At 37.1% G+C, this 72,089-nt stretch overlaps 1 protein-coding gene and 1 non-coding gene across 2 annotated transcripts; both read right to left on the reverse strand.

Annotated features, from left to right (window-relative positions):
- Positions 1 to 8,422: 8,422 nt before the first annotated feature.
- Positions 8,423 to 8,529, reverse strand: LOC125496121 (small nucleolar RNA R71). The gene has a single exon (XR_007272823.1). It is a non-coding gene; the product is annotated as a small nucleolar RNA R71 (small nucleolar RNA).
- A 31,234-nt stretch (positions 8,530 to 39,763) lies between these two features.
- Positions 39,764 to 54,589, reverse strand: LOC104906534 (bidirectional sugar transporter SWEET17). The gene is made up of 6 exons (XM_010695303.4): positions 54,258 to 54,589; positions 54,119 to 54,155; positions 53,647 to 53,854; positions 44,646 to 44,807; positions 40,600 to 40,719; positions 39,764 to 40,126 (listed from the first exon to the last, which is right to left on the reverse strand). Exons 1-6 carry the CDS (start codon positions 54,292 to 54,294, stop codon positions 39,950 to 39,952), a joined length of 741 nt encoding a protein of 246 aa, XP_010693605.2. The 5' UTR covers positions 54,295 to 54,589; the 3' UTR covers positions 39,764 to 39,949.
- Between the last annotated feature and the right edge of the window lie 17,500 nt (positions 54,590 to 72,089).

A 72,089-nucleotide genomic window follows, 5' to 3' on the forward strand; every position in this document is an offset into this window, starting at 1 on the left:
AAGACAAACTAAAGATAAAATGACATAAAATCTCATTAATATATAAACATAAGAAAACTAATTACAACTTAATGACTAATTAAAAAAATTATAATAAACACAAAAAATATATTAAAAAATAAATCAACAGATCTAAAAAAGAAAATAATATAAAAAAAATCCTACAATCAAACAAACAAAAAAAAAAAAGGAAAACAAACAGTTTACTAACAGATCTACAAACAAAAAATATATTAAAAAATAAAGAAAAATCATAAAACAAAAAAATCTACAAACATACAGATCTGAAAAAAAAGAAAAAAAAAAATTAAAAAAATCCTAAAAGCGATCTGTTGCAGGCCACTGCCGCCGTTTCTAGGACTGACCGACGCTGCTTCAACTTGTGGCCTTCTTCGACTTGCGATTATCTTAGAGAGAATCTGATCTACGACAACGAACAAAGCGAGTGAAGAGTTTGCGCGAAGAAATGAAATCACCGAAAATGGCGAAGAACATAGAACGAGCCGGCGGTCTTGATGAGAGGCGACGCTCCAGCCGGCGAAAAGTGCGCGAAGAACAACAAAGATCTCGAAGAAACAACGAAGATCTCGAAGAACAACGAACGAGCCGGCGAAAGGGTGAGAGGATGAGAAGCAACGAACGAGCCGGCGATTTTTGAGGGGATGATGAGAGGAGTGAGAGGAAAGAGGCGTGAGATCTAAAGGGTGAGAGGAAGAGAAGGAGTTGAGAGAGGCGTGGAGTGAGAGGAGTTGAGAGAAGAGGCGTGGGATTTGCAGGGAAAAGAGAAATAAAACCCTAAGCGAGCTAATTCACCCTTTTATATATTTTTTTAATAATATTGCTGCTGCGGTTTTTGTCAAAAACCGCAGCAAAATATTTGGTCAAATAGTCAATTTTTTTAGAAATTTTCTCGATGACATCATATTGCTGCGGTTTCGGCCGAAACCGCAGCAATATCTTTATTTTATATTTAACTATTTTTTTTCCGTGATGTATTGCTGCGTATCGGTAAAACCGTAGCAATATCACCGCAGCAAATAGCATTTATTCTACTAGTGATGTACACTTTCTTCTACACACATAACCTTTTATTATAAACTCTATAAGCTTTGCTACTAGAAGAGTATCCTAGAAATACAGCTTCATCACTTCTAGCATCAAATTTTCCAAGATTTTGTTTCCCATTATTATGAACAAAACATTTACAGCCAAATGTTCTGAAATATATAATACTGGGCTTTTTACCAAAATACAGTTCATAAGGAGTTTTATTTAATAAAGGTCTAACCATAGCACGATTTATAATATGACAGGCAGTATTCACAGCTTCGGCCCAAAAGTTCATAGGAAGACCATTTAGCTATTAACAGTCTTAGCCATTTCCTCTAATGTTCTATTCTTCCTTTCAACAACACCATTTTGTTGAGGTGTTATAGGGGCGGAGAAAATATGATCTAAGCCATTGTCTCTACTAAAGTCATCAAACTTAAAGTTCTCAAATTCTTTGCCATGGTCGGATCTAAGATGTACCAATTTTGACCACTCAAATTTTGAACTTTCTTTGCAAAGACAAGGAACTCATCATAAGTCTCGTCCTTGCTAGAAAGAAAAATAACCCATGTAAATCTAGAAAGTCATCTACAATAACCAACACATATTTCTTCCACTCCTACTTTGACCTCATGGTCCACAAATCCATATGAATCAACTCTAATGGTCTTGTGGTACTTACCACATTTTGGACTTGAAGGAAGATCTAACATGCTTACCTTTAGCGCACGCATCACAAACATGATCTAAATGAAACTTAATTGAAGGTAAACCTAAAACTAGTTCTTTAGAACGAAGTTTGTCAAGCAAGGAAAAACTAGCATGAGCTAGACGCATATGCCATAACAATGAATCATCATCAATAACACTAAGGCATGTAAACTTGTTTTTGGGAACAAGGTTGAGATCCACAATATATGTGTTCCCTTTCTTGTTCCTTCCAAACAAAATCCTTTGTGTTTGTTGACATTAACATTTTTCACTATTAAACTTCACACAGTTCCCTTTATCACAGAATTGGGAAATACTTAACAATTATGCTTAAACCATCAACTAGAAAAACATATCTATGGAATGTGACATGACTTACCAACTTTGCCATGGCAACTATGTTACCTTTCTTGTTGTCACAAAAGTCACACTTCCACCATATAGGCTGAGAGTGAAAGATCTTGATTTATCTCCAGTCATATGCTTAGAACAACCACTGTCTAGTACCATGTGTTGTTCCCCCCCACGCCAACCTGCAAAAAAACTAATTGTTAGAGTTAGGAACCCAATCTTTCTTGGGTTAGGAATAATAGATTTCTTTTTCCAAGTTACTCTATTTGTTTCCAAGTTTTCGTTAATGCGACCAAGTCTTTAGGACAAGAGTTCTAATATGACCAGTGTTCCACAAAACATACAAACTTTATCACTTGGTAAATCAACTCTCTTTTTAGCTTTTTCAAATTTCTTTTTGTGATTAAAACCAAGACCTTCAGTTCGTTTTGTTTGAGGGTTCTTAATCCAGTTTGGTATAGGTAGGATTTTATTTTCATTCCTCATTAGGTGCAGTTCCCCTACAAGTTCATTGTTTCTATTTCCAAAAAGAACATGATTTTCAATTCGTTTATTTCAGATTTGAAACTTTGCAAGGGAACTGACTTAATGTCAATAGGAACTCACTTCAGGAACAAACTCTTTTAATTGTGACAATTCAAGGCTTACAAGTAGTTCTCATTTTTAAATTTTCGAAATCCTCTTTTAATTTTAAGATTTTTTCAAACAACTCAAAAATCTTTTCTCAATATCAATTCGAAACTTTTAAGCCAAGAGGTATGTTCCTTTGCAACATTAAAGCATGTTGACATTGTTTTAGTTTAATGGACTCATCTTTGCAATCATTTACGCTCAACAATAAACTCAAATAACTTTTCTTTACTTAAGAATTAAGCGAGTTTTGATAGTGTCTAACTTGCCTCAAGAGATTCAATCTCTTCATCAGATTCGAATTGTCAAGAGCCATAAGAAGAAGTTTGCAGTCTCCTCATTTGGTTGAGGATCATTTTCTTCTTCGGAGTCAGAGTCCCCATGCAGCAACCATACTTTCTTCATTCAGATGAGTATAGGAACTTTTGTATTCCTTGTTCCTATCTTTGCTTCGTTCCCTTCCTTTGCCTTTTTCTTGTTCCCATTGGGACATCCTTGATGAAGAATGGAACTGCCACACTTATGACAAACAAGTTTGTTAGAATATTTCTTATTCTTACCTTTGTATCTCCATTCTTCATGTTCCTAAACATTCTTTTGAATTTTCGGACCATGAGAGCGGATTCTTCTTCTCTGTTTCGAGTTTCACTTTCATCAGCTTTTAAGGCAATTGGTTTTTGCTTGGACATATCTCCATTCTCATTGTCCATTGCACTCGTGAGTCATGAGGGAACCACAAGTTGTTCCGATTGAACTTTGTAAAGTCCTTAGTTTCTTGTAAGGCAGTTACCTTAGCATCCATCGATCCCTAGGAAGGCTCCTTAGACTTTTGTACCTGTTCCTCAAAAGTAATCACTTTTCCAAGAGATGTTAGCTCATTAATAATATTAGTAAAGCGTGTAAACATACATGTCTTGGATAGATCTTTTGATTTCATTTGAAAGAGTTCATATTGATTCATCAAAAGATCTATTTTTGATCTCTTAACTTCACTCGTACCTTCATGATGATTCAAGAAGATCCCAAATTTGTTTTGCGGTTTTACACCCATGACACGATTGTGCATGAGGTCCAAGACCACAATGAAGATTTTATAGCAAGAGCATTAATTTCCATTTTTCGAAATCTTATTATCAAAATCAGATTGATTAGGAATTACCTCATTCTTTTCATTAGTGTAGTGACTTCAAAATCACCTACCCTATGACTCTCCATACCTGGTAATTGTCGGCTTTGATAAAGATCTCCATTCTGTTCTTCCAGTAGGTGTAAACTTACCTTGAACATGGGGCCTCTGCGTAGAGTACCCTTCTTCAATTTCTCTATAGTATTCATATATTTCAAGATCTTGAACTCAACAAGGTTTCCTGATTTTTAGAGTTACCGGCTATGATACCAATTGTTGTATAATATGAGCACTATAAGAGGGGGGGTGAATTATAGTGAGAGAATAAGCTATACTTTTTGCGGAATTAAAAGTAAACTTGGGAACAAACAATGGGAACAAGAGAGATTTAGCGAGGAAAAACATCTTAGGCCTAGTAGGAATAAACAACCTCGACCACAAGAGATTTAACACAACTTTCCACTATATTAGGCCAAAACAACTCTGATTATGACCTATTACTTTTCTCTCGATTCTCAACTTAAGTACTCAACTCAAGTTCCCAACGACAGTTCCCACAACTGTCGTTCTCTCAAACTTCATGAAGTTCCTTTCTCTCTTGCTTTTACTCAAAGCTTCTCACACTTACAAGAGTTCACTCAAACCCTTTTCTCAAAAAACACTTTTAAACAATGGAAGAGTAATAAACTTGATTAATGTAAGTACGGATTCTCTTAAGGAAAAGGCACTGACTCTTTTAGATAACTAAGACAAATTAGCTAAGTCAGACACACATTGTTCTAAGGTTTTAGGCGCCTATTTATAGACAATTAAGACAAGACATTTTATTCCACTAATTAATCCACTATCCCATGATCTCCATGACTTCCATTAATTAACCAATTTAAATTAAATATTCCTTGATAAGTAATTAATCCACTACTTAACTAAATAAGAGAAGCAGTAAAATATTATGTTGTTTTACAAACTTGAGGAATAATTAAACTTATTTAAATTAATTAATACTTGGGAGATAATTAATTAAGCCACTAAATCCACTAACTACAAAAACGTGTAGCAGTAGCTTTAGGCGTGTAATCTTATTTTTAGGGAGTAAATAAAATATTTACTTTAGCTAGATTTTAGGAAAATATCTTTTAAAAATAACTTTAATAAAAATGAAAATCAGTTTTATATTTCAAACGAAAATCTTTTAAAAACCGGAAAGATATTTTATTTTGAAAACAAAATCTTTTAAATAAAAAATAAAAGATAACTGTTAGATATTTTTCTAAATAATATCCGAAAATCATTTTAAAAACTTTTTCCTAACAAACTAAAAACAAATTTCGTAAAATAGTGGATCTTAATTAAAACAACCCTAAAAACTCTAACTAACATATTAGGCGCACACCTAGAGTTAGATGCATAACTTTAGAGTTATTTAGGTGTTCCTAAACAGTTTTAAGTCTTGTTCCCTAACCTTTGAGAATTCGCCACGAACATGTTGAGCTTTCACTCAACCTTAACATGAAGATAATAAATACACCCTAATGCATTCTAAACTTCATTCCATGCTTGATACTTCATCACTCGAACATCTTCACTTCAATCTTTGATTAATTCTCCGTTTTAATCTTCAATCAAGTATTCTCTTTGCTCGAGAACGAATTACCTAGCAACAAGATAAATAAAATACACTATGTCTTTTGTGGTTAAGTCATCTTCAAAACTTAAGGGTCAACACTATATCTCCATACCAATTTTAGCTTTTTGTTAAATAACAACCAGTCGAAAATGGCATTAGCTTTTTTAGCACCAAAAGTATATTTCCACTTTTGTTCAGATTTCATATATTTTAGAGCCAGAAACTCTTTCTTCTCTAAATGAGAGCATTTATAAGGTGCCCCTTGAACGATTTTTGCCACATTCACTTCTTATGCAATATCAAAGTGGAAAGGCTCCTCATTCTGAGTAAAGAAGCTCTGGTACCTTGCTGTGCTTTCAGCTTGTATGTTCCTTTCATACCTTATGGCCAATTCTACTATTTCAATAAAATCGCCAAAGCCATGACCATCAAACCTTTTTCTAAACATAATTAACTTTCCTTCTTGAGCCATTTGTACAAACTCTCTTTCATGAATGCTAGCATGACACTTGATCTTAGCCATCTTGAATCTAGATAGGTAGTATTCCACATACTCTCTTGACTTCTGTTGGATTCTAACGAAATCACTGAAAGTCACTTTTGGTTTAGTGCATTGATAATTGCGTTTCTAACGCACTTTATGACCTCCTTTTGGTTTAGCTTGGTCCTCTTTATTCTCCTTTCTCCCCTCTTTACTCCTCATTTTCCTTACTACTTCTTCCCTTGATCATTGATTGATCATAGTGAGATTTCGCTAGATTTTTTTTTTATCTATTTTGATCAAATTTCTAGTACATATGCTTTCACCATGTTTTATAGTGTTTTCATTGCAGATATGTCCCTTATCAGGATCAAGTATTGCGATATATGGCTTAAGGAATGAGCTACATAAACCAAGGGAACTTGGAGGTGCGCCCGCATGGAGTTGGAGGTGCCTGCACACAATGGTGCGCCCGCACATAAAAGTGGTGCGCCAATACCTTCATCGGATTTAGAGGACAAAAGACAGACAGGCATGGTGCGCCCGCACCACATTGGTGCACCCGCACCCTCACAAAGGTGCGCCCGCACCATTTGAAGAGGATCCTGATTTTGAGGCAGACGAGTAAGGGGCGCCCACACCTCCTTTTGGTGTGCGCGCACCCTTCGTTCCGAAAAGAAAATTCGAGCTTCATTAAAAAAAATGATAGTTTTCTTTTGAGTTTTAACTTATGCTTTATTATAGTTTATAGAGAGATTATGGCTAGAATTTATACTAAAGAGAGAAAAACTTGAGTTTTGTCTAGATTTGAGATTAGTTAATCATAGTTTGTGATTCTCATAACATTCAAGGTACTTTTCATTCAATTTAATTTGAAGTTTTAGTTTTTATTTCATTCTTTTCGTGGTTGTTCTTGTTCTTCCTTATTATTAGTTATTCATTCTTATAGTCTCATATTGCTATTTTTATTAGTTTTATTATCTCTTAATCATGTTTAGCCTTAGATTAGTCATAGATTTTATGTCTAATTGCTTAAAATTCATGATTAGTGAGTAGTTTCTTATCTAGGGTTTGAGTGAAAGTATCGATTAGGGTTTTACATGTTTTGTTGATGTGATTGTGATGTTTTAAGGAAGTTTATGCATTGATCTTGGTGTTTTGAGACCTTAGGATAGATGTTGATCACATTTATGCTTTGGTATTTTGGATTGAAATATTCTTAAATTGAATTTTGAACTGTTTTATCATCCCCATGAATCAACTTAATTTTTAGACCAAGATATTGGGTAGAAATTAAGGGGATCCTTTATTAGGGGTTCTTCGAATTTATTGAATCTCTTAATCAATTGACTAAAGAACATTCGAGAGAGGATTTAGTTGATTGATTAAGTGATTATTCTTGAGGGCCATCAGAAAGAGAACTCGAGTATTTTAGAGGCAAACTAAACCTTTAATAATCGTCTCCTTTGCTTCACAATCGAATTAACAATCATCGTCCATTCTTTTTCATACTAGTAACCTTAACTCTAGTGTCTTCCTATTTGATATTTTAACTCGTATTATTTGCTAGTTCTAGTTTTTAGCTAGTCATAGTTGTTATCAAATCTTTTCAAACCCCAAATACCATTTAATTAGGTAGACTAGACTGCAATTGATCCCATATTCCCTGTGGATCGACCCTCGACTAGCCCTTACTATTTTCTTAGTAATTGCTTGTTAGGTTTTATAAATATTGTTTGAAAAGTGATTTTTGGTGTCTTAACGACACACTTAAAACCTCTTATCAAAATGGCGCCGTTGCCAGGGAAAGTGTGCTATTAATTGAAGTTTATTTTAGTTTAGCTTCGTTAGATGAGGTTTCTTTTATTTTCTTTTTTATTGTGGTTGTTATTTGCTAATCCTCTACCTGGCTTTGTTGTGTTACATGATAAGACGAGCTCACGGTTCACCCACTTTTCCTTTAGATCCTTAAACTGAATTGCGAAAGCTTCGGAAAATTTGGAAGATTTATCTTTTGGTTCCGAGCCATCTTCACCGGTCTCAAGTACAACAAGTGAAGTTGAATCATAAATGGGTGAAGCAAATCCACAGCTCTTTAGGGATTTCGGAAATTCGGATTCCTATGTTCTTCAAGGTGGTATTAGACTCCCCACCACCACTACAAATTTCAGCATTCATCCTCAGTATACTCGGATAGTGAAAGCAGAGCAATTTTGTGGGGTCGGATGAGGATCCTCTTGACCATTTTGACAGGTTTCTTAAGATATGTGCTATGATAGCAACAAATGACGTATCCCCTGACTATATCAAGATCCATTTGTTCCGATCTTCTCTTACCGGAAAGGCAAAATCATGGCTCAAGAGCTGGCCTGCTAATTCCCTCACTACATGGGAAGAAGTCACAATGGCCTTTTTGAAGAAATACTTCCAGGAGTGGAAGACAATAAACATAAGGAGGAAGATTTCCTCATTTAAGCAAGAGAGCGATGAGACTCTTGCGGAAGCTTGGGAGCAGTTTAAGGAGATGATTCGTTCATGTCGTCACCATGAGTTCAATAAAAACCTCTTCATGCGGTCTTTATATGATGGCCTTGATCCTATATCACGTGCCAACCTTGATGTTGGAGCGGGAGGTCAACTTTCTAAGATCCCGCAAGATCAACTTAAGTCCACTATAGAGGAAGTGATCAAGAATTATTCATGGGGTGGACGACGAAGAGGTGTTCAACCCAAGAAGAGCGGGAAGTTTGAATTAGATCCCATGGATCAAATTCAAGCCAAGATGGACCAACTTGACATGAAGCTTTCAAAGATCAATCTCGCCTCATCTAATCCTTCACAGGTAAATTCTTTTTCTTGTGATATTTGTGGTGGTACTAACCATGATACTTCTTATTGTGGAGGTACCCATTAAGAGCATGTGGTGGCGATAAATTCTAGAGGAGATGGATATCAAGGGAAACAAGGGTATAGAAGCAATCATCAAGGGGGTCTGAAACAACCTCAACAAAACTACACCAAAGGCTTCAACCAACCTCAATAAGGATGGAATCAACCTCAACAAGGGTACAACCAAGCTCGAAACCAAGGGTATGTGCAAGGGTATAACCAGAATTATAACCAAGGTGGTTCGTCCTCACAAGGGTCCAATATTTACCAAGCTCCACCCCAAAGAACCAATACCCAAAAATCTCCCTCTAGTCCTCCATTCCCAAACAAAATCCCGAACCCATTCCATCTCCCGATCCAACCTCTCTCCAAATTCTCCAACAACTCCAATCCATGAACCAAATCCTCCAAAACCATGAGCAAAGGTTTCAAGAGCTACAAGCCCATAGCAAAATGCTTGAAACCAAAATCACCCAGGTAGCCGAGAAGGATCCCTCTACTCCGACAAATAAACTTCTAGGCCAACCTATCCCTAACCCCAACCTCCCATCAAGCAAAAGCCATCCATTTGAGGTCGGGAACAACTTATGAGGGTCCTAACATGCCTAATGGGGAGTTAGAGAAGGAAGAAGAAGTTGAGATTGTTGAAAAGGAGGATGAAGTTGAGGAAAGTGAGAAAGATGAAGTTTTGGAAAAAGATGAGCCACAAGTCTAAGTTGGTGATAAGACTCCGTTGCCATCACCTCCACCAACCAAGACCTATGTACCTCCGGTTTTCTATCCTCAAATGTTGGTAGAGAGAAAATTGTGATAAGTTCACTAAATTCCTCAACGTGATGAAGAGACTGCAAATCAACATTCCCCTTTGTTGAGGCTATGTCTCAAATGCCGGCTTATGCTAAGTTCTTCAAGGAGATTCTCTCCAACAAACACAAACTTGAAGATAAGCTTATCACTCTATCCTACCAAGTGAGTGCTCTTGTGCAGCGAACCATGCCTAAGAAGCAATGGGACCCCGGGAATTTCACCTTGCCGATGAAGATAGGTGATTTATAGCCTAAGGGTGCACTGGCCGACTTAGGAGCGAGTGTCAATTTGATGACACTATCTATTGCTAAGCACTTTAAAATTCCTCTTCATCCTACTCGAAAAACGATTCAGTTGGCGAACTGCACTGTGAGAGTCCCCTATGGTAACTTGAGGATATACCAATTCAAGTTGGGCATGTGTTTGTGCCATGTGATTTTAAGGTAATGGATGTTTATGCTAAAATTTATCACTTACGACGAAATTAAAGCTTGGGACGATTTTACCAGATTTTGTTTATGACAATGCAATAAACGAATGCAGTAGGGATTAAAGAGGATGAACACACGAAAATGGTGACGCGAAAAACCCCAATAAAGATGGGTAAAAACCGCGGGTGGATGGAGATCCACCAATCTACTATTGTTGACTGTCTTCCTTAGCAAGTGACAATCGTTACAGAAATATTTCTCTCTAGGTTACTTCTCACAATATTGCATAAAGAAATGACTAATCCCCCCTTCTCTCCCTTTTGTATGCCTTCTTTTCTCTTTGGCTTTTTTCCAACGAATACATAATAAACTCTATAATTATTACATTAACTCCAGTCCATTAATCATGGGAGATCTTTCTCATTTATGCTCCAACGTCATAATCCTTACTTCTCTACGTCTGATTTTACGCCTCATTATGCTCCTTCCTTATTTAGCAAAACCGTTACTGCTTAATGCTTAGCTCCAGTCCTGCGTTCTCTGCTGCGTCTTCAAGTCATAGTCACTACATCACCATGTCCGATGGCATCATGTCATTGCGTCATCATGTCGTCGCGTCAATGTCATCCTATGAAAAAAATTCAGCCATAACAGTTTACCCCCAATTGTTGAATCGGGGTAACACAAAATCCATGAGACAATTGTTAAAAGAAATCAATAAATCAAATGAAATTCCTTCTAAGTTACCAAGATATCAAAAATCAAAGGAAGAATCTCACTTTTGTCAATTATAGAAAAAATTCTCCAAAGAAACACAAGGAAGGAAGGAATATCCATTTAGGCGGTTGTATTAGGTAGCCTAATGGTCTCAAAACATAAAAGGTAGTTTTCTTTTTAAATAGTTGTTTTAACTATAACCGTTGGCACAATGTCATGATTGCTCTTAATGACATAAATAACTTAGGTGGTTAAGGATTCTAACGTTTATTCCAACTTCATCAAATCTTTCTCTCTCCTTAAGTAAGATAGTTTCCATAACTCTCCTTATTCTCTCTGCCGGAAAACCGATCAGTAATACCAAGTAATTTTCATACTTTTCCGCTCATCAATTCCTTTAATTCGTAGTGCTTTTCTTCCTTACTTGCACTTATGGATCCTAGTAGACGCAGTATTAGAACGTTCGTAAAGAACCAAGAAAAATCGAGAGGGAAAGAGAGAGTCGTAGAATAGAGGGTTGAGAATGAAGACGAACTGTCAACGATGTCAGAAGAGGACATGTTAAGGTTTTTAGATTTAGGGAATCTGCCCGAAAGTACTGTCATTAGGAATGCTAAGTCTGATGAACCACCAGAGTCATGTCCCCCCAAATGGGTGGTGCTCTACGAGTACCCTTTCAAAATAGGCATGAGACTTCCCTTCACCCCCCCCCCCTAGCAAGGGACCTGATGTAAATTTACCAGATCAGCCCTGGGCAAATTATGCCCCAAGTTTGGCGGATTCTGAGCGTCATCGACAGGGTGATGGCATCATGAGAAGAAGCCTTCACCCTCCACGACCTACTGTGGCATTATGAAATTAGGGTCAAGGCAAAAAATAGAATAGCCCTACATGCAAAGGCGAGGTTAGAACCTCTGGTCGGGGGAATCCAGTCGAATGACAGAGGTTGGAAAAACATATTTGTATTTGTGAAGAGGTCGTCGCTAGGGGAAGCTGGGACGTCTTTGGTTAGCGGCTGGAATACCAAAGGTGTGTTTATTTTCAGTCTTTTTACATTCATGTCACATCGTTAACACTACTCTTACATCGTTTCTACTGCAGGTCTTAACCCTAAACTACTGTCGCATCACGACGAGTCTTAGAGTCTTTGCGACAAATTTTTGAAAGTACCAGAAGAAGATAGGCAGTTCAGAAGAATTCTATTTGCTTCTCAAGGCAGTTGTTCATCTATGGCATCTGGTTAGTCTATCTATTCTCTCTAATTTTTTTATTTTTGGGTAGGACTTTACCAGGAAGAGTTTCATGTTACTGACTCAAACACTACTGGACAGGTTCATCACAATCGCGCCCTAGGGGGAGTCTGGACGACCAAGCATTAGCTGAGCTGCTGCGCAAACGTAAGAGGGAGTCCTTTGCTGACGTTGCGTCCCTGTCGACGGCGTCGACGAAGAAGGGCACAGCGGTCATCGTCCACTTGGACGACGAGCATGACGTCGCGTCTAAGACGCGCATAACTGATTTCCTGGCCTCTCCGGACAAGAGTGGGCCTTCTTATACTGTGACCGTCTCTATGCAGTCCTCTCAACATCTCCTAATGTCGAAGAGGGAGATCTCATCTCTGCTAAAGAGTCATCTGACCATGAAGCAGAGAATGGAGAAGGCTGAATCGGACGCGAAGTCCAAAGGCGTTGAAGTGGAGTCTTGCAAGAAGACTATGGAGGATATGGGGGAAACTCTGAAGAAGAATGGAGAAGAGCTGGAAGAGATTAGGAAAAAGGTGACTAAGCTGGAAGAATCCTCGCGTCGGGAGATCGAGACTCTCCAGGCGAGCATTAATGCATAGAAGAATGAGATGGATCTTCTTGAGGCTGAAGTGACGACCAGGGTCAGGGCTAAGCTAATGTACCAGTTCCTAATGAAAAAGACGGCGTCGTGGACACCACAAAAGGACATTGACCAGTACCTCCAGTACATGGGGTCAATGAAGGATCTGATGGACGAAGAAGACTTGGCTGCGACCCGTCCTATGCCGGGTTCATAGCGTCAGATGTGGCATCAGACCTTGAAACTGAAAAGGATGTTCCAGCCACTGTCTTGCCAGCTGTAGCGTCAAAGGAGAAGGAAGTTGAGGAGGCCCCTGACGTTTAACTTTTAATCATTCTATATTACGCCCCTTTCATTTGAACTTTAATCAAACTTTGTTCTAGGTCACTCAAGGGAGTGACTATTTGTATTGTACTTTTGGGTCACCTACGGGGGTGATCATAACTTTTATCGTTTGAACTTTTGGGTCGCCTATGGGGGTGACCATTACTTTGATGCTTTTGAATTTTAACAAAGTTAATCTTATGTCTTCACTTTGTGTCATATGCATGTGTCTTAGTCGTTATTATGACATTTCTAGAGGATGGTCAAGCGCTTAGTAAGCCATCTTTGGTCGTTCAGACATAACGTTTGGACTTAGTAAAAGCCGTCTTTGGTCGTTCAGACGTAACGTTTAGATTAAATAACTTTAGAATACACATAGGAAATACATAAATACTTACGTGTATGTGTTTGTCAGAAAGATAGATGAAATGTCGTAAGCAGTTATGGCTTTAAAATGACTGTGCCCCTGTTGTAGCGTCAGCTGGGGTAATAGAGGACCAACAGACTTTATATGGTAGTAAAATGCAAGTCTGCTTGTTGTCTTGTAAAAATCGTCGCAACGTTATTAAGATGGACGAGAGCGACTTCCCTGAAATTCAACAACACCCAGTGAGAGAACACTATGGTCGCTAGCAACTAGCGACACAGATACAATAGTATTATCGTCTACTTCTTACATAATGAAGGGAAAACAAAACGCAATACTTAGCTTAACAGAAGTATCGTTTGAGGTGTGTAGCATTCCAGCTACGTGGCACGGAGCTTCCATCACGTCGGACTAATTGGTAGGCTCCATTGCCTACCACCTTACTAATTTGGTATGGTCCTTCCCATTTAGGCCCTAGCTTACCAGCGTTAGCCTCTTGTGTGTTGTGAAATAGTTTTCTTAGGACTCACCTTCGACGAAGGACCTTGCTTGGACGTTTTTGTTGAAACACCTTGCGACCATTTGCTGCTGAGCCGCCATGCGTACCAATGCTGCGTCGCGCAACTCTTTAATGGTGTCTAAGTCGTTCACGAGCTCACCATAGTTTTGTTGTTCCATCGCTAGACCACATCTCGCAGTCGGGACATTCACTTCTGAAGGCAGGACTGCTTCGCACCCATATACTAGTGAGAACGGTGTTTGTCCAGTCACGGTGCGCGGTGTCGTGCGATTAGCCCATAAGACGGAAGGCAATGCCTCCGCCCATTTACCTTTCTTGGCCGCGAGTCATTTCTTCAAGGTGTCAATGATCGTCTTATTACTGGACTCAGCCTGTCCATTGGCTTGCGGATATCTTGGTGTTGACGTTAACAACGTTATGCTCCATTCATCACAGAAACGTCTTGTCTCATTGCTAATGAATTGCGACCCATTGTCGCATACTATCTCGGACGGGACACCAAACCTGCAAAATAATGTTAGTGTATATAAAAGAAATCACTTCCTTGTCGTGTACCTGTTGAAAAGAACCTGCTTCAATCCACTTAGAAAAGTAGTCAGTTAGCGCCAACATAAAGACCTTCTGGCCAGGGGCTGGAGGTAACTTGCCAACTATGTCCATGCCCCATTTCATGAAAGGCCAAGGTGCTAAAGTAGGATGCAAAACCTCACAAGGTTTATGCATCATACCTGCATGTCGTTGACAGCTATCGCACTTGGCGACATACCTTATTGCGTATTTCTTCATTGTGGGCCAATAGTATCTCATGCGTAACACTCTATTGGATAAGCTGCGTCCTCCTGAATGATTTTCACAAGTGCCTTCATGCATGTCCTTCAGGACTTGCCCCCACTGACCCTTTTCCAAACAACGCAGGTAGGGGCCTCCACCAGATTTTTTGAACAGTACTCCTTGAATGAGTATGTACCGCGACGCTTTAAACCGAATTCTGTGCGCCTCTGCCTTATATGTTGGAAGTACATCGTTAGCAAGAAAATCATAAAGTGGTTTTGTCCAACTGACACTTACCTCCTCGACGTCAGGGTCGCTCGCAGCTGCGAGGTTACCGATGTTACTAATGACCTCATGGTTGCCTTGAAGCCGTTCGGCCGTCATCACGACAGAATCCCAAAATTCCTAGCGATAGCAGGATTCGCCAGATGAACTTTAGGAACGGAAATAAACGAAATGTCCCTTAAAGAAGATCCGAGATTGGCAAATGCATCCGCCTACGTATTCTGGCCCCTTGGTATCTGCAAAATACCAAACGAATTAAACACTTTACTTTTACGATGAGCTATTTCTAAGTACATGGCCATTTTAGAGTCTTTTGTCGCAAATTCGCCCTTGACTTGGCTGACTATCAGCAATGAATCGCTGAAGACTTTTAATGCTTTTGCTCCCATGTCTTCTGCTAACGCCATTCCTGCTATGAGCGCCTCGTATTCGGCTTCGTTATTCGTCTCTCTAAATTCACAGCAAATGGCTGGTACTATCTTGCCCCCTTGTGGCGACTTTAGCACAATGCCAAGACCTGCACCACAAATATTGGAAGACCCATCAACAAATAATATCCAAGAATCATCGTTTACTTGATTAATCTTTACGACTTCATCATCTGCAAGTTTTTCTAACTCTGGGCTAAAGTCTGCCACAAAATCTGGCAAAGCTTGTGACTTGATAGCTGTTCTTGGACAAAACTGGATGTCATACGCACTGAGTGCTATTGCCCACTTGCTCATGCGTCCTGTTAATTCGGGGTGTCGCAAGACAGACTTGACAGGATAGTTAGTCATAATAATAACAGTATGTGTTTCAAAATAGTGCCTAAGCTTTTTAACAGCTACGACTATGGCTAAAATGAGTTTCTCCAATGAAGAATACCTGGTCTCCGCGTCTAGCAGAGACTTACTGACGTAATAGATTGGTAGCTGCTGGCTTTCTGCTTCCCGCGTCAGGACAGCACTGACTGACACGTTGCTTACCGCGAGATAAAGCTGCAACGTCTCTCTGATGCTTGGCTTCGACAGCAACGGCGGCGACGCTAAGTAGCTTTTGAGTTTCTGCAGCACGTCTTCATGTTATTGCGACAAGTCGAAGCCCTTATTCTTCCTTAGGACGTCATAAAATAGATGGCATTTTTCAGACGATCGTGAAATAAAGCGATTCAGCGCGACTACACGACCGGTCAACTTTTGCACCTCCTTGACCCTCCATGGAGATTGAATATTGATAATAGCTTTTATTTGATCCGGGCTGGCTTCAATTCCTCGTTGCTAACGACATACCCTAAGAACTTTCCTGCAGCACTCCAAATGTGCATTTAGTGGGATTTAATTTCATGCCATACCTTCGCAGGACATCGAAAGCCTCCGACAATGCTGGATGTGATCGCCTGCTTGCTTGGATTTGACGAGCATATCATCTATATATACTTCCATGGTGTCGCAAGTTGGTCTTTAAACATTTGGTTGACCAATCGTTGATAGGTGGCACCTGTATTTTTCAAACCAAAAGGCATAACCTTATAGCAATATATACCTTTATGAGTGGCAAACGCGGTCTTTTCCTGATCGTTTGGATGCATCAAAATTTGGTTGTACCCAGAATATGCGTCCATGAACGTTAAAAGCTCGTGGCCTGCCGTCGCGTCGACCATTGCGTTTATATGAGAGGAGAGGGAACGGATCCAAGGGACATGCTTTATTCAAGTTTGTGAAGTCGATGCAGACTCTCCACTTCCCGTTCTTTTTGCTGACCACCACGACATTAGCTAACCAATCTGGATACTTTACCTCACGGATCTTTCCGGTGTCGATCATCTTTTGAACCTCGCCATAGATGACTTGATTACTTTCAGGTGCGAATTTGCGTCTTTTTTGCTTTACGGGCTTGTGACCGGGGTCGACGTTGGAATTATGCGTGATGACGTCAGGACTGATTCCTGTCATATCCTCATGGGACCAAGTAAAACAATCTTGGTTAGCTTTCAAAAAACGACTAACTGACCTCGTATTTCTTCGACACGTCGCTCCGATTCGAACGACAGATCGGGGATGGATGGATCGAGCATCACTTCATCCACGTCCTGCTCGCTGGCGCGTCGGCGCTGACCATCCTTTAATTGCTAGATGGACGCTTTGGGGGTTTGAGCGACGAACTATAGCATTCTCTTGCAGATTTCTGCTCGCCCTTTATTTCTTGGACGCCCCACTTGTTGGAAACTTCAGCGACTGTGATAAGTTAGGGGAGGCCTTCATCTTGTGTATCCATGGAGTGCCGAGAATGATGTTATACGCGGACGGGCAATCCACAACGTTGAATCTGGTGGCAGGTTGACGCCTTTGGCAACGTTGGTAATGTGACCTCTCCGACAGTATGTTGGGCCTCTCCACTGAATCCTACCAAAACAGTAGATTTTTTAGTAATATCTTTATCGCACAAACCCATACCTTCGAGGGCGCTTTTGAATATAATGTTGGCTGAGCTGCCCCCATCGACTAACACCCGCTTCAACAAGCAATTACTGACAGTCAGGGATATGACTAGTCCATCGTGATGTTCTACGTCGCAGACGTCGTCGTCATCAAAGGTTATTGCCATTGCTTCGAGCTTGCGTTCTTCGCTGACCTGCAAGATTTAAAAACGGCGGACGAGGGAGTGCCCTCTCTTGCTAGCCTTTTGGCTGCGGAATACGTTAGTCCACATACATCAGACCCACCAGAAATAACATTGATTACCTTTACGTGCGTGGGCGACGCAGGAGGGTCGGACTGCGCGGTATCCTCCGAAGGACGCTTTACCTTTGTTCCTAAGAGGTCTTTAAGGTGCCCCTTATTAAGCATGAACGCGACCTCTCGTCGCAACGCAATGCATTCTTCCGTCTTATGGCCATGGTCATGATGGAACTGACACCACCTTGTTTGATCTTTTTGCGCTTCCGGTCGGTCCCTCTTCTTTGGCCAACGGACGGGTGCTCCGATTTTGGATAAGGCATTTACGACGCCTCCGACATCGACGGAGAATCCGTAAGAGTCTAGATCTGGGAAGGTCGACGACTCCGTCCTTGCGTCACTACCTGCATTCTCGACAACGTCAGTAACATTGTTTACCTGATTTGAGTAACCATATGGGTGGCTTCGCCAATTATTCTTCTTGGGGACGAAAGCCTTCCGGTCAGCAGGAGTCTCTGGTGCACGTCGGTTGATATGGTGTTGGATGGCATCTCTCCTCATCTCATTCTGCTAGTGCTCGCGACTTGACTTCCTCGAACGTCTGGCACGGATACTTTGTCAACGGTTGTATAGCTTTGATCGCAAGATTAATCCTTTCCTGAAACATTCAATAGCAGTCTTAGTATCAAGATCTTTAATGCTAATCATTTCTTTATTAAAGCGATTATAATAATCGCGAACAGATTCTTTAGGCCTTGAACGACCATATAGGTCGCTCGTCTGCTTTTCCAGGCTACGACTGCCTTCAACTTCTCATAGAACTGATTGACTATGGTGGAAAAATTGCCAATGCTCGCTGGCCTGAGGGATCCGAGCCATTTGAGAGCGGGACCGGTGAGCGTGGCTCCAAAAGACTTGCACATGCAGGCCTCTACCAAATGCCAAGGAATTGACGCTTGCCACATGCTGCTTGTATGGGCGACATGCTCGCCTGGATCGGTTGAACCATCATAATTAGCAGCGAGGGTAGGCAGATTGAGCTTTTTGGGAAGCACGACCCTGCGATCCTTTCGACGAAGGTGACTCGCATAACCGTCTGGATGCTCCACGATGCTTGGCGTCGGAGCCCCGGGGAGCTGGGACATGAGCTTCATTAAGCGCTTATTCTGCTTTTCGATCTGGACCATGCGCTTTGCCATAAGATTCGCTTCTCCTTCGCCTTGGTCTTCTCTTCATTGTTTAAGGGCTCTTCATCCTCGGCTCTTCGTCATTTTCAGGCTCCTCACTATCTGACTCAGAAAGGTTCCCCATGAAAGGGATGTCGTTCAGATTAGCCGACGTCGGACCTTCGAAGCTTTGGACGATGCTAACTCTTCCTGTAATTTCTGGATTTCTCTGCGATGTCGTGAAGTCAGGTAGCTAGCCGCTCATTGGCTTGCTTCATTTCGAGCATTTCTGCTCTCATCTTTCATATTGTCTCTGCATTTCCTCGAGGTTAGGTGTTTCTCCCATTTGATGGATTTTGAACAGTAGATGATCTGGTTATGCCCCAGGGTGGGCGCCAAATTGTTTATGCTAAAATTTATCACTTACGACGAAATTAAAGTTTGGGACGATTTAACCAGATTATGTTTAAGACAATGCAAAAACGAATGCAGTAGGGATCAAAGAGGATGAACACACGAAAATGGTGACGCGGAAAACCCCAATGAAGATAGGTAAAAACCGCGGGTGGATGGAGATCCACCAATCTACTATAGTTGATTGTCTTCCTTAGCAAGTGACAATCGTTACAAAAATATTTCTCTCTAGGTTACTTCTCACAATATTGCATAAAGAAATGACTAATCCCCCCTTCTCTCCCTTTTGTATGCCTTCTTTTCTCTTTCACTTTTTCCAACGAATACATAATAAACTCTCTAACTATTACATTAACTCCAGCTCGTTAATCATGGGAGATCTTTCTCATTTATGCTCTAACGTCATAATCCTTGCTTCTCTACGGCTGATTTTATGCCTCATTATGCTCCTTCCTTATTTAGCAAAACTGTTACTGCTTAATGCTTAGCTCCAGTCTTGCGTTCTCTACTGCGTCTTCAAGTCATAGTCACTACGTCACCATGTCAGATGGCATCATGTCATCGCGTCATCATGTCGTCGCGTCAATGTCATCCTATGAAAAAATTCAGCCATAACAATGGATATGGAAGAAGATCCGGAGACTCCTCTTATTCTTGGTAGAGAAGCTCTAAAGACATTGGGTGTCATGATAAACTGCAAAAATGATACAATCACGGTTGAGGTTGCCAATGAGCAGGTTGTATTCGAGTTCTCTAACACTTTGAAAAGGCATATGATGGAGAGAATATTCCAGGTAAGTCTAATGAAGGATGAGACAGAGGATGTCGCGAGTGTGGTTCACACAGGGGATGAGTTGTATGCTTCTCTTACCGAAGCCCCTAGCTTGGACATGGAAGAGGTGAAAGAATTCTGCATGCTTCTTGACACTACCATTAAGGAGACACAAGATGAATCATTTGAGATTCTAGCTACATCCAATGATAAAGAGGAGTGTTCTAAGCCTCCTCCAAAGGTAGAGTTCAAACCCCTTCCCTCTTCTCTTAAAATATGTTTTTCTTGAGGATCCATGTACTTATCATGTTATTGTCAATTCGAGTCATGATGACATCTCTATATCAAAATTGATTGAGATACTACAAAAATATGAAGATGTCATTGGGTATTCGATCGATGACCTTAAGGGGATAAGCCCTTCTCTTGATATGCATTGTATCCATCTCATCTATAGTAATGCCTCCTCCATAGAGCATCAGACAATGCTCAATCCTAACCTCAAAGAGGTTGTAAAAAAGGAGATCATAAAACTGTGTGATGCAGGAATCATATATGCTATCTCAAATAGCAGGAGGGTGAACCTGATTCACGTGATTCCAAAAAAGGGAGGCATGACTATAGTTGAGAATGAGAAAGGAGAAACAATCTCCACTAGAACTATCACTGGGTGGAGGGTCAGTATTGATTACAGGAAGTTGAACAATTCCACCCGCGAGGACCATTTCCCCCTTCCCTTCATTGCCAAATGTTGGAGAGGCTTGCTCGTCATTCACACTTTTGCTTTTTCGGTGGTTATTCCGTATTCTTTCAAATCCTTATTCATCCGGATGACCAAGAGAAAAAAAAAAAACCTTTACTTGTCTATATGGGACATTCGCATATCGAAGGATGCCCTTTGATTTGTGTAATGCCCCATCCACTTTTCAAATGTGTATGACAACAATCTTCTCTAACATGCTAGAGGATTCTATTGAGGTGTTCATGGACGATTTTAGCGTGTGTGGTTCATCTTTTGACACATGTCTGGTTACTCTTGAATGTGTATTGAAAAGGTGTCAAGAGACGAATCTCGTCCTGAATTGGGAGAATTGTCACTTTATGGTCGAGGAAGGCATTGTCCTAGGGCATAAAGTGACGAAGAAGGGCATTGAAGTAGATCCGACAAACGTTTCGGTTATCGAGAAGCTTCCACCATCGAACTCAGTGACGGGAGTTCGTGCTTTCCTTGGACATGCGGGTTTTACCGGTATTTTGTTAGAAAATTTTCTCAAATAGCCAAACCATTGACTCCAAAAAGATGTAGATTTTGAGTTTGATGAATCTTGTATTAAGGCTTTTTAAACTTTGAAAAAAGCCCTTACTTCTGCCCCCATTGTGCAAGCTCCGGATTGGAGCTTGCCTTTTGAACTAATGTGCAATGCTAGTGACTTTGCAGTAGGTGTTGTTCTTGGGCAACGAAAGGAAGGAAGGCTCCATGTGATAGCTTATGCAAGTAGGACCTTAGATGACGCTCAAAGGAATTATGCAACTACAGAGAAGCAGATGTTGGTCGTAGTCTTTGCATTTGACAAATTTCGATCTTACTTAACCTGTAATAAGGTTGTTGTGTATACGGACCATTATGAGGCCCATTATTTGATGAGTAAGAAAGATGCAACACCTAGACTCATTAGGTGGGTGCTGCTTCTTCAAGAGTTCGATTTTGAGATGAAAGAGAAGAAGGGGACGGAAAATGTGGTAGCTGACCACCTTTCTCGCTTCCCTCTGGATGAGAAGCTCTTGGTTCCCGACGAGATCCCTATTGAAGAAGATTTCAGAGAAGGACGCTATTCGCCATTCTGAACAATGAGATTTCATGGTTCGCAGACTATGCGAATTATTTGGCTTGTGGGATTGAACCTCATGGTTTTAATTCCCAACAAAGGAAATAGTTTTTCAAAGAAGTATTGAGGTTCTATTGGGATGATCCGATCTTGTGTAAGAAGTGCGCCGATGGAGTGTTTAGCAGGTGTAGCCCAATCATGAGATAACATCGTTGTTCAACCATTGTCATACCTTGGCATGTAGAGGGCACGGTGGAGCAATCAAAACTGTTGCTTAGGTGCTTCAATGTGGTATGTTTTGGTCATCATTGAAAAAGGATGCTCAGGAGCTTATTTTGAGTTGAGATAGATGTCAAAGGAGTGGTGGCATCACAAAAAGATATGAGATGCCTCAACAAAACATCCTCGAGGTTGAACCATTTGATGTTTGGGGAGTCAACTTCATGGGTCCATTTGTTCCTTCTTTTGGCAATATGTACATTCTTGTTGCGGTTGAATACGTAACTAAATGGGTTGAAACCATTGCCTCCCCCACCAATGGCCACAAGGTTGTCACCAAGCTCCTGAAGAATATCATCTTCCCTCGGTTTGGAGTTCCCCGAGTATTGATAAGTGATGGCGGTTCACACTTTGCCAAGAAGCAACTAGAAGTACTTTGAAAGAAGTACGGGGTAAATCACAAAGTCAATCTTCCTTATCACCCCCAAACCCAAGGCCAAGTTGAAGTCTCAAATCGAGAAGTAAAGAACGTCCTTGAGAGAGGGTCAATAAGACAAGAAAGGATTGGTCTTTGAAGCTTGATGATGCTTTTTGGGCTCTTCACACGACTTTCAAGACACCTATAGGCACCACTCCTTGTCGCCTTATGTATGGCAAAGCATGCCATTTTCCGGTTGAACTAGAGCTTTGGGCAATTAAAGAGATCAACATGGATCTTCACTTGGCGGGAGACGCTTGAAAGGAAAGGTTAGTTGAGATTGAGGAACTCCGATTTGACGCATATGAGAGCTTGAGATTATAAAAGGAGCAAACAAAGAAAATGGCATGAACACCGGATTCAACAAAGAGAATTCCGGGTTGGGGACAAAGTCTTGTTGTTTAACTCAAGACTAAAACTCTTCCCCGAAAAGTTAAAGTCTAAGTGGTCGAGGCCTTTCTCAGTGTCGAAGACTACCCCTTATGGAGCTTATGAGATTTTGGGGGAGAACGGTCCATTTTGGGTGAACGGTCAGAGATTGAAGCTTTATAATGATAATCATGCAATTGGTGCCCTTGGTTGTTGGATCCTTCGCTCACCTGAGGACATATCTCGAAGAACGTATCCTTCTTAGTCCAGCTAATGATTTAAAACAAGCGCTACACGGGAGGCAACCCGTTTCCTTTCTTCCATTTCTTTTATTTTGTTTTTTTCTTTTGGTTATTTTTGCTTTATCAGCTAGCCATGAGAGCTACAATTTGAGTTATGATTCTTATGAAAAGTTGAGTTAAAAGGAGTGAGTTGGTAGGAAAAAAAAGGGGGTTGAGAAAAAAATAGACGAGCTTGGTGCGCCTACACCAAATTGGAAAAAGAAAAGCTGAGGAAAACATAAGCCTTTAGTGCGCCCGCACCAGTTTCAAAAGAAAAATCGAGGAAAAAACAGAAGAGTTTGGTGCGTCCGCACCAAATTTTAATAAAATTTTCGAAAAAAACAGAAGAGTCTGGTGCGCTCGCACTAAACTTTCTAGAATTTTATCTAAGAGTTTGGTGCACCCGCACCACCTGCAAGGCGCGCCCCTACCAAACCTAGCCGGGCAAAAAACAAGAGTTTTCTTACTTTTTTTTTCGTCCCTCACTCACCCAACCTCTAATAATTTCAAAACTCACTCACCCTCACTCACTTTCTCTTTCTCCAGGAACTCTAGATCTGGTCACCACCACTAGTGGAAAAAAACGGAACGGCTGAGTTAAAATAGCCCTAAGGGCTGCGTTTTTGGCCAACAGCCCTTTCTATAGCAGCCCTTCACTAAAAATGAAGGGTTGTGGTTTAGGCCTAAAAACGCAGCCCGTCCATATTGGAAGGGCTGCGGTTTTGTGCCTAAAACGCATCCCTTCTTTGTACAAAGGGTTGCGGTTTTGGCACAAAACCGCAGCCCATCGACCCATAAAAAAAATTGACATTTTTTTACTCTTAAATATATCAAGAAATTTACAACAGGGAAAATCAACAAGAAAAGTCGAAATTTATAGATCTTAAACTCAAAAACGAAAATGAAAAAGTAAAGGAACAAAAACGAAAAAAAAAAAAAAATCATTCGTTGGTGTTGTAATTTATACATTCCATTTTCACCAGGTAGATTGTAATTTTTCAGTTAACGAAAATGAAAAAAAAATGAACTTGACTAAGAACAGTTAGATCTTCAATAAAAAATTGATTCTTCAACAGTTTGTTCAACAGTTCTATCTCACATTTCCACAAAGTTTCTATACTTTTGTAGCAGCCCTAAGTCATTGGTAGATCACTCATGAGCCTTCATGTTCTGTGGAACAATAGCAGTGTCAGTAGATTCATTGAAACTTCTTCTCCATCTCGAAAATCTGAGTTGACCCTGCTTCCCATCTGCCTCATATTGCTGCCAAATCTTCTGTTCTTCCATCATCAATTAAAACTTCTTCTCCATCTCCGAAATTTGAATATAATTAATCTTGTCATTGCCAATACTATATATAAGAAGAAGGATGCTCATGAACTTGACTAACAACAATTAGATCTTCAATAAAAAATTTCGGTTAACGAAAATGAAAAAAAAAAGAACAAAAGCGAAAATGAAAATTAAACAAAACTCAAACTTAGATCTGAAAAAAAAAACTCAAAAATTACATCTGTTGGTGACTAAATTCGAGTTGTTGGTAGCTGGACTGGTGTTAGACATTAGGTGGTGTCGTGCGTTGGTGGTTGACGACGACGGCGCCGATGAAGATGAAGCGATGGTGAGGGGCTGGTGTTTGTTGTTAGTGTGACGGTGGCGAAGGAACCGAGTATGAGGAACGAGGGTGAGAGAGAAGAAGATTTTAGGGTTAATGAAAGAGGGGAGAGAAGGAGGAGAAGGGAGGAGTGTGAGAGAGGAGGATGTGGACGTGAGAAATAAAGGAGAGAGAACCCTAGCTAGCCTGCTTAACATTTGAAGCCCACGAATTCATTTCAATTTCTTTTTTAAAAAAAGCCCATAAAGGGCTGCGTTTTCTAAAAAACCGCAGCCCTTTATTACTTATAGGGCTGCAGTTTTTAAAAAACCGCAGCCCTTCACTAAAAGAGCTGCGGTTTTTGCGTTGACCACAACCCTTCGTAAATGAAGGGCTGCGTTTTTCAAAAAACGCAGCCCTTGAAGCGCAGCGCTTGCGTTTTTTTGCACTAGTGCACACAAGTTTTTCGGCAACCTCTGACCACCTTCTCACAGGAATTTTCATCACCTTCATCTCTACAACACTCAACAGCACAAAATTTGGGGAATTAGCAAGCATTGGACTTCTAGGGTTTGAAATTTGATCTCCATGTTGGTAAATCTTCTTCTAATCCTTGTTTTTCATCTATAATCTTGCTTTTGACTTCTAGTGTGTTTTCTTTTTGATTGCATGCTTGTTTTTCCTCTAATTGGTTATTATTCATGTAATAATTTGCCCAATTTTGTGCTTGATATTGTGATGAAGTAGTGAGATTTCATGTTCTTTGTGAGAATTTCATAATCTTTTGAATTTTTGTGAAGTACATTGCATGATTTGCCAAGTGTTGTTGAGAATTTTTGCACAACTTGTGGTTGGTTTGTTTAATTTATGTTGTGAGGCACCTTGTGAGTGGTTCAAAATCTTGGAGTAGCTCTAGTTCTTGCTTGTTAGCAACATTGTTGCTATTTATTGTGGGATTGTAAGCTGGTAGATTTTAGGATTGGAGTAGCCCCTTGTGATGCCCCTTTAGGCACCATTTGGTCGGGGTACAACAAATAGGAATGGTGGGCCAAGATTACCAATGGCACCACTCCGTTTCGGATGAACTCGTCCAAAGCATCGGATATAATCCACACCGTTCTTCGTTACTTCCATAGGATGTTGGTTTATACCATCTTTCCTAAGCAGGAAGTCGGGCAATTGAGGAAGGAAGAGCTCTTAGTTATTTGATTGGCCACTGACGGGCCCCACCTTGGAGCCCGAATTAATTTTGCTGCTCTCTTCCTTAATCGATTGCAAGAGATTTAGGGGGGTACTACGGTATCTGGGGAGATCGTTTGTGGTGGAAATGATCACCCGGATAGCGTTGTACCTCAGGTTGGACAAGGACCTAGCTCCCTTGGAAGCTAGCGTGCCTTCTGTTTGTCAGTCCAACCTAATGGATGGTGCAGCCCTACAGCAAATGAAATTTTTGTATCATTACATGGCACCAAACTGCATTTGGCTTGTAGGGGGGGAAACCTTATTGTTACATGAACAACGAGTTCATTTGGAACCCTCCCGCTGACTGTGAAAACCGTTGGCAGGTTCCCCATTCCCATATCAACCCTTAGGACCGCCCTGATAGGACCTTCATTCAGTCCACCTCTGTGGAGGACATACCACGGGCACCAAGAGTGTTGAGGTCCGACCACCGCATTCCTGAGAGTGAGGTGGCCGAACCTTGCTCCTCCCAGTCTTTTGATATGGGATCCGTCATGGCAGCCATCGCCCTAATGCAGGCCTCTCAGAAGGCCAATGATCGTGCGGTTACTGCTACCCTTGCCGGTATCCGCACCGACCTTGACCATGTGTCTAGGGTGGCTTAGCGAACTCACCTCGTCAATGTCCATTCTGGACACGAGCCCCCTTTCCCTAAGCATCCCCACTACCCTCCTACCTTCGACCCTCGTGACGGGCCATTTGAGGAGCCTCATTTCCGCCCCTACCCCCATTACCCATCTTACTTAATTCCCTGACGGGTACTCCGGTGGGTATTTCCCTCCTAACCCCCCTCCTGATGGGGGTGATGGTGGGTATTACGTGCTATTCATGAAACCCCCTCCCTCTCCCTCCTTTTGCAATTCCGAGCGCGGAGTTTCGCTTAAGCTTGGGGGCCTTGCATGTATGCTTATGTCTTTGGGAGTTTGGGTTCATCGGTGGTTAGTGATATAGGGCTTCTATTGGATTTCGGTGTAATTCGGTAATTAGTCATATCTTGTTGGTCTTGTCTCCCCTCACACTTGTTTCTTCTTTTTCGTCTGTACATCGTGTGTTTGATAGTTTGTTTTGGTAGTTTTTCCTTACTTTGCTTTACATAAAAAATTTACATAAAAAAAATCCTTTTATTCTTTTCCTTTTCTTTTTATTTTATTTTTTCTACATTTAGGATAGCTTGGTTGCATGCATGATTTGTGGCTAAAATTGTTCATAACTTGATTGGAAAACCTTCCCTACATTAGACTTGATGGTTTTGGAAGCCATTTGTGACATTCAGTACCTCTTGAGCACGATAACTTTTGGTAGAATCTTTTTGAAATTACGCGAGTTGGTTTATTGGATTGCCTTGCCCCTTGTGCGAAAGAATCCTGAAGGAGGGCCAAGAACCTCGTAAGACTCATTCACAACCTTCACCATTGATCGTTTAACTTGTGACTTGCATTTTAGCTCCCCAAGATTGCATAAGACCGAGCCTTTAGAAGAATGATTTAGGGCGTTTCTTTATGCTAGAAATAGGAGCTCCAAAGCCATAAGCTTTTATACCGGCATAATTATCCGCTTCTCAACCCATCTTAGCCTTTCTATCTTATTTTTGCTTAACCCTCATAATATTAATAAGTCATGGCAAAACTTTCCCCAAAGTGGAGCACATGTCTAGTTTTTGTTGAGTTGATTTGTTTTGATATTGAGTCTTGGTTGAAAGTGAATTAATGTCCAAGTATGATTGCAAAAGCTAAAGAAAATTGCGAGAGGAAAGGCAAAAGAAATAAAAGAAAGAAAGCTTTTAGTATTTCATTTGGATTTCTATTTAAAGAAAATAAATAAAGAGCAATTTGATGAGAAAAATGAAAAAAAAAAATTCAAAAAGTGAAAGAGTTCAAAAGGTGAAAAAGTCAAAGAGAAAATCAAGGTTATGTGTTGGATTTTGAATTGAAATTGGTGCTAGGACTAGCTTGGGGGAGTTTTTACCCCTAGTTTATATTTCGATTACCCTTTTTGCACCACATTCTTAAATTATCATCCACATCGTTAACCTAGCCATGTTACAACCTTAACAAAGTCCCTTTTTGACTTCTAGATCGGACTGGGTTGATTTAGTAGTGGCGCGCGAGATTTTGTGCAAGTCATGATGAGGGTCATCAAAATGTGGTCAAGGCGAGCTATTATGGTTGAGCATCCCTAGGGAAGAGTCAAACTCGGAACTTGGAAGTGGAGAAGAGTGAGAAATCACTCTTGGAAAGCCTTTTTTCAAAAAAGACTCGGTTGATTGGTGGATTGAGTCCTTAGAGTCACTCTAGTGCTTCCTAATCATCTTCCCTCTTGTTTTTTGTTGGTCTCCTAAACCTTGTTATGAACTCATTTATTGCATGTCATGTTTGTAATTCTGCGTTTCGAGCATGTAGGTTTTTTTGTTGCATGATTTTTTTCTTTTTACTCCCTTTCTCCTCTTCTTTTCCTTCCTTATCACTCTTGGTTTACTTGAGGACAAGCAAAATGCTAAGCTTGGGGGAGTTTGACAAGTGCGTTTCTAACGCACTTTATGACCTCCTTTTGGTTTAGTTTGGTTCTCTTTATTCTCTTTTCTCCCCTCTTTTCTCCTCATTTCCCTTTCTACTTCCTCACCTGATCATTGATTGATCATAATGATATTTTGCTAGATTTTTGATCTATTTTGATCGAATTTCTAGTACATATGCTTTCACCGTGTTTTCTCGTGTTTTCATTGCATGTATGACTCTTTTCGGGGCCGAGTATTGCGATATATGGCTTAAGGAATGAGCTACATAAACCAAGGGAACTTGGAGGTGCGTCCGCACATCAAAGTGGTGCGCCCACACCTTCAGCAAATTTAGAGGACAAAAGACAGACATGCATGGTGCGCCTGCACCCTCATAAAGGTGCGCCTGCACCCTCACAAAGGTGCGCCCGCACCCTCACAAAGGTGCGCCCGCACCCTCACAAAGGTGCGCCCGCACCATTTGACGAGGATCCTAATTTTGAGGCAGAAGGGTGAGGTGCACCCGCACCCTTCATTTCCAGAAAAAAATTCGAGCTACATTAAAAAAACGATAGTTTTCTTTTAAGTTTTAACTTATGCTTTATTATAGTATATAGAGAGATTATTGCTAGGGTTTATATTAGAGAGATAAATACTTTAGTTTTGTCTAGATTTGAGATTAATTAATCATAGTTTGTGATTCCAATAACATTCAAGGTATTTTTCATTCAATTTAATTTGAAGTTTCAGTTTTTATTTCATTCTTTTCGTGGTTGTTCTTGTTCTTCCTTATTATTAGTTCTCCATTCTTATAGTCTCATAATTGTTATTTCTATTACTTTAATTATCTCTTAATCATGTTTAGTCTTAAATTAGTCATAGATTTTATGTTTAATTTCTTAGAATCCATGATTAGTGAGTAGTTTCTTATCTGGGGTTAGGGTGAAAGTATCGATTAGGGTTTTACATGTTTTGTTGATGTGAATGTGATGTTTTAAGGAAGTTTATGCATTGATCTTGGTGTTTTGAGACCTTAGGATAGATATTGATCACATTTATGCTTTGGTATTTTGGATTCAAATATTCTTAAATTGAATTTTGAACTTTTTTATCATCTCCAAGAATCCACTAATTAATTTTTAGACCAAGATAATGGGTAGAAATTAAGGTGATCCTTTATTAGGGGTTCTTCGAATTTATGAATCTCTTAATCAATTGACTAAAGACCATTAGAGAGAGGATTTAGTTTATTTATTAAGTGATTATTCTTGAGGACCATTCGAGAGAGGACTCGAGTATTTTAGAGGAAAACTAAACCTTGCATAATCGTCTCCTTTGCTTCACAATCGCATTAATAATAATCATTGTCTATTCTTATTCATACTAGTAATCTTAACTCTGGTGTCTTTCTATTTGATATTTTAACTCTTGTTATTTGCTAGTTCTAGTTTTTAGCTAGTCATAGTTGTTATCAAATCTTTCCAAACCCCCAAATACCCTTCAATTAGGTAGACTAGACTTGATAGACTTGAATTGATCCCATTCTCCCTATGGATCGACCCTTGACTTGCCCTTACTATTTTCTTAGTAATTGCTTGATAGGTTTTATAAAATATTTGTCATTATACCCTTATTTTTAGATTATCTTTAATATATATAATTATCTATTAATAAAGTTTATAAAAAGTTGATATAAAGTTAGTATTGCAATGGTTGTTTCCATCTCTAATAAGTGAAGGCATGTTGACCGGTATTGTCAACTAACATATCAGAGTATATCAGTATATCACTATAGTAAAAGTTTAAAAATAAAATAATGTAGATATTGAATGGCTACAAATGCAAAGAAGTTGTCATTGAAAATGTTGGCTACTTTAGTAGATTTGCAGCAGTTCATTAGATGTTATCGTATGGTTTAGGCAAATCTCAAGAATCAGCTTTTTTTTTTATTTTATTTTATGATTTTATATGTGAATCACAGCCGTAGAGTGAATATACAGTAGAGTAGTACTTATAATAAATTCTCCATAAAAGATAAATTTTTTTGGTTTTTATTATCTCTAAAACTCTAAATTTTATTATCTCTAAATTAATAAGATGATGTGGCAATCCTAGGTGGCGCGCTCTATGCTCCCGAAAAGTTCCTCTTTTATATATATATATATATATATATATATATATATTGATTTGAAAAGCGATTTTTGGTGCCTTAACGACACACTAAAAACCTCTTATCATGCATGCAAAATGATTTGTAAATTGCACCTACATGTCTTAACAGGAATGGATAGAATTAGGTGGTAAATTGCAGTCTCAGTTAGACAAATAGAAAACATTCTAAGTTTTAAGAAATCATTGTCAGCTGATTCTTTACACTGACAATTGAACCTGACTAAATGTTCTTCGTTAGAAACTCTATCATTTCTAGAAAATAAAGTAAAGGCATGTATGCTGAAAGTTCTAGAAAATGGCTTTCCTCTATCAATCCATCCAGGGTAAGGTTTTTGACCTACTTGCCTATGATTTCTCCTAGAGGTATCACCCACTAATCTTTGGACTATTGTCTCAACCTGCGCTATCAATAATCATGCTTTCCTGGATTTTCCACATTCCTATATCCCATATTTCTTACATGATCATATGCAGGGTTAGGATTAGGGTTGAAAGGTTGATTTTGATAACCTCCCATAGGGATCTCCTGGTTGGGCATGAAAGTACGATTAGCTACTCCTTGTGCCATTTGTGGTGAAAACGTGTTTACATTCATAGGCATCCCTTGATGATAAGCACCAGTTGCTTGAGCAGGAGCTTGGGGTTGACCAAGCCTTGGAACATTCACATAATGCTGCGTACCAGTCACATTTGGTTGGTTGGTTAGGAGGCGTATATGCATAGGCGTACTATTGTTGTTTACAACAAAAGTGTGTTGCCTTTGTCCTCCCTGTGATGGTCCAGGTTGGTGTGTGTTGTCACCAACTTGTCCACCACCCATTGAAAGCGAAGGTTGATGATGTCTTGACGCCTGGTGCCAGCCTAGCTCCACGCCCGCTGCCATTCCATCTCTTCTCCTTAGATTTCCATGATTACCCTCTCCATAGCTCATAGGTATTGCCCTTGTTTGATGCACAAGAGAGGAAGTTTATGGATCACTCGAGATAAGTGAATCGCTATTTTCAGGATGGGAAAATTCTACCCTTGGAGGGTAACCTATGGGAGGAACATCTAGCGTTGTGCCACAATTTCCCCTTGCTCTATCTAAAGGAACCTCTTCTAAGGCCTTTACTAGTTTTTCATTTAATTAATAGTGTTTTCCGACTTGTAATTCTAAGTGAGAAACTACTTCAGTGTCAAGAGACTTAGACATTGCCATAAAAGTTGCACTTATAGTGTCTTGATATCCACAAGGATCCTATCAACTTGCCTAGAGTGAGTATCTCTATTTTATTCACTTATCCTTTGAAGGATATCCGTAAAAACTCTGGCAGATTCATGGGCTATAGATCTGTAGCTAGAGTTAGTACCTCTTTTCTGGTCACTTATCTCTATTTTCTTCACTTATTCTTTAATATCTCTATTAATTTTCTATACATTTGGTGTATAAACAACCAGTACTACCTGGAGATGCACCCTCTCTTGATGAGGTCTCTCCAACTGCCTCTTCACGACCATTATGAATTGGTTCACCACTTCTACCATGCACCCTTGTCTCTAAAGGGATAGAAGAATTGGTCTCCATATTATGGGCACTTAATTCGCCCTGTGCAACTTCTTTATTCTTTTTAGAACGTGTTTCTGGCATTTTAGTAAAGACAAAAAATAATCATTTCTTTACAGTTAGTTTTTTCAAAAGTATGAAGAAGAAATTTCACAATTTGATTATGAATCTTATCCTCCCACTATGTGATGCAGGAGCATCTAGCTTAAGCAACCAAGGTCTTCTTCTACATGATCATAAGGAGAACATGGTGAAGGAAGTTCAATTTCTAAGCCTAACTAGCTCGGTTTGTCCTAAAACCTTACTTAAGCACTTAATTAGGTTAATCATTTGTTAATCTCTACTTAAGCAAGATTAACTAATACTAATGACACCTTAATCATCATTATGTATTGGTAATCAAGTTTAGTAAGTGATTAAGTAGCCTAATTACATGTTTAAGCTAAGATAATCATGTTTAAGAGCTAAGCTAGTTTAGCTTCTTGTAATCCGGTTCTAAGCAAGCTTAGGAAGGAGTTTTTCCTGCCTTTGGATGCCACCTCCAACTGAATTGAAGACTTAGGGGAGTCTAGAAGGCCATGTGAATCTCATATGGGCAAGAGAAGCCATATCCAATGAGAATAGAAGACTTCATGGCAAGGAAGGCTGCTGCCCAGCTCTCCAGCGTCCCAGCATGCTTCTCTTTGAAGCTTTTGGGCATCAATCATTCCTACTGCAAATGGCTCAAGCTTTTGGGGATTTTTAGTTTAATATGTGTACTTTAATATTCCATTGGTAGTTTTTCTGATTTACAACTTCCAATAGGTAGCTAAGCTAGTTTGTAGGAGATGTGCTGGACTGGTTGTAATTTTTGTTTCTTGTATTTTATTAGCCTAATTGGCGTAGCTATAGTTGTCCAAATCAGCTGATTTTTGGACACAATGTAAACAAATATGTTAGCTTTGTACTCCTTTTAGAATTAGATCATTTGAATCAAATTGAGAGTTTTATGCTCAAAATACAGATGTGTGCTAGTGTTCTACCGGGTCAGTTTAGACCTTTATAAAATATTTGCTTAATTCTTTCACTTAAAAGTTGATTTAGTGATTGAATCACAAAGTAGACTCAAGCTAGAAGCTTATTATTATAGCTTAGTCTTTTATTGGTGGTAATTTGGTTGTGGAAGTGGTGGTTGTTCAACTTGTTGAACCGGTTTGATACAAATCTTATGTTCTCTTTCTTTGTTCTTTCTATTTTTGAATGCTCTTGAATGCTTAATCAATATGTATCATTTGGTATCAGAGCTGTAGTTGATTAAGAGCATTCTAATTCATCCCTAAACACATTAAACACACATACAAAACCCAAACACAATCCCCCCCAAAACCGAACCATTCTAAGCCAAACACACTTCTTTTCTTCTTTCTAGCCTAACTTTCATTGAGGTTGAATCAATCATGAGTGGAGGTGAAGAAAATCAGTTTAGAAGGGTATGAACTTGAGTGAAGCAAGGTTGGTAGGAGTGGAGAATCAAATAGCCACTTTAGTGAACAAATGGCTAATTTGATGATGTTGTTAGAAGGGTTTAGAGGACCTTTAAGGAGAGAAAATGTGGAGGATGAAGGTGTAGCTTATGAGTAGTGAGAGGTTTCTCTGAATCTTCAAGAACTAGAGAAACCACAAAAAAGATGATTTATTAAGTTAGAAGTTCCTGAGTTTGATGGAAACCTTAATCCAGATGTTATTTGGAGTGGGTTTCAAGGTGTGATAGATCTTTGAACTTAAGGAGTATGATGATTAAACTTTCAAAGTTGCTGTAGCTAACTAAAGGGGTATGCATCCCTTTGGTGGGAGAATGTTGTTTAGCTAGAATAGAAAACAAAAGCCTAAAATAAGAGTTGGAGTAAGCTTAAAAAGAAAATGAGGAGAAGTTTTTACCATCTACTTACACCTTGATTTTATAACAATTGCGAATTGTCTCAAGACCATAAAGGGATGAACATTACATCCATGAGTTTGAAAATTGTTAATGAAATTGATGTACAAGAGAGGAGAGCAAACAATGTCTAGATTTCTAGGAGGGTTAGAAAAAGACATTAGGAGGAAGGTGGAGTTACAACCTTATTCTACCTTAGATGAACTCTTTAAGTTAGCTCTTAAAGTTGAAAAACACATTAAGGAGAAGAAGAAGAAACCTTTTGTGAAGGGAACTACCTATTCTAAGGGAGTTTCTAATGTTAAAACACCATACACATCTCCTTACACCCTAAAGTGATGGTTAAAGTGTTGATAAAGGGAAGAAAGTAGTGATGAAACCTCAAAAAAATCTGATGTGAAGTGCTTTAAGTGTCATGGTTATGGTCATTATCAAGCTCAATGTCCAAAAAAGAGTAATGACTTTAATTGACATTAAAAACATTGAAGAATCACTTGAACTGAAGGAGACAAGAAGAGGAGTCGAAGAGGAGGCCGAAAGTGATGAAGCTTTGGAGGTTGGAGAGGTGACTCAAGGTGATCATTTAAGCCTTGTTTTAAGAAGAGTTCTTCATGCCAAAGAAGCTGAATTGGTTCCATCTCAAAGGGATCAAATCTTTCAAACAAATGCTTGATTGGAGGGAAGATATGTTCGATGATCATTGATGGAGGAAGCTGCACCAATGTCGCTCATCTTCTATGGTGGACAAGCTCAATCATGCTACTTTCTCACATCCAAAACCATATAAGCTTCATTGGCTTAATGATGGCAATTGTGTGGAGGTAACAAAACAAGCTTTAATTAGCTTTTCTTTTGGTGATTCTTATAAGATGAAGTTTTATGTGATGTATTACCTATGGATGCATGTCATGTACTCTTAGGTAGACCTTGGCAATCTGATAAAGAAACCTTGCATAATGGTAGGACTAATACTTACACTTTCATGCATATAAAGAAGAAAATTGTCTTAGTCCTAGTAGCCATGGCCGAATCTTTAAACCAAAAACAACCTCACCTAAAACACAAAACAAAAAAACCTTAATCCTTTCTAAACCTCAACTTGATAAAGCTGTAGAAAAGGGGAAGGTTATGTATTTGTTGTTGTTATTGGATGAAAATGATGAAAATCTAATGAAGTGCACGAAATGGTAAGCCTTTAGTGAAGGATTTGGTGATGTTTTTCCTATTGATCTTCCATGTGGTTTACCCCCTAGTAGAGGAATTGAACACCAAATTGACTTGATTCCTGGCGCCCCTTTACCTAATAAACCAGCTTATAGATGTAATCCTGAAGAAGCTAAGGAGTTACAAAAACAAGTTAGTGAATTGTTAGCTAAAGGATTTGTGCAAGAAAGTCTTAGTCCATGTGCTGTGCCTGTCATTTTGGTTCCTAAGAAGGATGGTTCTATGAGGATGTTGTGGATTGTCGTGCATTAACAACATAACAGTGAAGTATAGGTATCCAATACCTAGACTTGATGATTTGCTTGATGAGTTACATGGTTCCACTATATTTTCGAAGATTGATTTAGAAGTGGTTATCATCAGATTAGAATCAAAGAGGGTGATGAATGGAAAACAGCTTTTAAAACTAAGAGTGGTTTGTATGAGTGGCGTGTGATGCCATTTGGTTTGACAAATGCTCCTAGTACTTTCATGGACTTATGCATGAGGTACTCAGCCCTTCATTGGTATCTTTGTTGTTGTTTATTTTGATGATATTCTGTGTATAGTCAAAGTGAACAGGAACATCTAATGCATCTCAAGAAGGTTTTCCTTAAACTAAGGGAAAAGAAGTGTATGCAAAGATGGAGAAGTGTGAGTTCTTTACTTCAAGTGTGACATTTCTTGGATTCATAGTGTCATCTAATGGCATTTCTATGGATGAATCTAAGGTGGAAGCAATCAAGTCATGGCCAGTTCCTAAATCTATCACTGAGGTTCGAAGTTTCCATGGTTTAGCTTCTTTTTACAGGAGATTTATCAAGAACTTTAGCACCATCTTGGCGCCATTGACTGAGTGTATCAAGAAAGGGTCCTTTATTTGGACTCCTGCAGCACAAGAAGCATTTGATCAATTGAAGAACATGCTTAGTAAGGCTCCTGTTCTAGCCTTACCTGATTTCAAGAAAGTGTTTGAAGTGGAGTGTGATGCAAGTGGCTGGGCATTGGAGCTGTTTTCAACAAGGAGGGCGTCCATAGCCTATTTCAGTGAGAAGCTCAATCAATCTAGACTCAACTACAGCACTTATGATAAGGAGTTCTATGCTATTGTTCGTGCCTTGACTCATTGTTACATTCAGACCATCAAGCTTTGAAGTACATAAATGGACAACATAAGCTCAGTCCAAGACATGCAAAATGGGTGGAATTCCTTCAGTCCTTTGATTTTGTTTCAAAATATAAAACTGGAGTTTCTAACATTGTTGCAGATGCTTTATCAAGGAGGCATTCTATGCTTTCTCTTATGGAGGCTCGTGTACTTGGCTTTAGTCATCTTAAAGATTTGTATTATGATGATCCAGATTTCTCTTTATTGTTAGAAGCATGCAAAGAAGGATCTCATGGAGCTTATTCATTGCAAGATGGCTTTCTTTTTCGAAACAACAAGCTTTGTATCCCTAAATGCTCATTAAGGGATTTGCTAATCAAGGAGGTTCATGGAGGAGGACTAGCAGGACACTTTGGCATTAACAAAACTGTTGATGTATTGCAGGAACACTTCTACTGGCCGAAACTTGCAGGAGATGTTCATGCTATTCTAGCTCGATGTTCTATATGTCAGAAGGCTAAAAGTCCTTTCATCAAGGCTTTACACGCCTTACCTGTTCCAGTTCAACCATGGGAAGATGTGAGCATGGATTTCATTGTTGCTCTACCTAGAACTCAAAGGCAAAAAGATGCAATCATGGTGGTAGTAGATAGATTCTCTAAAATGGCTCATTTCATTCCTTGTAATAAAACTGATGATGCTATTCATGTTGCTGATTTGTTCTTTAAAGAAATAATTAGACTTCATGGAGTTCCTAAGTCTATTGTTTCTGATAAAGATGTAAAGTTTCTTAGCTATTTCTGGAAGAACTTGTGGAAGCTTTTAGGTACTAAGTTGCTGTTTAGTACTACTGCTCATCCTCAAACTGATGGCCAGACTGAGGTGACCAACAGGACATTAACTATGCTGCTAAGGACACTTGTGAACAAGTCTCAAAGGGATTGGGATCTAAAGCTAGCTCATGCTGAGTTTGCTTACAATAGATCACCAACTTATGCTACTAAACACTCACCATTTGAGGTAAATTATGGGATTAATCCTTTAAGTCCTATTGATTTACTTCCATTTCCTATTGAAGCACATAGTAGCAAAGAAGCTGAAGTGAAAGCAAAGAATGAAGCAACTTCATCAGCAAATTCGAACCAGAATAGAGAAGGTGAATGAAGCATACAAGGTTCGAGCAAACAAGCACAGGAAGAAGTTCTTTACAAGCCAGGTGATCTAGTGTGGTTACATCTAAGGAAGAGAGATTTCCTACAAGGAGGAAGAACAAGCTAATGCCACGAAGTGATGGTCCTTTCAAAGTGCTAGAGAAAATCAACAACAATGCATACAAGATAGAATTGCCAGATGAAATGGGAAACATCTCAGCTACATTCAATGTTGGTGATTTAGCTCCATATCTTGCAGATGATTCAGTTACAAGAAGACCTTTTCGAACCTGAGGAGAATGATGCAGGAGCATCTAGTTAAGCAACCAAGGTCTTCTTCTACATGATCAAAGGAGAACATGGTAAAGGAGGTTCAATTTCTAAGCCTAACTAGCTCGGTTTTCTAAAACCTTACTTAAGCAACTTGATTAGGCTAATCCTATGTTAATCTCTACTTAAGCAAGATTATAATACTTAATGACACCTTAACATCATTATGTATTGGTAATCAAGTTTAGTAAGTGATTAGTAGCCTAATACATGTTAAGTAATTAATCATGTTTAAAGCTAAGCTAGTTAGCTCTTGTAATCCTGGTTCTAAGCACTTAGGAAGAGTTTTTGCTGCTTTTGGATGCCACCTCTAGCTGAATTGAAGACTTAGGGGAGTGTAGAAGGCCATATGAATTTCACATGGGCAAGAGAAGCCATATCCCATGAGAATAGAAGACTTCATGGAAGGAAGGCTGCTGCCCAGCTCTCCAGCGTCCCAGCATGCTTCTCTTTGAAGCTTTTGGGCATCAATCATTCTACTGCAAATGGTCAAGCTTTTGGGATTTAGTTTAATATGTTACTTTAATATTCCATTGGTAGTTTTTCTGTTTGTAACTTCCAATAGGGTAGCTTAAGCTAGTTTGTAGGAGTGTGCTGGACTGGTTGTAATTTTGTTTCTTGTATTTTATTAGCTATTGGCTAGCTATAGTTGTCCAAATCAGCTGATTTTTGGACACAATGTAAACAAATATGTTAGCTTTGTACTCCTTTTAGAATTAGATCATTTAAATCAAATTTGAAACTTTTATGCTCAAAATACTCAGATGTGTGCTAAGTGTTCTACCGGGTCAGTTTAGACCTTTATCAAACCTTTGCTTAATTCTTTCACTTAAACGTTGATTTAGTGATTGAATCACAAAGTAGACTCAAGCTAGAAGCTTATTATTATAGCTTAGTCTTTGATTGGTGGTAATTTGGTTGTGAAAAGTGGTGGTTGTTCAACTTGTTGAACCGGTTTGATACAAACTCTTATGTTCTCTTTCTTTGTTCTTTCTTAATTGTTCGAATGCTTTTGAATGCTTAATCAATATGTATCACTATGGTCGCCAAAAAACTTCTTGGTGCAAAATTAGTTCGTTAACTTTGCAAACAAGTCATTGTACATTCAATGTTTGATATTGAATGCCTTGGGAGGCTTAGCTTAGTCCCTGGAGGTACCAATTTTAATTAGATAAAACCTTGCTACTTTGTTGCAATTTAATTAATAATTAAACTACAACGCCTATTGATTTCAGGTGAAAAATGATAAATAGAGCAAACAGTAATTAATTTCTAAATTAAAGGTTAAGATTCTCATATATGCCACAAACTTCAAGACGGATTTTACAACACACTAAAGGATAAGGCAGGCTGGACAACTAAAGAGGAGACGTGAAGGCTATTTCCTCCATGATTCCTTGCTTCAATCGGGCAATTTAGAGATCTTAGTGTCCTAACATATTCTACTTCTAAAAGACTAAGCTATGACCCCAAAAGGGGGTTCAACTACACTAACGTTGTGTTATACTAAGGAAAGAAGAAATGTAGTTTCTTTAGTTGTTTGTTTTGTTGTTCGTTTGATGATGATTCATTTATTTATAGAGAATCACAGTGTGTAACTTTCGTGCAAGATAGGGAGGAAAAATATTTCAATCATATTTGATTCAAATCTCAACCACGTTCTGGCTCTAGATCATCGTCACCTTATAATGCACGTTCTTCATATTGAACCGTCTCATGATTGCTCTTTAATTACCTATTTTTTTACTGCCCTTCTCTTTTATCTCCTGGTGGTCTTGAAAGTCTCCCTTTGCTAATCTTGACCTCCGTTGATTTTGCTTAATGGACTTTATACTCATATTGGGCCCTTATGTCGACACCAGATTAAACCTTTTGAGATTCAATTCAATGTACCATAATAAATGTTGACATCTAAAAATGATAGTAACAAATGCTTGTTTTATACTCGATATCAATAATAACTTTATACAACAACAATCTGATGCACTCGTCAATCCAATTTTGAAGAGCATATCCCCATATCATTTTTCTTATCTCTAAACAATAATATTAGAGTGAATACATAAACTTCAAAGAAAAGAGGAGCATGCTTGCTTATGTTGTTTCACCACCTGGCATCTTTCTTTGGCAGCTGACTCGAAGAAGAGATAAGAGGCGCATGTTGTGAACCTTCCTCGATCAAATTTTCCGACAAGTCACTCTTGGCAGGCTTAGCATTTCTATAAATAGCGTAGAGGACCAACTGTACAGCTCCAAGAAAACATCCTGTTCCATTTGGCACCTGTTCAACAACAGAATTACTATCAATTTATATATTGTTTTTATTAGGAAAAATATTGGTCTGAATACAACCCTTACTCCGCTACTAGCTTATATAGCTCACTAGCTCAAAAGCTGGATACAAGGCTAAACAACTCAGAAATTAGTGTCTCAAGATATTGTTGGGAGGAGGATTCAAATCCTCGACAATGCTTAGCTTGCAATTGAGGGTGGTACTCCACTGAGGTACCACCTCTCCCTCAGTCCCTCGTACTCTCAATTTATACAACTACATCCTTTTACATAATACTTATTTTGTGTATGTCGAGTTTTTAACTCTCAATTTATATAACTACATCCTTTTACATAATAGTATGTTACATTTTTTAACTCTATTTTGCTGTTTTTTTCCTTATGAGTACTAAATAAATGGCGCAATAAAATTCTTTTACACTACACAGTATCATTGCTCAAACTAGAGAGCATAAGACTTACCATAAGATAAATATCCCATCGAAGCACTGCGTATAGCGTCCAAGTTGCTCCATTCAAGAAGAGGAAAAACGATAGAAGAAATGGCATGTACTCCACACTTTTAGTTGTAACAACTGTTTTCTGGAGGACAAAATAGCACAACAGAATAAAGAAGTTTGCTATAAACTAAACAACACCCATAAATTTAATTATTAGTCACTTTTTTCTTGTTCTTCTTTAAAGATTTGTTCAATGATTTTTTCTCTTTTGTCTTTTGGGCTAGATAAAGACAGAAAACCCCAAATGTTAAACATACTGACACGATCTGAAGTTATGTAGTTTATGAATTTGGCGAAAATGAAGACGCTAATATCCATTAAATTACATGTAATTAATGAAAATAAACTTAAAACATGATTAATTAGCACAAAAATAAGAAATTTGAAATGATAATCCTAAGATAATCTGTGGGAACAAGAGGTGGGAACTTGATGGTTGTCATATGATAAGAAGGTTGAAGTCATGAGGAAAGATAAGATGACCAATAAAAAATGCAAGGGACACTTAGCTTGATATATCATATATGGGGGACATTTTTCCCTCTTTAGGTAAACTAAGAAAGTTAAAGTTGATTTGGTATAATAGAAATCTTGTTGCCTTCAATATTATATAGAAACCAACCCAACCAAAGATTAGGGCTTGTTCCCCAATTTTTCGATTTTATGAATATAAATCATATGATATAAGGGGGATAACAAACTTAAAGTTAGTCATAGTTATACTAAATATCTCAATTTGTAAAATTGACAACAAAAAACTAGAAATTACTTTTTATGGTTTCCACATTTTTGTTGTTGGTTTTCAAAAAAAAAACTAAAAACTAGAAACATAAAACAATAACAAACGAGCCCAAATAATGGTTTTTTAGTGTAAATGAGTGATTAATCGCGCGCTCTGATGTAGACGGGATTTGATTCCACGTCTTGGGTACCACCTCACAAGACTTTACTAATTAAGTTAGATGTCATTCATAGTTTAAACTGATAGTTGGAGTTACAAAATTTAATTTTATATTCTATCATAGATCAACTACCCAGCTATCAAAGGATATTATATCATAGATCAACTATCCGACTATCAAAGAATGTCAAAATTGTGCAAAAGCTTTAATTACAGTTGTCCACATTAAATTTTACACGAATTGGACATGAATAATCTTACCTTTGCTCGATCTACCAAAAATAGTCTCACTTTTGATTATTCTGGAATAATCCTACCTTACTAAATTAATTTTAATCCTAAAAACGTAATGACATGTAACAACAAGTTAGGTTTGGTATATATCCGATGAAAACAAGTAAAAGTTTTTTTTTTTAAAAAAAAAAAAAAAAAAAAAACAAAATCTCTTTTCTCTCTTCTTGCTCCCCTAGAAACCAACTGAAACCAACCCCACCCCAACTCTGGCCCCTCCCCCACCCTGCCCACCAAAGAACCCCCTCCCCCACCCTTACCCACCGGAGATCCTCTTCCCCAACCCTCTAACTCTCTTTATTAATTACCTTCTCCTTTACCCAATCAAACCGTCCAAACCACCACCACCACCACCACCACCATGGGGTGAGATAAACCACCAAAACCATTGTTGATGGGTTTGAAATAAAGCCTTGTTTTATCATGATTGATAATCCTTTTAAAGAGGCCATTGATGAAATCCGTGATTTACAACAGTTATGGACTAAGTTGCACGGACACGAGACACTGACACGGACACGGGGACACGTAGACACGGACACGGGACACTGACACGGACAACAAGTTAGGTTTGGTATATAACTTATGGATATGAGTTGGGCTTAAGATGGGTTATATATGGAAGCGGAGTGGAGATGGAGGAGAAGAGATGGGTGGCTGGTACGGTGGAGAGGAGATGGTGGCGATGGTGGAGTAATGAGGAGCGGAGACGGTGGCGATGGTAAAGTGAAGCGGAGATGGTGGCGGACTGGCGGAGGTGAAGTTGAGAGAAGTTGGCCAGTGAGATGGTGGTGATGACTGCTGAGAGGGTGAGAGAGGGGAGTTTAGGGGAAGGTTTACCAAGTTATAAGTTCTTAGGACCAAAAAATTAATTTGCTAAGGAAAAGTAAGATTATTCCAGAATAATTTAAAGGTGAGATTATTTTTGACAGATCGGACAAAAGTGAAATTATTTATGTTCAATTTTCCTATATTTTAATAACTGTCGACTAATGAAACGAAATTGACACATTTCTTTTAATATTGTAAATTTCTTGTCTCATACAATCGTCTTTAACGCAACTTGTCAAGTATTATTAGAAAAATATTTGTAATGAACTAGTGCATTCATTCCATCGGGCACACGTTGAAGTAGAATAATTCAAAGAAAGAACAAATCGATCGATAGAAAACAGATCCGACAGCTGTATTACAAATATACAATTAATAAACACTTAATTCTCCTTTTGAAACTAGTTTTCTTTTAATGATTCTAATAATGAATGGAGAGTTTTTGAACCTATATATTGGATTATATTTATTTGCATATTGGATTTTATATCTTTTCATGTGAGAGTTTGGAGACTTTTTTTTTTGTGTTTTAAGAGGTTGATTTGTTGATCGAAATTTGTGCGATGTTGCAACAGATGGCAGTACTTCGTTTACGATCACTTGAATTGAATTCAGTTTTACTTCAAAACTACAAAAGATAGACAAACCCTCTTGTAAAAGGTTACATCAGACAACGATGTGAAAAGCGAGGGGTTTCAGAAATGTTAGATCTACTTAACGATCGCGGTTTTGTCATATTAGAATTGTATTTATTTAATTTTGATATGTATTTTTTAGTTTTGACTATATATATATATATATATATATATATATATATATATATATATATATATGAGAAAAACCTGGGTTCAATAGTATGACTTCCTTTTTCCATATGGGAGATCAAGGTTCAAACCTTGGTGGAAGAAAAATTTTAATATTGTTGGGGGAGGGAGGTTTGGAACTTGTTGGGCATTTGGGTGAGTGGTCATGTGCGAGGGTAGCCCATAGAAAATTTATCTTACCACGTGTTTCCGAAAGTGGGCCCAAAAAAATATGAGAGAGATGGAAAAAAAAAAGTAATATTACTTATTTTCAAATGGCCTAAAGTGATAAGTATAAAATTTGTTTTAGAATAGAGAAAGTATAATAGTTGATGAGACTAAACCTATTCATATCTAAATTTGACTACTTGTGACTTTTAAAATACTAAAGTTTGATAACTTTTGTGTCATAGATAATTTATACCTTTAGTTTGCATAAATAAAAATGTGCTTACGATGTTTCTTACATCTCCAAAGTATTCAATATGATTAAATTTTAAAAATAGAATACGAGAAAGAAATGCAAAATAAATTAGGGAGAGAAAAAATTTCCTAAACATGTCTCATAGTTATTAATTTTCAGTATTTTGGATAGTTGGTTTTCTAATTAGATTATTTTCATATGGAGAAATAGTAAAGTTTTATATGTCAAAGTTAATGTAAGATTTCGTGAGAAGATGAATCTCTTACTTTTGTTTTACCTGTAAATATATAATAAAGAAGTTTTATGTGAGTCGGGTGTCTAAATTTTAGTAAGATTTTAATTTATTAAAAAAATATACCAACTTAAATTATTTGCTAAAAGGTACCAAAAACACTATTTTGGGCGAGAAAGTCAAATTTTCGGCCTTTGACTTGATAAGAACTCGCGAGTGAGCCACAAAGTGACAGTGAGGAAGTTGGAGCGAAATGAACGTAATAGAAGCAATTGAATATCACGCACTATAAAAAGAGTAATTAAGCAAGTCAAAAGTTGAAAATTTGACTTTTGGCCAGAAATAGTACTTGATACTTTTTAACAAAACTTAAAGTTAAACTAGTATATTCCAATAGAAAAATTAGTAAGATATATCCTCATAAAATATTCAACTATGCTCGCAAAAGACTCAACTTTTTATGCATCACAAAATCGTTGGTTAAATAGTCCAACTCATTAGTTAATAATAGGAGAAGTAATCATACCATGGCAGAAAGAGGAGAACCATACATGACGATGTTTAGGCCCGCACAAATAATGCCTAACGCATCAACTTGATGTGAAACCTGCAATGCCAGCTTGGGAACCACTATTGCTGCAGCAAAAAATCCCACGTCCAAAATACCAACAAGAATCCAAGTCTTGACCTATAGTACAATCAATTGATCGTTAATATCCACTTTTATTATTAGATATAGTGCACGATATATATATATATATATATTATATATATATATATATATATATAATATATATATATATATATATATATGCCATGACAAAGATATTGATATATTCACGTCCAAAAAAAAAAACATTGTTATTATTTATAAATTATACTTCATACATCTAGTCACGATGACAAATATCTAGTTGGTTATCAGAGGAAGCATTCAGGCTTCAGCCAATATTTTCTGTTCAGATTTTCCATCAATATATAATGTGTGGTTTAGTATCTCAACTAGTTGATATTTAGATTGTGCAATCTTTTCTATTCTTTTTTAATCGAACATACTGAATCACGTTCTTTAAAACAATATTGAACAGTCAACTTCTGGCAGTTGTGGTATCTTTTCACAATATTATTGTCTTTGTCTAGCATTATACCTTTTACTCTCTTCTTCAAAAGGGTTGTTTCTTTCAATCTTTCACTTTTGTGACTAAAGATAGAAAATTTTGACTATAAAATACTTGTTAATACTCCCTCGGTTTCATTTTAATTTACACACTTACACTTTTCACGTATGTCAATGCAAAATTTTGAGGACATATCTCTTTAGTTTTGTATTTGTAGAAATCATAAAAATTACATATTAATAAAATACATATTAAGATGAATCTAACAAGATCCCACATGACTATGTTTTTATTCACGTATAAATCACAAACGAGGGTCAAAGTGCAATTTGTGTATAGTTTAAAATGTCAAAGTGTAACAATTAATTAAAATGAAACAGAGGGAGTATATAATATGGAACATACTATATTTTACTAAAATAAATTTTTATTAAAAAAAAAGCGTATATACAAGGAGCCGCAAATACATGATAACGTATGTATATGGTAACATTTTACTTAAACAAAACGTATAATAAGCCTAAGAAACCGGTTGTCAACAATAAATGGTTTCAAAGGGTAAGGTAAGGAGACTGGTTTTTAATGTTAAATGGTCTCCTAACCTTTTTACCTATTATATATACACTTATCTAAGAGACTGGTTTTACCTGTCAACTGGTCTCCTAAATAAACAAAGAAACCAGGCATTATAACCAGTCTCTTAACCTAGGACACCTGTGAGATGGAGATGTGTTATAGTCCGGTTTCCTAGGCCATTTTCAACCGGTTTCCTAGGCCTTTTTTGTAGTAGTGTAAAATGAAACAGAGGGAGTATATAATATGGAACATACTATATTTTTATTTGATCTTGTTAGTTTCTCGTTTATGTATATAATTATTTTATTAAGCTGTAACTAAATGTACTAATAACCATACTTACATATCAAAACCATGCAAATAAGAAGATGAGAGGTAAAAATAACTAAACAAGTATCAAACAGGAAAGAGTATGGCTAAATAGCAACGCACTATTAATCAACAAGAGAGAGACAAAATAAATTGGGTCGTATAAGCGGAATTACCTAATTATTATTTCTCTTATATGCTAACAAAACTTTATTTTTAGGCTTTTTTCAATAGGAAAGCTACAATAAATTAAACACAATATAGCCATCTAGACAAATGCTACTTCAGACATGTTCCAGCAATTAAAAAACCTTTTCCGATTGAGTGTTCATAAAACTAATAGAAGTTCTATATCTAAGAAAGAGTTGATGAAATAATATAATAAAAGATGTGAAACTTAGCTAAAACTTTGACAGCATTAGTTATTTTTAACTAGGAAAAAAATTCACAAAAAATATTTTAGAAGTTCAATTTTGCAAAAAAAACCTCTTAAATCATTCTTTGCAAAACAAATCACAAACTCTAATTTTTTTGTAAGATAAAACATATTCCCATTTTTCGGTATGGGTTATGAGATGAATAGAGTTGGTGTATCTCAAAAACCACACCGGAAAATGTGAATAGATTTCATCTTGCAAAGAAAATTAAGATCGTGGTTTGTTTTTGCATAAAATGATTTCAAAAGTTTCTTTTTCCCAAAACTGAATTTTGTAAAGTTTTTCTTTTTGCCAAATTTTCCATTAATATATTGCAAAAGCTGATTTATAATGTGCTAACAATTGAAAGAAGTACTAGAACATGTAGCTAATAATATGCTTCTTTTTTTCTTAAAATTTGCAATGTTTATCTTTGCACAAGAACAAGAAAATGGAATATCGAAAACATGTTAAGAAAGTTTGAGAAAGGGCGAAAAGGGTTTAAATTAAACTCTCTTTTACAGGTATGGCAAGACCTCGCAAACACCCTCTCCCATCAACTTCTAGCAGAAAAACTCGGCAATGTACAAAGATGAACTTACACAATGCTAGTAAGAATGATCAATTAGCGGAAGTTATAACTCAGGCAGGTCTGGAGGGGGTTGAATCCATGGAGTTCGAAGACCCAGACGATCCGATTGTGTTTGATAATCAAATTCTCTCTCCTCCATCCTCTTTGAGCGATTTGCAACATCAATCTCAGGTTCATGATGTCTTTAATGCTTGGATTAATGGAGTTTCGGCCGGAAAACCTATAAGTTCTCATTTCCAATCAATCTCAAAATCTAGCGCGAACTGTGTGAATTCAAATGAAGTTAATTATGCGATCAAGAACATTGTTGATTTGAATGTGATACAATTGTGAATGTTCCTAATGTGCTTAATTCCTCGAATGATAGAATTGCTGATTTCAATGCAAATGATTCTATGCACATTAATAATGGTGATATGGTTAAAATTGATGTTGATGACATTAAGGATGAGATTTCTATTGGAAATTTGTTGTGGTAGTCTATGTGTTAGGTGCAAATCCTCCATAAAATGTCATGTCGGGATTTGTGCGTCACATTTGGGGTAAATTGGGAGTGGATAAAGTTGCTTTGGGAGGGAAGGGTATTTTATTGATTCGATTTGCTGCAATTGAATCTGCTTAGAAGGTCTTGAATGATGGTCCTATGTTTTCCGATTCGAAGTCTGTTGTAATGAAACCATAGGATGAAAATATGAGCATGACTAAAAATCCTGTTACGAAAATTCTCATTCGGGTGAATTTGATGGGATTGGATGTGAAGTATCTAGGAAAAAAGCCTCTGTAAAATAGGGATAAACTATTCTTTTCTAGGGTCATGATTTGAAGTAAACGTGGATTGATTACACTAAGTTTCTCAATGAAAAGGGAGAAATCGTTTATCAGGCTGTTGAATTTGATTGGTTGCGCATTACAGGCTCTACTTGTAAGGGGTTGGGTCAAAATAGTTAGAAGTGTGTGAAAAAAGTTCCTCCTAGGAAGTAGGTTTGGAAACCTAAGGTTCCCCTTGTAAACCCTGCTCCTCTACCTATTGTTTCTACTGCTCAGGTGTCTAGATTCAGTAAAAGCCATGGGCAATCAATGAAGGCTATCGCAACCACAAATAGATTCCAGGCTTTAATAGAGGTTGCTGGAGAAGCATGCATTATGAAACATGATGAAGTTTAGAAGGAATGACTCATTGGACCAGGAGGTAGCAAAACCTCCTAAGCCCAATGGATAGTCCTTTGTTGGAATGTAAGGGGGTTAGACAGGGTCTCAAAGCAGAACGAGGTGAGTCAATTCATTCAAACTCACCATATTAAGTAGTTTAGCCTCCTTGAAACTAAGGTTAAGCCCCTAAGATGGGGGATCTTTATCTTAGATTATGCTTAGGATGGAATTTTACCACTAATATCAGTTGTTGCAAGTCAGGATGGATTATTATTGCGTGGGATCCTCGCTCTTTCCTGGTAGATATCATCTGTATGAGTGACCAGGGCATTCATTGTTTGATCACCTCTACCTCTAGCAATACTAGATTTACTTGCTCCTTTATCTATGGTTCCTAATGATAAAATAAGTTAATTAGAAGAAAGTTGTGGCATGATATTAGAGATATTTCAAGCTTTATAAAGGAAGCTTGGATCATTATGGGAGACTTTAATGCTATCATGGACATTGAAGACAGGGTTGGAGGTGCCCTTGTGAGAATGTGACATTCATGACATGAAGACTTGTATGCAAGCTTGCAAGAGGGGGAGGCTAGAGTTTTTTCAAGAATTGCCATGGTCTTATCTAACTCAGCTTGGGAGGCTGCTTCTCCTAATTCTGAGGCTGAATACCTTGAAGAAGGAGATTTTGATCATTGCCCAATTATTTTGAGTTAATTTCATGAGCAAGTAAGGCCTTTTAGGTTTTACAATATGTGGACTAAGGCTGATAACTTTTTAACTTTAGTGCAACACAATTAGGAAAAGTCTATACATGGATGCAAGATGTATAGAGTGATGTAGAGACTTAAATGGTTGAAAAGTAACCTGAAATTTTTAAATAAGAATGCTTTGAGTGAACTAGAAGCTGATAGCAAGAAGTATTACTCCTTCTTATTGAAGCTCAGGAAGTTTTGCACTATGATCCTAGTCATTCAAATGCTACTACTATAGAGAAGACAACTGTTATGACCTACAACTGTGCTTAGGATCGAAGAAGCACATATGATCTCTTTTCTTCAATAAATTGATAAGCTTGATTGGCTAGTGTGTAGGATGAGAACTCTAGGATTTTTCATCAAAGCATCAAGCAGATACGAAGGCATAATATCATTCTCTCGATTCATGACCAGAATGGAAATTGGATGCACACTAGAGAAGATATTTAGCATGCCTTCTTACAGTTCTATGGTAACCTTTTGGAATTGTTAAGCATGATGGGCTTGTTGTGGACCCTGCCATCATTGACAGGGGAGCTAGATTGACTGCTACTCATAGAGAGTTTCTATGGATGACATTAAACATGTGATGCAAAGCATTCCAAGCAACAAAGCTCCAAGTATGGATATCGTTACAACAACCATTTTCTTAAGGCTGCTTGGCCCATTTTGCAACATGATGTGTGTGCTTCTATAATGTATTTCTTTAACACTAGCAAGATTTTCAACGAAATTAATGTCACTTCCATCACTATAGTACCTAAGGTTCTTGTGCTTGCCTTAGTAGGTAATTTTAGACCTATTGCCTGTTATTCTACTATTTACAAATGTATCTCTAAACTACTTTGTGATAGACTCGGCAAAGTTTTGCTATATTATCTCTGAGAATCAGGGAGCTTTTGTATCAAGGCGATCAATCTTGCACAATGTGATTATTTACAAAGATTTGATTAAAATGTATAATGAAGGCCAGGCTCCTCCCAGTTGCTTGATGAAGCTGGATATCAAAAAGGCCTATGATATTGTCGAGTGGGCTTTCATTGAAGAAATCACGACTGAACTAGGGTTTCCTAGTAACTTCACTCAACTCATAATGACATGTATGTCTACCACCAGATTCTCCATTTTGTTGAATTGTAACCCTACTGATCTTCTTCAGCCCAAGAGATGGTTGAGACAAGGAGATCCTCTCACCCCCTTCTTGTTTACTCAATCTATGGAATATGACAGGTGTTGGGACGTCCCTTAGTTTAAATACATACCAGATTCAGATACTTAAAGCTTAACCATCTATGTTTTAGTGATGACCTCTTGATGTTTTGTAAAGGTGATAAGCAAGTTGTACAAGCTATGATGGAGGCTGTCTTTTGCAGGAAGAGTTCAGTACCTTAAGAAACTTCCTAGGGGGTCTCCCATCCTTGGACTACTCCCAGCCAAACAAGCTTAACTATGGAGTAACTAAGGAAATGAGCTCTCTAAAAGAAAGATGTATCTTGTTGGAATAAGTAGCCTGCTAAATCCCTTCAAACTAATCATGAGGGGTATTACAAACTCGGTTCTCATGAGCATTAGTGTGTATTGGAACCAAAACTTTATCATGCCTAAAAAAATCATTGAGCACATCAATGCCATATGCAGAGCTTACATCTGGTTTCACGCTTAGCATGACAATAGACATGGTCATTTTTAAAAAATATGAATGTTGTACTATCCTCTATTTCTTAATAAAAAAGAACAAGAGAATATATTTTTAAAAAATATGAATGTTGTATTATCCTCTATTTCTTAATAAGTGCAACAAAGAGAAGTGACACATAAACCAAGACACCTAAAGAGAGAAAGTTGGGGACTACAAAAAATAAAGTTTAGGCAACTTAATTAAATGAAACACCTAGAGTAATTTCCTAACAACTTCATATAACCCAACATATTCCACTTGCCATCCACCACAACAGTGCCACCACCGACGATCGCCACACCACTGTCAAATCATATTCCCCCTTCCTCTCCACGTGGATCCCACCTTCCCGTTCTTGCACTTCTCTGTACTCACTCTCCCCCACTCTTCCCCTTCTTTTGTTTGTTTGTATGTCGAAATCGAAATTATCAATACAAATTCGCAATACAAGAACAAAATAAATCCTAGATCTGTGAAATAGAAGGTAGAGAGTAATAAAATCAAATTAGGACTTATGTTGTAATTGTCATAAGAAAGAAGACATTGGACTCCATTAATACGAAGTTCTAATGAAGCATGAGTTTTGTGGTCCAATATCGTTTCTTTCTTGGTGATTGCTCTGGTATTTTTTTTGCGCTTTCTTATGTAGAACAAACATAAAGAGGGTATGAATCTTAGAGGAATTCCGAATAATATAACTGGGTTGCTAAACGACGCCCTAGAATTTCCTAGTAACGCCCTAAATACGTATAATATACTGTATTTTCTCATTTTTCAGATTTTCTGCTCTTCTTCCTTCACTTTCCCTCTCATCTTCTTCCCCATACCTACTGGGCACAGGTGTCGACACACCATCGCAGCACCACCACCGCCGTTCCACCACTGCCGCACCGCTACTGGCGTCGCAGCTCACAATTAAAATCGAAATTAAACAAAAAAAAACCTTGTGAGGCGTTATTTTTTTCTCCTTCTCTTTTTCTCTCTCCTCTGTTTTGCTATCCATTTTTATACAGTCAAGATAAAAAGAAAGGGGAAAAACAATTCTCATAGATCTTCAAAAAGCATTCATTTCAATGCACAATTTTCTTGAGATTTCCTAATTTTCTCCCTTGAACGTCGCGATTCACCAAGAAACTCTTCATTTACAGTGAAGTTTTTTTTTTTTAAAAAAAAGAAGGCGTCGACCATGGACGCTCTACCACTGGTGGAGGCGTCCACCATGGATGCTCCACCACTGGTGGAGGCATCCATGGCAGGCGCCTCACCACATGGTGGAGCGCCTGTCATGGACGCCTCCACCGGTGGTGGGGCGTCCATGGTGGACGCATGCCTTTCTTTAAAATAAAAATTTAGAAAAAAATGGGGCGTCCACCAAGGACGCCCCACCACCGGTGAAGGCGTCCTTTGGCATGCGCCTCGCCTTATGGGTGAGGCGCCTGCCAAGGACGCCCCTTTTTTTTAAAAAAAAAAATTCAGTCTCCTTTTTTTTTTTAAAGGAAATTTCGGTCTCGTTGTCCGTGGTGGTTCTTTTTGGTTTGAATGAGGAGTTTGTGAAAATGGAGAAGATGTGGTGGTGGTGGTAGGGCGTCCATGATGCTTGATAGTGGATTTCATTGGACTTTAAAGCATGATGTTAGGTGCTGTTTTGTTCTGTTTTGTGCCATAATCAAAGAGTATTATCGATTTAAAAGTCTGAAAATAGAGAAGAAGATGGTGGTGGTGGTGGGGCGGGAAGTCAGTTTCTGAAATGGGAGGAGGAAGGGTTAGGGGAGTGAGTCAAGGGGAGGAGAGAGAAAAGAAATACAATTATGTAAGTGTATAAATACGGTATAAAAATAATGTATTTAGGGCGTTACTAGGAAAATTTAGGGCGTCGTTTAGTAAAACCCTAATATAATTGCTGACAAATTTATAGATCTGGTGAAGATGATGATGGGAATAGAAGGAAGAATATTTTTGAAATCAAATGGGGGTGGTGTCGGGCCGGTGGTGGCGCGATAGTGTCGGGCCAGTGGTGGCGCCGTAGTGTCGGGTGTTGGTGGTGGTGTCGGATTGGTGGTGGCGCGGTAGTGCCGAGTGCTTGTGGTGGTGTCGAATTGGTGGTGGTGGTATCGAGGTGGTGGGTTAAGTTGAGGAGAGAGGTGTTGGGTGAGTTGAGTTGAGGGGTAAGTCATGGGTGGGTTGATTAATTGATGTTTAGGTTGGTGAATAATAAACTAATTAAATAGTTGGGAGATTAAGTAATGACATTTTTGTAATTAAAAAAAAACTTTCTAAAGAGAGTTTATAACACTTATTATGTAATTGTTTAAAAATGGACGAAGTAATAGAAAATTCTGAAACATGAAAAACCTTACTAGTAAAGAAACAAAAAAAAATATTATATAGATCCTCTTGAATTATTTGTTTGATACTTTGTCCGTCTCATAATATAGTGATGCCTACTTCATTTTTGATGAGTCAAACTTTAAATTTTTAACCGAATATTATCATTTGTATATATAAAAAACATATTCATGTGTAATTTTGTTAGACGATATGTCTCAATGTATAATTTCATAATATCAACTTTTTAGATTTTGGAGACCACGTAAAAAATAAACGAGCACTATATTATGAGACGGAGGGAGTAGAAAGTAACAAAGGGGATATCAATGAAATTATACCAAAATTTGTGAAGATAATTGTCACTTTTAAACTTGTCAACCCTTGACAGCTGTGTTTTCTCTAACATTCAAGGGGAAAAAGCAAAACACGTGTTTCATGTCCAAGTTATATTTACAAAATCAAAGGACTAATAAAACTTTATTACTGTCACCTTCATGTATTATCGACTACAAAATTCCTTTGTAACTTTCCATAATCAAAGCAAGAACAAGAGGAAGATGCATATGATTGTACTACATAATACAATGTACCACATAAGCCATACCTTCATTCTGCGAGGCGCAAAGATAAGGAACAAAATGACGTAGACCAATTCGACGACAACTCCGAATCCATTGATGGTAGATACAAGCAATTCTGGCTTAATGATACCATAGTAAGTCCATAAAGACGCGTTTAAGAGTGTACATATGTATGGCACACTCTCAAATTCTTTTGTATCTCGCTGCTCAACTATACTCTTAAACGTTGACCTTCATATTCATCACAAAAGTGCAAGTTTTAGCATTCATCACCTTCATCATTATCAATAAAATATATCTACTCTTTTATATGGGATTTGTAATCAGATAATGGAAAGTACATTTTGAAACAATGATATTATGATATATAGACACTGAATTTTTTTAAAAAATAAACGAGATTAGGGAAACAACAAAATTAGCTCTTTTAGAACAATACTAATACGCAGAAGTGTTCAATCTGAATTTTATCGGATGATAAGGAAAAATACTTACACAGGAGAGAGAAACATGAGCAATGATATAACGTTGCCTGCGAAACAAAAAGAAAGAAAGATAGATTGTAAATTACCAGCAGCATTTTATCGATCAGCTGAAATAAAATGGAGTGTAGCATTATTAGCTTAGGACTTACCTATGACTCCAACATAGAAGCTTAGATCAGCTGCCATTTTCACACTATTTTTATTTTGTTTTTTCAGTGAGTTGATGAGGAGAAGATATATGCAAGATTTGTGATTTGGAATTTGCAAAGGTCGGAGGAGGAAATAAAGGATAAAAACAAAAGAGCGTTGGAGGGAATGATGTTTAGAGAGAGAAAGAACTATTTCTATTTCAAGGCTGAAAGGAGCTCGGGCTACTTGTTGTTGGCAAACATTTTAAAATAAAACATACTACTATAAAGTAATGGATGATGGATCGCACCAACGATTTAAAAAGAAACGCAACTTTCTTCTATATTATTTTTGTGTTCTTTTTTCCCTTCATCCTTGACTAAGACACTTGTTTTTGTTTTTAGTTTTGATGGCCAGGGAACACTAATCAAAATATCAAAGCTCAACTTCTTTGGAAGAATTCGCTTTGTACAATCCATATACTAACTTAGATGCCTCAAGTTCCCCTCAAAAAAGTACGCTTTTAGGTGATACTCCCTCATGCCAAAGACATTGACGGATTAAAGATTTTGAGTGAGGGGCAGCATAACGTTGCGATATTGATTAATAAATCTCTATGAATTATACTAATCAATTGTTTGTTTGGTTAATATAGGAAGTATTTTTTACTAATAAGTTAATTTTTACAATAATTTGCAATTTCCTAGAAAATATATCGTTTTGATTTTAACTTATCACGAAAATTTTCACTTATCTAAGGGAATCTAGAAAAGTAAATTTCTCCATTTTGTCAGAAGTTTTCTCCTACTATTTGCCAATTGAACAATATTACCTTCTTCTACCTCCTAGAAAAATGTTTATTTAATGGGAAAACTTGTCTTTTTCCTAGCTTATGCTTATCTCCAACTCCCTCTGTATCCATCATATTACTTAATTTTAGATTTTCTAGAGATATAATTGAAACTAGGTGTCAATTCTTTTCGACAATTCAGTTATGGTTATATCCAAACAGTTCAGTTCATATCAATTCGGTTTACAACAGTTCAGTTCAGTTAACAAATTTTTCAGTTCAGTTTAATTCAATTATTATTTTTCTTTCCAATCAGTTCAGTTGCATTTTAAACCAGTTTTTACTCGAATAGTTAAACCAACCAACGGTTGGATCCATAGCAAATAAAACACATTGCAGTTAATTATTTTGAGTTTCATTACAGATTATTTCAGTTATTGATGAAAATCACATAAGTTCGACAATAATTGAATTGGTTCAGTAGAAGTTAGTCACCTTCTTGTATTTGTTCGGGGAAAATGGAATTCCATGTCCGATTTTGGCTAACTTTTTTTTCGGGTTCGATTAAAATTAACTTGGCAAATAAGTGTAGTCTAGCACTTACCTCGAAAAACTTGTTGTACTTCTGAAAAACGTGTATGAAAGTGACATCGATATGTATGTGTGTACTTTACTGCTATATTCAATAATTTGGAATAAGAAAATTTCATATAAGTCGATATTCAAAATTTTAGTTGTACGCAAATCACGTCATGTTTGGTAAAAAAAGGATGTATCATATTACTAGTATAAATTCTTATAAACTTCCTCGAAAGATGAGTTAGATATTTTTTTGAAAGATGATTTGATTAATGTCTTACTATAACTATATTAGATCAATGGATTAATATAACTATACTAGTTATTAAGCTAGATGCATTTGAAAACTGAAACCATATAATCGACGTAAAATAAGTTATATTGGATTAGATGAAGGTATCTATGTGAATCAATAAGTGAAATCAAGATAACAATACCCCATTTCAGTTAATAGTTAACAAGTTATATTCATTTTGAAACTCAAACATCTTGGCCAAACTGGAAAAAAAATTGATATTAGGTTAGGTGAATATGACAACATAAGTCGGTAAAGTAATTGAAAATAATTGTGCTTCATTTAACGTAAGATTAAGTTGTATCATTTTGATTTTAAAACATAATATTGGAGTGAAGAAAATTGATATTGGATTGATAAATTAATGTATCAAATTAAATTGATAAGCTATAAGATAAGTGTAACACCCCGTCTTTCTAGAAAATACTTTTATAATAACATTAGAGAATTACCCAGGCATTATCGCCCGTGTGATAACGTTTCGGCTTACTCAGAATTTTGCAGCGGAAAACAACTTATTAAAAATCAACTTTATTAAAACTTATGAAACCATGGGTTACCACCATGTACTCCAACCCTTAGTGTCCAACTCTAGACGTGCACCAGTCTAAATTCTATAACCTATTCTCGTTTCACTTTACGTTGCATACATTTTTAATACTTGTGTTGACACCAACCAAGCAAATAACACATAACTAATAATCACATAATCATACAGAAATCCTTTTTATCTTAGAATTAACAAGTGTTCACAACTTATCAATCAAGACTCCTTTAACTTCTTTTTATACTTTACTAACTTGCCTGTTGAACCTAGCCAACAGTAAACTGTACCTTTATATAGGTATAACTTGTACTTACCAAATAAGATCCACGTTCTTATAAGATAAATAAATAATACTCAAGAATCCATGTAACATGATTCAATTACTTACATTAATTCACTCACGAATTAATACATAAACTGATTATCTGCTTGCATCAAACTTCCATACAAACATTCATACTCATAAATACTTCTAGTTTACATGTAGCACACAGGCAAATAACATGTAAAACAATCCAGTAAATCATATATATGAACAACAGAGTCCTATACATGATACTAATAAATAAAACATCCTTAAAGCATGTTTCTAAATCATATAGCACGTAGACATGTACGTACCTTGTATAAACGAATCTGTAGCCACTTTTACGCTCTAAAAGTCTCCTACTACAAATCTCCGCCTAGAAAATAAAATAATGAAATAAATACTTGAACTAAAAATTTACAGCAACTTTAAAAGACCCAAACCCTTAAACGTTTTTAAAATCGTTTTTACGTATCAAACTTTCGTTATTTTTAATCCCTAGTATAGTACAACTATTCTAGTGATTAAAAATCATTAAAACCTTAAAATACATAATTTCTGAAATTCAGCACTTATAAAATTTATAAACTTCTGAAAATTATTTAATACATATAAAATATATTCTAACAAATCTCATATTTATACTTTATAAATATAGTTTCTAGTGATTAAAAACCCTAAAACTATATCTTTCATATAAAAACTGAAAATAATAATATAATAATCTGAAATTTATTATTTTTCATATATGACAGCCGAAATATATATTTCATATAAAAAATAATTAAATCATAAACATGCTAATAAATAATAAAATAAATATAAACTAATCTTTAATGGAATCTTAAGAGAGAAGAAAAGAAAACAACCACAACAAGGAGGAAAGGAAGGGCGCCGGCAACAATGACAGCAAAAAGGGGACGGCGACAGCACTAATTTGGTTCTTGAAAATATTTGTGACTTTGTTCAACAAGAAACGTTACTTAGCGAAGAAGAAACAAGCTTTTGAGAGAAATATGAAAACGCCTCAAGAGGAAAGAGAGAAAGAGCGGGTAGAGAGAGAAATATGAAGTCACGTGAAGAGGAGAGAGAAATAAAGTGTGTAGGGTAAAATTTGGGTTTTTAGGATATTTAAATAGGAGCTTCCTTTGGGCTTAGGAAAAGAGATTTCAATAATAAAACTTTGATGACTAAAAGATGGGCTATTAGGACTTTAGTCATCAAATATCCTTTCCCTTTTTATCACTTTTGGGCTTTCGATTCCATTAAGCTTCTTTTTCAAATATGCTTTTAATAATTAAACTCTTATTAAAACATGCTTAATTAAAATACAAATTTTATTAAGCTATGAAAATATTTTTAGTTGACTTTTAAAATAGTCAACCCTTTTTAAAAGTCAAATCATTTTCCAAACTCATTTGGATTTAAATATAACTACATAAATACTTAATATATTTATGAAAATCCTTTAAAATTGTGGGGGATTACAGTCTACCCCCTTAAAAGAAGTTTCGTCCCGAAACTTAACACAAAACCCTCGTACTTTCGAAAGTTGAACTCATCATTTCGAAAACTTTGAGAAAAGGTAGTGCCTCTCGTGCACTTTCCCATTTTTAAAACACTTGTGTTACTTATGAACACTTTTCTTATGCGGAGACTCTACTTCTTTTGCACTAACATGTGCAAATTGCCCAACATAGGCATACATATGCATGAAAATCTCATAAAAATAGACAAAAAGCGCGAAATTTATCGCATTCTACCCCCTTAAAGAAAACGAGTTACGCCCTCGTAACTCACCTCAAGGAATAGGTCTGGATACTTTTTCTTCATATCCTCTTCGGCTTCCCACGTTGCCTCTTCTGACTCGTGGTTAGACCAAAGAACTTTGACAATATGAACATCCTTGTTACGCGTACTACGCACTTTCCTGTCGAGAATCTTGACAGGTCTTTCCTCATAGTGAGGCTACTATCTATCTGACTCTTCAGGCTCTAACACATGCGCTCATCAGGGATATAGCGCTTAAGTTGGGATATATGAAAACATCATGCATCTTTTCAAACTCCATTGGCAATGCCAATCTATAAGCTACTTTCCCAATGCGCTCCAAAATCTCATATGGGCCTACATATTTAGCACTCAGCTTGCCCTTTTTCCCAAATCTCATAACGCCTTTGTGGGTGATACTTTCAGGAATACTTTATCACCTACAGCAACTCATCTTCGCCGTTTTAAATCTGCATAACTCTTCTGCCTATCTTGCGCAGCTTGAATTTGAGCCTGTATCAATCTAACATTCCTGACGGTCTCCTCAATGAATTCAGTCCCCAAGACTATATTTCCACTAAAGTCATTCCAGCAAATGGGACTTCTACACTTCCGTCCATATAAGCCTCAAAAGGTGCCATCTTTATACTCGCATGGTAACTATGTTGTAAGAAAACTCAATCAAATCTAATTGGTCCTCCCAACTTCCTTGAAAATCTATAGCACAAGCCTCAACATTCCTCCATAGTTTGTTAGTCCTCTCAGTCTGACCATCGGTCGCAGGGTGAAAGGCGGTACTCATTTTAATGTTGTCCCAAGGTTTATTGGACCTTTTTCCAAAACTTAGATAGAAATCTAGAGTCACGATCCGAGATAATGTCCTTTGGAACTCCATGCAATCTCACTACATGCTTGATATAGGTTTAGCGAGTTGCTTCTTTTCCATGTCTCCTTAATAGGTATGAAACAGCGGACTTGGTCAGTCTATCCACAATACCCAAATGGTACATTTCCACTCTCGTCTTGGGTAAGGCAGTCACAAAGTCCATAGAAATCGAATCCCACTTCCATCCAGGAACCTCTAGATTAACTTTCCCCATGGGTCTCTTATGGTCTATCTTCACTTTCTGACAGGTTAGACACTTAGACACATATCAGCTACTTCTCGCTTCATGTTGGCCACCAATAGATCACCTTAAGGTCTTTTACAACTTGTCACCCCCAGGGTGCACAGAATATGGAGTTTGTGCCCCTCGTCCATAAGACGTCTCTTAAGGTCATTGCACTTCTGTGGTACACACCACCTCCCTTTAAACCTTAGACTCCCATCATCATGAATCTTGAAGTCTACTTCCTTACCTTGCTTCATTTTCTCTTAATCTTTCTAGATGCTCATCCCCATTGACCCTCAATATCTCATCGAAAACTGACACTCCCAAAGAAAGATTACTAAGTCTAGCCTCACTTTCCCCAGGATTTAAAATTTCTAGGTTCAACCTTTGCATATCTCTACACAACTCCTCAGGGACTATCAAAGCACTCAAGCTATGACTCGATTTTCGACTCAAGGCGTCAGCAACCACATTTGCTTTCCCCTCATAATCCTTAATCAACTCTAGCCATCTTGTTTGCCTCATATTCAAGTCTTTTTGGGTAAATATGTACTTCAAACTCTTATGGTCTGTAAATATCTTGCAAGTTGCTATAAAGATAATGTCTCCAAATCTTCAATGCAAACACTATGGCAGCTAACTCTAGATCATGGGTAGGGTAATTAGCCTCATAAGGTTTCAATTGACGCGACGCATAAGCTATTTACCATTCTGTTGCAACACACAACCCCAAACCATTAAATCCCTCATTCCCATCAGGTAGGGTTAAACAGGTGCAGTGGTTAAACGATCCTTCAAGATCTGAAAGCTTCCTCACACTTCTCATTCCACTCAAACTTGGACTCCTTTTTCATCAAATTAGTCATAGGTCTTGCTATCTTCGAGAAACTCTCACAAATCTCCTATAATAGCCAGCTAAACCCAAGAAACTCCTAATGTCAGACACACTCTTTGGAGTTGGCCACTCACTCACAGCTTGAATCTTAGCAGGATCTACGAGACTCCTTCCTTAGACACAAAATGACCCAAAATGCTACTTTCTCCAAACGAAACTCACACTTAGAGAACTTGGCATATAGTTGGTTCTTCTCAAGTCTCCAAAATAATCCTAAATGTTCATCATGCTCGGTTTCATTCCTCGAATATATCAAAATGTCATCAATGAAAACCACTACGAACTTATCAAAAACTCATGAAAGATCTATTCATCAAGTCCATAAATATAGCAGGAGCATTGGTTAACCCAAATGGCATTACAGTGAACTCGTAGTGACCATAACGCGTTCTAAAGGCAGTCTTAGGTACATCCTTATCGCTACCCTCAATTGATGATATCCTGAACGTAAGTCAATCTTCGAGAACACACTCGCTCCATTCAGTTGATCGAATAGGTCATCTATTCTAGGCAAAGGGTACTTGTTCTTGATGGTAACATTGTTCAACTCCCTATAGTCGATACATAATCTCATACTCCCATCCTTTTTCTTACGAACAAACAGGAGCTCCCCAAGGCGATGCACTAGGTCTGATATAACCCTTATCCAAAAGTTCTTGCAATTGCTCTTTAACTCACTCATCTCAGGAGGTGCCATTCTATAAGGTGCCTTAGATATAGGTGCAGTTCCAGGAACTAAGTCTATGGTAAACTCAACAGCTCTTGCAGGCGGCATACCTGAAATTTCACTCGGAAATACGTCCATAAACTCATTCACTATGGAACATCCTCAAGTTTTAACTCAGCTTCTTTCTCACATCTTGCACCTACAGAAAAAGCTCACACCCCTTTCTCATCAACTTCTGCACTTGCATAGCAGAGATCACTCCAAAGTTCTTGGTTTCCCAAATCGTCTATATGAGGTCAATTTTCCCGAAGGGTTTCTCAACACTACTTTTTGAACTTCACAATCGATCCTGGCCTTGTAATGACTCAACCAGTTCATCCCAAGAATCACATCTAAATCTCCTAAGTTAAACTCGATTAAATCGGATGGAAAGACACTCCCTCCTATCTTCAAAGGTAAGTTCTTGAACAACTTAGTACACTTAACGACTTCCCCAGTAGGAATACTAACAGACAAGTCAATTACTCATACTCCTCTAATCCCAGACTCTTTAGAACAGAAGGCGAAATAAAAGAATAGGTCGCCCCCGAATCAAATAACGTTTTAACGAAAACTGAATTAACAGAGAAATTACCAGTTACCACGTCCGCAGACTCTCTGCTTCGCTATGACTCATCACGAACACTTTTCCCGCAGGTTGTTCTGGGTAGGATTTCATTAGCAGTAGGCCTACTATGTTTCCTTGGTTATTCTGACCTCCAGGCTTAGGACCCTGGTTCCCTATCTGATTGACCCTGTCTAGCCTGATTACCATTTCCCTGAGTCTTCAAACCTTTTCCGTGCTTAGAGAGCACTCATACTCTCTGTGACCCTTTTCTGGCAATAATGACAGGTCACTAGTCTCCCTTACAGTCTCTCCCAGGATGGTTTTTGTCACACACTTGCAATTGTGAACCCTCTCAGGTCTACCCTGACTACGGTTATCCTGGTTGTTCTTCCTTGAAATTCCCATTTCCATTCCGGTTTTTCTTAAAGTTACCTTGGTTTCCCCAGTACTAACCTCTTTTCTCTTTTCACCAACTATCCATTCTTCTTATCCTCCTTGATTGCAACCATAAATATTGAGAAGCTCTCCCATACACACATCTAAGATGTAAAGGTCTCACCCCCTAATCCCAGCTGGATTTCATCAGTCAACCCTTGTTCGAACCTCTGAGCCTTAAGCTCCTCAGTAGCTACCACCTCAGGTGCAAACCTAGACAGGGTTATGAACTTACTATAGTATTCAGAATAGTCATACTACCCATTCTAAGGTTAATGAACTCTTGAGCTTTCTGTTTCCTCATGAAGACAGGGTAAAACTTTCCTCTCAGCAAAATCACAAAGGCTTCCCAATTGAATCCCTCAGCAGCACTCAATCTAGCCCCTTTTCTCTCCACCACAAATCAGCCTCATCCTTTAGGTATAAAACAGCCTGCCTACTCTCATGTAGCAGGGCAATTCACTACCTCAAATATTTCTCAAATTCCCTAATCCAGTTCTCTAGGAAGGTAGGGTCAGCTTGTCCCTTAAATAAGGTGGTTTCACTTTGGCCAGTCTTTCGAACATCTCTCCAGCAGTCTCTGGACGTTCGACCTTGTCCTGATTCAGTTTCTCCGCCAAGAGGCGAATAGCATCAGCTAGTTCAGTGTTGTTAGCCATTCTACTTCGGGACCTGAAAGTAATATAACTCTACTCAGGTTCCAGAAAACTTACATAGTCATCTAAGCAAGGCAACACTTGATTTGATCATTAAAGATCGCATCAACATACAATTTCACTAAGTTTCAACATGAATGTTCTCTATATATATAATTGTTCACGTAAATAATTCTATCACATGAAAATTGAGCAAGAAAATTAAATCACATAATGAAAATAAAATAAATAAAAATATTCCCATTACGTGCCCAAAAAAATTCTTACTCCTTCAATAAAATAAACTATATTTTATTCTTCCATAGAAGGGAAAATAATGTGAAATAAAAAACACACACAGTATCTATATTTTTCCTAAAATGATAATCTATAAAACACCTTTTGTCTTGTGGCACATATCCAACATTATTCTTATACTAAAACCTTATGTATATCTATATGTATATATAAAATAAAGTATATAAGTAATATACCTATGGCACTACATTGCCATCCTTATCCTTGTCTTCCTTATATTGCTCAGGTATGAAGTTTCATCACTAGCTTCATCCTCTTCACATCCTCATAGTAATCGATGAACTTCCTCTGAATCTTAGACCTTCTAATAGATGGTGTCTCGTCCTCTTCAGGTTCGATTCAATCCTCATACATGCATCATAAATATCCTCCCTAGTAGTACCTCTAGCACGTCCATCTCTATGATGACTTCATCATCCCTAGCAAATTCTTTCCTCAAAATACAACGCATTATCCAATGCAGTTCTTCATATTCCCTATGGTCAATGGGTGGATGACGGTCGTCGGCTTTATCGTCAGTCAGAACGATGGGTTAAAATAGTTTCCTAGATTAGCAGCCATATTCGTAGAGCTACAACACAATAAACCAGAAGGTTTAGACTCTTCCTGCGTGTTCCCACAAATAACAAAAGGTAACAACAAAAAAGCATGTAAATATACACTTTGCAGGCAAGAATTATAATAGTTAGCAGGGAAGAAAAAATATATATGCATCAATAGCAGGGAAGTATAATAATAATGCACTTATTACAAAAAAAATGATAATGTGCAGATTTGCAGGGAAGAAAAATAATAATGATACTGAACTAACTTCCTGATGCAGACATATAATATTTCTATCTTATATGCCCTTCTTATACTACTCATTCTCACAATGCAATACTATAAACCTTAAAGGCATGATAAATAATGCAGACGCTTTTATAAAAAAAAATAGTACTCCAGTGCCTGAAAATAACTTTTCGAAATAAAAAAAAATTTCGGACCACCTGGTCACTTGAAAAAAAATCTTCACTCGAAATTTTTTTTTTCCGGACTCAGCACTTTTTGAATTTTTTTTTTCGCCGAACTCGAAATTCGAACCCCTAATGCTTCCGAAAACAAAATTTCAATTTTTATAAAAAGTTTCTGAAATCAAAACGTAGGAGCAATACTAAGGTTTCCTCCAAAAGCCAATAAGCTAGGTAACTTAATAAGCTAAAGTCACTTAATAAGCTAGTTAGTTAGGCGCCTATAAGTATTAAACTAACCTAAAGCTCCCATATACCACTTTGTAACACCCCGATAATTCTCTCTTTCTAGAAAATACTTTTATAATAACCTTAGAGAATTACCCAGGCATTATTGCCCGTGTGATAACGTTTCGGCTTACTCAGAATTTTGCAGCGGAAAACAACTTATTAATATTCAACTTTATTAAAACTTATGAAACCAATAACAATGTCAGAAACTAAACACACCAACTTAAACTATTGTCTGAAAACATAACTTCTAGGAAAACACCTTAAATGGTTCTAGTAATACAAGAGCCTCTCCATTCCAGATTCCCCAATGATATGCATCTTCGAACCTGTAATGTCAATGTCGTCTCAACTCTGCTCCCTCGAAGGATCACCACAGGATCAATAGGCAAAGCCATGATCACAAACACAGACAAGCACGTAATCAGCAAAGCTGAGTACTACATATCAGACATACATAACCCTAAACATGATACTACAAAAATATAACTTGCAGGAATAAATAATAATAAAACATATAATAATTTGCAGACGACTCTTACTGAACTAGACTCTAAACTTTCATTTCTTCTTTAAATGGAATAGTTATGGGACGAGTTGTCTATACTGAAAATAGGAAATACGGTCATGACTCCGTAATCCAGAATGACTTGCGATATCGAGGAACCTTTAACTAATGAGGAAAGGTGATCAATCCAATCCTAGGAAAGCCATGGGCTACCACCATGTACTCCAACCCTTAGTGTCCAACTCTAGACGTGCACCAGTCTAAAGTCTATAACCTATTCTCGTTTCACTTTACGTTGCATACATTTTTAATACTTGTGTTGACACCAACCAAGCAAATAACATATAACTAATAATCACATAATCATCACAGAATGTCCTTTTTATCTTAGAATTAACAAGTGTTCACAACTTATCAATCAAGACTCCTTTAACTTCTTTTTATACTTTACTAACTTGCCTGTTGAACCTAGCCAACAGTAAACTGTACCTTTATATAGATATAACTTGTACTTACCAAATAAGATCCACGGTTCTTATAAGATAAATAAATAATACTCAAGAATCCATGTAACATGATTCAATCTTACTTACATTAATTCATTCACGAATTAATACATAAACTGGATTTATTTGCTTGCATCAATCAAACTTCCATACAAACATTCATACTCATAAATACTTCTAGTTTACATGTAGCACACAGGCAAATAACATGTAAAACAATCCCAGTAAATCATATATATGAACAACAGAGTCCTATACATGATACTAATAAATAAAACATCCTTAAAGCATGTTTCTAAATCATATAGCACGTAGACAATGTACGTACCTTGTATGAACGAATCTGTACGCCACTTTTACGCTCTAAAAGTCTCCTACTACAAAACCTCCGCCTAGAAAATAAAATAATAAAATAAATACCTTGAACTAAAAATTTACAGCAACTTTAAAAACGACCCAAACCCCTTAAACGTGTTTTAAAATCGTTTTTACGTATCAAACTTTCGTTATTTTTAATCCCTAGTATAGTACAACTATTCTAGTGATTAAAAATCATTTAAAACCTTAAAATACATAATTTCTGAAATTACAGCACTTATAAAAATTTATAAATCTTATGAAAATATATTTAATACATATAAAATTATATGCTAACCAAATCTCATGATTTATATTTTATGAATATAGTTTCTAGTGATTAAAAACCCTAAAAACTATATCTTTCATAATAAAAACTGGAAAATAACTTAATATAATAAATCTGAAATTTATTATTTTACATATATGACAGCCGAAATATATATTGCATATAAAACAATAATTTAAATCATAAACATGCTAATAAATAATAAAATAATATAAAAGCTAATGCGTTAATGGAATCTTAGAGAAGAAGAAAAGAAAAACAACCACAACAAGGAGGAAAGGAAGGGCGCCGGCAGCAGTGACAGCAAAAAGGGGACAGCGGCAGCACTAATTTGGTTCTTGAAAAGATTTGTGACGTTTCTTGTTCAACAAGAAACGTTACTTAGCGAAGAAGAAATAAGCTTTTGAGAGAAAATATGAAAAACACGCTCAAAGAGGAGAGAGAACAAGAGGCGCCGGGTAGAGAGAGAAAATATGAAAGTCACGTGGAAAGAGGAGAGAGAAATAAAGTGTGTAGGGTAAAATTTGGGTTTTTAGCATATTTAAATAGAGGCTTTTTCTTTTGGGCTTAGGAAAAGAAATTTCAATAAATAAAACTTTGATGACTAATAAGATGGGCTCATTAGGACTTTAGTCATCAAATAATCCTTTCTCTTTTTATCACTTTTGGGCTTTCGATTCCATTAAGCTTTCTTTTCAAATATGCTTTTAATAATTAAAACTCTTATTAAAACATGCTTAATTAAAACATTACAAATTTTATTAAGCTATGAAAATATTTTTAGTTGACTTTTAAAATAGTCAACCCTTTTTAAAAGTCAAATCATTTTCCAAACTCATTTGGATTTAAATAAAACTACATAAATACTTTAATATATTTATGAAAATTATTTAAAATTGTGGGGGAATACAATAAGAACACTCAATTTAAGTTAATTGTTAACAAGTTATAATCATTTTTTTTATACTCATACATCTAAGCCGAACCGAAAGACATTAATACTGGACTAAATGAATATATTAATATGATTTAGTATGATAATTGAAGATAACAATGCTTCATTTTGAATTCAAAACATAATATTGAAGAGAAACAAGTTAGTATCGGGTTAGTATCAGATTATTAGATTATTGTATCAATGTGAATCCATAACCTAAATCAAAATAAGAATACTCTGATTTAGCTAATTGTTTATAAGTTACATTTATTCTGAAACTCAAATATCTAATTGAACTGAAACAAGGTGATACTGGATTATATAATGTGTCCATGTTAGTTGATAAGGTAACTGCAACTAGCAATGACCCATCAAAGTAAACCTTGATTAAGCTTATTTATTTCGAAGACAAAACATATTACTAAAGTGAAACAAGTTGATTAATGAAGTTGTTATTAACTTATTTGATAGATGAAAGTTATGTGAATATGAATATATGAACAAATCAAAACAATATGTTATTGTATAAGACTAACATATATATGCTGATATTGGATTAGATCAATTTATTGATATAAGTCTATAAGCTAATTGATATAGACTTGCATTATCTTACTCTTAGATTAACCAAGTACGAGGGTCTTTCTCACAGAGAGTTGATCGTTTTTAAGTCAATGAACTAATTAAAAATACATAATTGAACTGAGCAAATGTTATTGAATAAGATAAATGCATTAACGTAATCAATCGTCTAATTAAATAACTCAAAATACCATTTAAATTAATCGTCTCTATGTAGAATTAATTTTGTAACAAAAGTATTTAATTTAATTAGTTGTATGCAACATCTTTCAAAGTTTTATTGCATCATCATCATTATCATCATCATCATCATCATCATCATCATCATCATCATCATCATCATCATCATCATCATCATCATCATCATCATAATAATAATAATAATAATAATAATAATAATAATAATAATAATAATAATAATAACAACAATAATAACAATAATAATAATAATAATAATAATAATAATAATAATAATAATAATAATAATAATAGGCCCGCACAAATAATGCGTTAGGCATTATTTTGATCTTAATAATAATAATATCATTATTATTATTACTATTATCAATATTATTACTATTATTATTATTATTATTATTATTATTAATAATTTAAAAATAATGATGTCTTAATAACATCTCAAATTGTTGCCCCAAAAAAACTCTTAGATGGGTCGTCCCTCCCTTTAAACCTAAAAGGCAACCTATAACCCTCAATGAACACACCACACAACAGCGTGACCTAATCCAAAAGAAACTCTCTGAAACGGCGCGATCCTCTTTCTCTCCTCACCCTCCTTCTCCATCTCAGCCTCACCCTCTTAATCTCTACTTCTTTCTATTCCTCTCTCTTCTCCATCACTTTCTCACGAAATCATCTTTCTCTCTCACACCAAATCCCCTCTTTCTATAAACACGCAGTAACAACAACGAAGGGGAGATTTTTGACGATGGCAGGTTTAAAGATGACGATAAGAGCTTGAAGGCTTCAATCTCTTTGAAGGTTATGTATATTCCTAGTTTCATTTTTTTGTTTCATGTTTTTTGTAAAATTTATGTCATCTTTCTAGAATTTTAGTTATATTATGTGTTGTTTATCTAGGTTATTTTTCAATTTTTATTTTATTTTCGAGTTTCATTTCACAATAATTAGTTTTCTAGTTTGTTTAATATTTACCCACTCAGATTTCGAATTTCGTGAAAATTATGGATTTAGCCTTAAATTATGTGTTTCGAGTTTTGTCATAATAATTTGTTTTATGTCACATGAATATTTTAGGATTTTTAATCTTAGATTTTTTTGTTTCAAATTAAAGGCTTTGTATGTGAACATTTACTGTCTGTTTCTTTATTTAATGCCTTAGATCAATAGATTAGAACTTCTGTTTGTTTTTTAAAAAACCATCTCCTAGATATGAATTTCATGAATTTTCTGAAATTCTATAAATTTTCTAGAATTTCCATGAACGTTGACCAAGACCCGACCTAGGATTGTTCGTGGGTCGGGTTAGTGCGGTTTGAGATGTAACGCAAATCAAATCACAAATATACGATTTGACGTTTTTCCAACACAAACCGCAACCGTAGTTTTGGTCAAACTGGACCACACAAAACGGTTTGCCGTTTAATCATATTTTCCTCCCAATATGAGTTTTGAAATTTACGAATTAAAAAAAAAATTGGTACAAAGTTGTTGATAAACAAAAACATAATTCTCTAAAACTAGATAATAAATATAAAGAGTCCAAATAAACTAAAAAAGACTTCACAATTCAGAAGCTGCCTTAGTAGACGAGGTTAGAAGACATATCAAACAATAAACATTATGTTAAAAAAAATAGGGAAATTCTACATGGTAGCCTTAGTTTAAACTTTTTTATGCGGTGGCAAGGCAAAAATATATAATATTATACAAAGTGACATTGTACTGTGACTAATTACATTTAGTGACCTTAATCCACTTAAAATTGACTATCACATTACTAAAACCTAATTTCCTTACCTACCCTCTTAGTTAATTACCCCAAACTCTTTAAAACCCCACAAACCCCACATCTCTGATTTTAATTCTCCCGCATTTTTCCTTTCTCCCTTTCTCACTTGTTCTTCTTCTTTATTTGTATCTCTCACACCTAGGGTTTCCATGCTTGCTAATCCAATGAGGAAAATGGCAATTGATGGCAGCTTCAGTTGGGTGAGGAATTGCGAATGGAAACCTCCTAAATTGGTTGAGGTTAGGTTCTCTAAAACTACACGAAATTCGCGCAAGCCATACTATAAGTGCAGAAGTGGGGGGGGGGTTGCGGTTTCTTCGATTGGTATATGAGGAAGATGTATGTGTGTTTCAGTCAACAACAAGTGAAGAAATTGGGGCGTTGAAGCAAGAAGTTCAAGATTTGGCCAAGTTTGTGAAAAAGCTTGTGAATCTCTTCGTGGTTGTTATTGTTGTTCTTGTTATTGTGTTGAGTTAAGTGATTTATGTAATTGGGATGTGATTTTGATATGTATGAAATTAGGAATTGTTGTGGCTAAGTCCTTGATGTGTTGTTCTTATTGTGAATGAAAGTTGGCTTTTTCTGGGTAAAATTGTTGTGTATTTTGTCAACATTATGGCAATTGTATAACTTACAATTAAAAAAGCACAAGAAGGTCACATAATTTACATAACAAAAAGTGCATTAGCAAATTGTACCAAAAAGTGCATTAGTAGATATGTTTTCAGCACGAGGCATTATCAAATTGTACCAAAAAGTGCATTTTACCATAAAATGCATTATCACAATCTCCACGGTAGATGGTAAAGCCATACTATCAGTTCCAATCAAGTGCATTGTACCAAAAAGCGATCGTTTAGCTACAAAAACATCTAACAACTGATAAATAACAACTTCTACTGTAGCAAAAAAATCTTGAAATCTCCATTAGTGGTTGTTTAGTCTAGATGATCTTCTTAGTGGTTGTGTAGCTGACGGCTGTGCAACTGATGGTTATGAACGCTGAACTTCATGTGGAGGTTGTGACACAGATTTTGTGACCTTGTTCCTCTTAGGGCCAGAAGTGGAAGCATCCCCACTACTCCTCTTCTTAGTTCCAGAAGTGGATGCACCTTTGTTGTTGGCTGCAACAAGGATCTTCTTTTCCTTTGCAGTAAGTTCACCTTTGCATGTGAGCTTATTGTGACCAAACTCATGGCAAATTGTGCACTTGATTGTTATTGACCTCTTGTCCTTCTCATGTTCACCTTCTTCCCTTCTCCTGCTTCTTGGTGGTTTCCCTACTCCCCTCCTCAATGTTGGTGGCAGGACACTTGCTGGTCAATTTCTGGCCAATTTTCAGGGTCTGGAACACTGTTGATGGTCTGACCATAAATCTTCTTATACACTCCTGCGTAGTACCAAGTGCTAGTGTACTTGTAGGGCTCTTCTTTGGCATATAAGAGAGCTCTTATGGCATGCTTGCAGGGCAATTATGAAATCAGCCACAAGCCACACACACAACTTTTCCTGTTCAAACTAACAGGCAAGACTGATCTTCCATCCCCTAATCTCATACTCCCCTGGTCCGCTCTTATATGCACAGTCTTGAGTCTTTTATAAGCTTCTGAATTATTTTGACAATGTTGGGGAAAGGCTCATCATTATTCCATGTGGCACAAGCCTCTCTTCTTTTGAATATTCTAACCATACAAACCCTTCTTATACCTGCAATTTCAAACACATATGTAAAGTGGGTTAGTGTACATGTCATAATGTCATAAACAAAAGCCACTAAAACAAAAGCCATGAAATTATGGTTGTTAGTATACCTTCCAACAAAGTCAACACATGCCTTGTTCTATCTACTCCTACACAGTGGCATTGAAGCTCTCCACAAAGTTAGTTTTGTTCTCCTCACACTAGGGGAAAAGAACGGAAGGGCTGCGGTGCAAGGGTTGCGTTTTTCAAAAAATGCAGCCCTTAATAGTGAAGGGCTGCGGTTAGCCCAAAATCCGCAGCCCTTCGTTTACGAAGGACTGCGGTTAGCCGAATTGTAATCCCCCACAATTTTAAGGAAATTTTATATATATACTTAAGTATTTATATAGTTGTATTTAAATCGAAATGAGTTTGGGAAAATGATTTGACTTTTAAAGAGGGTTGACAATTTTAAAAGTCAAATGAAATTATTTTTCATAGCTTAATAAAATTAGAAATATTTTAATTAAGCATGTTTTAATAAAGGTTTTGAATATTAAAGTATATTGAAAAAGGAAGTTTAATGGAATCGAAAATCCAAAAAGGGATAAAAAGGGAAAGAGTCATTTGATGACTAAAGTCTTAAATTGTCCATCTTATTAGTCAACAAGTTTCATTAATTATAATCTCTTTTCCTAAACCCATAAAGGGAAGCCTTTATACAAATATCCTAACAACCCAAATTATTTCACCATACACATTATTTTTCTCTCAATCTCACGTCACTTTTCTCTCTCTCCTT

Source organism: Beta vulgaris, chromosome 3 (genome assembly GCF_026745355.1).
Source record: "Beta vulgaris subsp. vulgaris cultivar EL10 chromosome 3, EL10.2, whole genome shotgun sequence".
Taxonomy (NCBI): Eukaryota; Viridiplantae; Streptophyta; class Magnoliopsida; order Caryophyllales; family Amaranthaceae; genus Beta; species Beta vulgaris.

Excerpts from the sequence above, each read along its gene's own strand:
- LOC104906534 (XM_010695303.4), bottom strand. The coding sequence starts at position 54,294 with ATGGCAGCTGATCTAAGCTTCTATGTTGGAGTCATAG. Across the intron at positions 53,855-54,118 it reads CTCATGTTTCTCTCTCCTGT|GTCAACGTTTAAGAGTATAG; the intron begins GTAAGTATTTTT and ends ATGAATATGAAG. Across the intron at positions 44,808-53,646 it reads TTGCGCCTCGCAGAATGAAG|GTCAAGACTTGGATTCTTGT; the intron begins GTATGGCTTATG and ends ATTGTACTATAG.